At 41.3% G+C, this 72,089-nt stretch overlaps 5 protein-coding genes across 5 annotated transcripts; all 5 read left to right on the top strand.

Annotated features, from left to right (window-relative positions):
* Positions 1-24,258: 24,258 nt before the first annotated feature.
* Positions 24,259-25,368, top strand: LOC147629773 (microbial Terpene synthase-like protein 13). The gene has a single exon (XM_086810989.1). The coding sequence runs from the start codon at positions 24,259-24,261 to the stop codon at positions 25,366-25,368; it is 1,110 nt and encodes a 369-aa protein (XP_086667115.1).
* Positions 25,369-35,609: 10,241 nt separating this feature from the next.
* Positions 35,610-36,719, top strand: LOC147629772 (microbial Terpene synthase-like protein 13). Its single transcript, XM_086810988.1, has one exon. The coding sequence runs from the start codon at positions 35,610-35,612 to the stop codon at positions 36,717-36,719; it is 1,110 nt and encodes a 369-aa protein (XP_086667114.1).
* A 7,853-nt stretch (positions 36,720-44,572) lies between these two features.
* On the top strand, positions 44,573-45,682 carry LOC147629771 (microbial Terpene synthase-like protein 13). Its single transcript, XM_086810987.1, has one exon. It carries the CDS (start codon positions 44,573-44,575, stop codon positions 45,680-45,682), a length of 1,110 nt encoding a protein of 369 aa, XP_086667113.1.
* A 7,869-nt stretch (positions 45,683-53,551) lies between these two features.
* LOC147629770 (microbial Terpene synthase-like protein 13) lies at positions 53,552-54,661 on the top strand. The gene has a single exon (XM_086810986.1). It carries the CDS (start codon positions 53,552-53,554, stop codon positions 54,659-54,661), a length of 1,110 nt encoding a protein of 369 aa, XP_086667112.1.
* Positions 54,662-62,534: 7,873 nt separating this feature from the next.
* LOC147629769 (microbial Terpene synthase-like protein 13) lies at positions 62,535-63,644 on the top strand. The gene has a single exon (XM_086810985.1). It carries the CDS (start codon positions 62,535-62,537, stop codon positions 63,642-63,644), a length of 1,110 nt encoding a protein of 369 aa, XP_086667111.1.
* The last annotated feature ends 8,445 nt before the right edge of the window (positions 63,645-72,089 follow it).

Here is a 72,089-nt window from a genome sequence, read left to right as displayed (position 1 = left end):
GTATGTCACTCCTCATCAACATGGTTTTTTTAAAGTAAGGTCTATATATGATGACATTTTAGTTGCGATGGTGGAAGGTCTATATATTTAAAGTCAAAATTATTGCTTATTTAGGAAGATAATAGTTTTTGCCTATCATCTTGGGTAGGGGAAGTGATTCCTCAAGGCCATATTGTCACGCATCTGGGAGCTCCTTTGGGGGTACACATTTCTAAAGGTCGATTGGGTATTGGATAAGATTAACTGGGTGGCTTTGTTGTGGTTTTTGCCCCTAAAAAGATGGGATTTTGGGAAATTTTTAATGCTCCTAAGCATTCCATTGGGTATTGGATAAGATTAACTGGGTGGCTTTGTTATGGTTTTTTCCCCTAAAAAGATGGGATTTTGGGAAATTTTTAATGCTCCTAAGCATTCCATTTCTATGCATGCTAAATTTTTTTGGCTCTAACCAAGCAAGAATAGTGTTGGTCTTGGATTTTGAGTTTGGATTTGTTCATACTGGGGGTCAATTAGAAGAAGCACTCAAAATGGCATCATAAATTGGTATCTGATGCTTAGTTAAAGTTATTTGGGGCACACTTCTCAATGGCCTTTGTTAATAATTGCAAGCAAACTACTGTGACTTTATCCTAGGAGGGTGCTTCAAGGTACAATGGGAATGCTTTACTTATGTTATCAATTTGGTGGTCTGCTTTTCTTGCTTAGTTGCCTTCTTGTTGAAATATTAAGATGGCCAACTTTTTGAATAATAAAGGCTTGTTATGTTTGGAGATTTATAGGGTGCTACCAAATCTGATTGGTTCTCTCTACAAAAGCTTAACAATAGTCTTGTAATTGAGTCACAAAAGTGGCTCACAAAATTGGCTTAGGACAATCTTATGTAATTCTTACATAACTTTATTATATGATTACAAAATTTCTTAGGTGTTCTTTTTAGATAAATAGACAAAATGGGGTATTAATTTTGCTTTAAAAATCCAAAAATACACTTTTCAAAAAATGGCAAAATCACCAAAAACAGCATCAAGTAATGCAACTTGAGGGGTTTGAAAATGCTAACAATTTTTACGTAAGCATTATAACACCTCTATAAATACTATATACAAATGGTTGGATTTTAGCCTTCTTAAAAATTATTTGAGGTATTTTATATATAAACATTTTGAGCATTTGAGCCAAATGACCCTAAAAGATGGCAATATAAGCATAAATAATCTCACCCTTTTGGAGCCCATTATTTTTTTCAACTCGTATCTGGTCTTTGGCATATCTCCTTAAAAGGGTCTTATTTATAATGTTCCAACTATGAAGGGAAAAATTATTTGGAAAAGTTTGTAAAAGCCACAAAAATGGCTTTTCTCTGCAAGACTAGTGTTAAAGGTAGCTATAAACTTAAGGCTTAGTAGCCTTCCACTACGATCCGAGGTGTTGGCTAGATGTGCTGCTGAGTGGATGGTCCCTTTGACCACAAATGAGAATGAAAAATATTTGTTTTCAAATTGAAGGTGGTCCTTGAGTTCTTCCTTCTAGGATCCCTCTTCAAGAAAGACTACATGAAGTTACTAGACCAGCAGAGGTGGGTGACTAGGTTTAATGGTCTTTGGAATAAAGCTTGGTCTCCTGCTTTTTGGACCTCTATGTTATCTGATGGGGCTGGGTTGCTAAAATGACTTGTGGCATATAATTTTTTCATTTGGAAAGTACTGGTGGGTGCTCTCCCTTTGGGAGCTAAGCTAGAAAAAAAGGGGCTATCTTTTGGTATTTTTTTCGGTGCAAAGCAAGCTTGGAATCTAATCAACATTTATTTCTTGCCTTTTGCACCAGGTTGATCAAAAATGTTATTTAGGTGCCGAATTAATAAATTTAATTTGGTTCTAAGTGTGTATTTAGGGTTAACTAAACATTAAAAGCTATTTTTGTATTTATAGAGATAACATTTGCTAAAATATATTTGGTTGACTAGAAATGCTAATGTATGTGACTCATATTACTTGTATGTGCCTACACTTAAGGAATTTGGAATGCACCATATGATCTGTCTAATTTGAAATGCTAATGTATTTGACTCATATTACACTTAAGAAATTTGGAATACACCATATGATTTGTCTAATTTAGTAGAATCAAGAAACTTAAATTCATTTACTTGGAGAGCTATGTCTAGGAGGGTGCAGTCACTAACCAAGTGCTAAGAAGCTCTCCTTGTGCATTGTTGTTTTCAGGGCATCTTAGGCATATTAGAATAGTTGGATTGATTCATTATGCAATATGTAGTGCAACATGATTTTCGAGTTCCTCTGTTTATGTTTTAGGATGTGGGCCTTTCTCGAGTTCTGTTGTTGGGATGTTGATGGGAATGTGTAGTATTGGCCAAAGGAAGATCTTGATTTGGAGAGAAGTTTTGAGTTTTTTACTTCTTAGTTGGTGGAGGTATTCTTGGTGCATTCTAAGGACGAGGTTTTCATTCCCTGGCTAGACTCTAAGCTTCCTTCCCCATCTACGAGACGACTGGATGCTATCTTTGGTCCTCTATCATCCTCTTAAGGTAGTAGTTATACTGTTGTGGATGTTTGGGACATTGATTCTCTATGTTTCTCTCTGCTTGGCAGTATGCTCCTATTTTTGGGGTTGATAGGTGGTCATTTAGGACGTGTTTTGGCATGACCCCCTATTCTGTATATATACAAGGGCTCACTTGTAATGTGCTTGTACATATATTACTTCTTCTTAATGTAATTTCCTTTCCCACTATAAAACAATTTCTTTTGAAGTTGTAGCTTTTCACTAAGTGTCTATCTAAAGAAAGTCATATGTGGCTATGGACACTTCAAGTCTTGTAATTTGATGCTCATTCTATGAGATATCTTATTGTAAGTGTCAAAGCTCTAGTTAGTGATCAAAGAAAAAAAATCCTTTGGGGGGAATTGGGCTACACAAATTTCTTGAAAAAATGAGTGCTACCTGGCATACTTATTCTCTTGTTCTTTCTTCCAAGTTTTGTGTTGTGAAGGTGCTCTAGACTCTCTCTTTCTCTCTCTCTCTCTCTCTCTCTCTCTCTCTCTCTCTCTCTCTCTCTTCATACCTATCTAAATACATAAGTTGTCTATCTACTTATTATGTGTCTTGTCTTGGGGCCCATTGGCAAAGCTGAGCTTGATACACTTTTACAAGAAACTAGTCCAAGATGGCATAAAAAGGCGAAATGGTTTGCTATGTATCCCAAACCAAGGAATAAATGGAGATTCTTGTTTATGATTGGAATTGTGAGAGAGGAGTAAATAATATAAATAAGAACAAGGTGAAAGTACCAACATGGTTGTCAAAGGTACGTGAAGCCAAGGAGGACCCTTACTAAAAGTTTGGTCTCTATACTTGGTGCATGGCATATCTTCAAGCGACCGAGAAGATGAGCAAGAGCCAATTAACAATGTATATCCCAAGAAAGCTCACTTTACAAGACATTTTTGTGCGAGTTGTACCTTGGATGATCCAACTTAGACAAAAAAGAGGTCTTTAAGAAAGTGAAAAGTTGCATAGAAAAGAGTCTAACCATTGACATTAAAAAGATAATGAGGAAGTGCTAAAGAGAGGTCAAAACTCGTAAAGAATGACGCTGATGGCTTTGAGAGATACTGCCTCTATAGCTCCATCCAAAGCACACCACTATGCAAGGAGAGTATTACAAGCACCATAGCCCAGTAGAAACAACACTGGAAGGCACCAACACACTCAGCTAATAGCCCCTGGTCCTCAGCCACCCGATTAGGATACGTCAATACAATCCCAACCTCCCTACTCTATCCAACTGCCTATTAGAATGTCCTTTGAGGTTAGCTCCCCCTTCTAATACCACGGATATTTCAACTAAGAGCCTCTCCTATCTTCAGCTAACTCTCGGCTGACCAGAACAGCTTCCATCTGTCACACAACTGGCTTCAAGAGATGCTGCCTCTATAGCTCCATCCAAAGCACACCATTGTGAGAGGAGAGTATTACAAGCACCACAGCCCAATAGAAACAACACTGGAAGATACTAGCATGCTAACATCCCCGGTCCTCAACTACCCTAATTGGATACTTCAATACCTTCCCAACCTCCCTAGTCTATCCAGCTGCCTAACTATTACAATGTCCTGTAAGGTTAGCTCCCCCTTTCAATACCTCAGATCTTTCAGCTAAGAGCCTCTCTTGTCTTCACCTAACTCCAAGATGATGAGAACAACTTCTTCCAACTATCACAGAACTTGTGGAAACCTTCCTCCAAATTCCTCTCTTTGTTTCCTATCAGAAATTTGCTTTCCATAGTTCCAAAGTGTCCTCCACCGTCAGCTAGTCTCACAACCTTGTCTTAAAACCTCTCAAAAGTAAGCAGCTGCCCTCATTCGACCACTATCTGACAATAACCTCTTTTGACTACCATAGACAAGTCAGATACTCACTATTAACTACTTTCAAATTTTGATGGGTTACCCTAGTCTAGAATAGGCCCTTTCTTGTTAACGTCTCTATGTTTGATGGTTGATATTTTATGTCAATGGCCACTTAGGTATTTTGTTTTGTTTGACAGACTCAAAAAATAGAAACAAAAAATTCTCTCTTGCCCTCCAATTCCTCCCACATATATATATATATATATATATATATATATATATATATATATATATATATATATATATATATATTCAAAACAACATAAAGCACACTTTTCATTGAGTTTGTTCTGATTTGTTTTATAAAATATAATCACACTTACCAAGATTCTTTGAATTTGAAATTCTGATTGTTAAAAAAAGGACGTGTATTTAATAACACTCAGAAATTTATTTGAACATTTATGTTAATTCTTTACAGTATATATTTATATATCTATGATTTGAAGACAAATTAATTTATTGAAACTTAGTTAGCAATGAGGTGCTCCCTATGGCAAAAAAAAAGTAGCAATGTAATTATAAGAACCGTAAAGGGCCTCTTGTGTGGCTAGAAAAAGCTCAATTTTCATCAACATTTGGTTTTAGCTCCATGGCACCTCGGGAAGGACTAGGGGAATCTTTTTGTCTTGAAAAAAAATGGGTTGTTGCTAATGCATCTTCCAAACTTTTGGTATTTCCTATCATTCCTCTTGCTCCAAGATGGTCACTGGTCATGGAAATTAATCCAAGCAATCGTATCACACATGGTTTTGTTTTTGTTTTTTTTTTGGCTTGGCATCTACTGTGTGTTAGTACTGTACTTTCAAATTCAAACAAGCTTTATTTTTCAAGAACATACCTCATGATAACACAGGATCGTGACACATTGAATTTATTGCCAAAGTCATCCACCACCTTCACACTCTTTTCCATTGCTTTGCCAAATTTCTTCATTCTTTTGCTCATAACTCTTTTACTGCAGTTGCCATATCTAAATGTTTAAAGCTAAAGCATCTTGTATTTTCTCTTCCAAAAAATCCCAGGTAGTGTATTGAATTGGTGAAGATGGCAAAGGCCTCCAAGTTATTAATGGTTAAAGTTGGCCATTTTCTTTCTGGCAATTTTCCTTAAAAACTTCATTTTTGCTAATAGTTAAGCTAACCTTTCTTGGCTCTTCTTTGCAAGAGTTTCTAGAGTTTTCTCCTCTCTATCAAACACAATACTATTTCTATACTTCCAAATGGTTCATTCACACTCTTTATGTTTTGAGCTTAATGCCTTGAATTCCATTGAAATTCTAAAAAAGTGTCAAATTGTGTCATCGTTGGAACCCTTTTCAATAACAACCAACTATCCATGGCTTTCTCACTATCCTCACTAGTCCAAATAAGGAAATCAAGCATTGAACATTTAAATTTTTATTCTCCTTCACATAATCTATATGTTTTGAGCCTAATGCTTTGAATTCCCTTGCAATTCTAAAAAAGGTCTCTAATTGTCTCATCTTTGCACTTACAAATAACACATGGTAGACCATCTTGGTTCTAAAATCTTGCCTTTACTTGCCCTTGATAAATGATGAGCCACTTAAAACCCTAACTTTTGGACAAAATTTCATTTTCCAAATTGATTAAAAAATAACTTCCCATGTATAGTAAAACCATCAAAGGTCCCTTCTTCCATTCAACTTCCCAACGGATCCATATAAATTTGATCACTTGAATTTGCAATAGAATTCCAGAATTTGTTAATGTAAGCTTAGACATTCTCTCTCTCAACTTGGCATAAAGTATCTCGTCATTGATGACTTTAGCCTTGTATTGAGAAGGAAGAAAATGTTTTTTAAAAAGTTTATGGAACTTCTTCCAAGCCATAGGTCGATGTTTACCGTGCTTGATCACATTCCATCACAAAGCACCATTTTCAATCAAATGGTTATAAGCACATTTAATCTTGCCCTTTTTTGAGAATTTTTTTGCCTGGAAAATAGCCATCCAAATGACTAAGCCATGGAATCCGTACTCCTGTGTCTTTCTTTCCATCATAGTTCTAGAAAGTGAATGCCTTTGAGCGAATCTATGAGTCTTTCCAGGAACTTTGGGCATGCAAAGTTGCTTTGATAGTGCACCTAACATGAACACTTTCCTCCTTGTCATCACAGTCGAAAGAGTCAGGCTTGTGCTTAGAACGGTTCATATGTCGCTCTGTTAAGACTCACCCTAACCCTCCTTGAAACACATCCAAAAAGAACTTACTTGTTTTGTGAGGATCTTTCCAATGGCTGAACTCATAACCCTCGAGGACTCCAAGCTCTACAATTTCGTGAGAGAAGCAATTCCACCGCATCTCCCACAAGCATTGTCCACCACCGCGTTGCACTACGAGTCCTCGTCCCTCCTCTCACCTCACTTCACTCACGCACGCACACACACACACACACACACACACACACACACACACTAGCATGCATTAGGGAGAAAGGTTAGCAAGAGGGTTAGCAAGAGCAAGACTCAATAGCACAATGGGAGAGTATATTGTATTATGAGATAAATTCACTTATATACATGGCTATGAGTGTTCACACTCACTTAAACTATGGCTAGCCGGGCACTTTAGGCTCATAAGAGGCCTAATGCTATTACAATGACTACTCTCATAATATATCCAATTACGATACGTCAATACAATCCCAACCTCCCTACTCTATCCAGCTGCCTATTAGAATGTCCTCTGAGGTTAGCTCCCCCTTCTAATATCTTGAATATTTCAACTATGATCCTCTCCTATCTTCAGCTAACTCCAAGCTGACTAGAACAGCTTCCAACTATCACAGAACTGGGTTCAAGAGATGTTGCCTCTATAGCTCCATCCAAAGCACACCATTGTGAGAGGAGAGTATTACAAGCACCACAGCCCAACAGAAACAACACTGGAAGGCACTAGCATGCTAACCTCCCCTGTCCTCAGCTACCCCAATTGCCCTCCCAACCTCCCTAGTCTATCTAGCTACCTATTAGAATGTCCTCTAAGGTTAGCTTCCCCTTTCAATAGCTCGGATCTTTCAACTAAGAGCTTCTCTTGTCTTCACCTAACTCCCAGATGATCAGAACAACTTCCAACTATCACAGAACTCGTGGAAACCGTCCTCCAAAGTCCTCTCTTTGTTTCCTATCAGAAATTTGCTTTCCAAAGTCCCAAAGTGTCCTCTACCGTCAGCTAGTCTCACAACCTTGGGGTTAAACCTCTCAAAACTAAGCAGCTGCCCTCATCGGACCACTATCTGATAATAACCTCTTTTGACTACCATAGACAAGTCAGATACTCACTGTTACCTACTTCCAAATTCTGATGGGTTACCCTAGTCTAGAATTGATCCTCCAATGCCCTCTACCTTCCTCCAGCGTCCACGAACCTTGTGGCTACACTCCCTCAACCTCTCGGGGGGGGGGGGGGGGGGGGGGGGTCACTCACAAAAAATGTAAATATCACGTGCATTCAACAGAAGCATATTTTTAATTTATGAAACTTACAGAAATATATTAACATAAGGGTATGATTTAAAAAATTTTCAAAAAAATTTACAGATTCATAAAGAAAAGGGGATATTATATGGATAAAAAAATTCACAGATAAAGGATTTAAAATATAGGCCTTGAACGCACGCGATAGGGGTATTCTACATATAGTGACCCCCCCGAGCTCAACTTTCTTGATTGTCCTTCCGACCCTCTTTTGACCTTTCTTTCACCCTTCTCGTGTAGAGTTCTACCACAGAATGTTTTGCCTCAGAAGTCTACAGTAATTTTGAAACTTTACCAAATGTCCTTTGACAGCCACAAACCCTCAGATGTCTCTCAACTTAACAACATATCACCTTACATGCTCTTTGCACTGCAAGCCCATAGCTACCTCTAAATGGATTGTTTTCACCCAACTAACCAAATTGACTTGGTTGACACATATCCTCTCTCCTTTGCGTTAGCTAACACTAGAGGAGCCTCAAACACTTAAACAAAACCAGAACCCACAACTCTCACCTAACCACTACAGCCAGACTAGTGCCCTAGAAACCCTATAAGACAACCAAGCCTTCTGACAGCTGACAACTATGCATAGATAGACCAAAGACATGGAGTTGAGCCCCAGAATGCTTCTCTTGAACTCAAACATGTCAGAACAAGATCCCTATGTCAGAACAAGATCCCTATACCCTTTACTGAGTATTTTGAGCCCCAGAATGCTTCTCAAACATGTCAGAACAAGATTCCTATGTCAGAACAAGATCCCTATACCCTTTGCTGAGTATGTTGATGTAAACCTTACTATAGTTGATCTCCTTTGGTGATGCCCAAAATTTTTACATGGAAGAATTCCAATTTTGCGATGGGAAAATATAAACTGTTTCTATAATTTTTCCTACAAATATTGAGCAAGCTGGAATGTCCTTTTGTAGAGCTCCCTCTCTTCTTCTTCTTTTTTGTAGACTAAGAAGAGTTTTGGAGCTTAAAGAAATATACATTGGGGGACATTTGGAGTCAAATTGGTCTCTGTAAAAATTTGTACACATTCTCTCTCTACAGAAATGGGCTCATGGTGAAAATTTTAAAAATCAACTCAGAAGTGAGTGGAGTTTGGACATTTAAGAATTTGTACACATTCTCTTTCTACAAAAATGGGCTCATGGTGAAATTTTTACAAATCAACTCAAAAGTGAGTGGAGTTTGGACATTTGTAGACCTTGTGTTGTTTCGGTTTCGTAAATGCTTTAAGTGTTAATTATACGAGATGGTTCCCAATTAGTGCTCACACCTGACCGAGTGAATTACATACACAAAGTGGTTTCACAGTGTTCAGGATCTTGGGTATTATGGATGAACTTTGCTTGGATCGTTTCCTTGTATGAGAGGGCATTTTATGTGGGTAGTGTGCACTTGAGGATAACTGCAATGTAGGTGGGAGAGAATGTGACACCTCAGGTAGTTGGCCTGTAGGAGTCGGCAAGAGCCGGTGGGGAGCATAATGGCAAGTACATGTGCCATGTGGTAGTCAGTCATTTGACAGTGTAGTTGGCTAGTAGGAGCAGGTCCTGAGCTGTCCTCAGAACAGACTGACATCATTAATATAGGATGGCACTTGGTGCAAGGGCTGATTAAGGGGTAACTTCAGTAGAGCGTTGGGCTGCGAACTGTGGTCTATAGTCACAGTCATCTCGTGTACTTAAAATACAATTGTAGCACATTGTGACTCTCTGGTGCAAGGCCTAATCAAGGGGAAACTTCAGTAGAGCATTGGGCTACGAACTATGGTCTACAATCACCGTCATCTTGTTTACTTAAAATATAGTTGTAACACCTTGTTCTTGTATGTATTAGAGATAAGTAGTTCTAGGGCTATTGTGTGTGCTGTGTGTTCAATTCATTGTTATCTTCTTTCTTTACTTTTAAAACCCTAAGATATAGGCACAAGAGCTCTACGTGCATCATCAACCATTATTTCTTATGGTGCATCTCTTTTTTGTGCATGAATGTGAACTTCTGAGGTTGAAGCATATCTAAGTTTGTAAAGATTATGTGTTTGCACCATGATACGAATGTAGGAAACCATAGGTGTAAAGAATTGGTGATTAAGGGCATCTAGATTCATTATTTCTAGTGAGGTTAAAGTATCTCTCTAGCCCAAGGCAAGGGGAGTTGGGCATCGGCCTAAACTATGGAATTCCTTCCAAGCCATAGGTTGATGTTTACCATGCTTGATCACATTCCATCACAAAGCATCACTTTCAATCAAATGGTTATAAGCACATTTAATCTTGTCCTTTTTTGAGATTTTTTTTGCCTGAAAAATAGCCATCCAATTGATTGAGCCATGCAATGAGTACTTGTGTGTCTTTCTTGCCATCATAGTTCTAGAAAGTGAATGCCTTTGAGGCTAATCCATGAGTCTTTCCAAGAACTTTGGGCATGCAAAGTAGCTTTGATAGTGCGCCTAACATGACCACTTTCCTCCTTGTTAGAATCGAAAGAGTCAGCCTTGTGCTTAGAACGCTTCATGTCGCTTTAACTTGCATCGTACTTCACGCTCACTTGCAATTTGCTCTTAAAAGTGCAAAAAATTACTCTTCCATAGTGGGTTGTGCAGGTAAATTGGCCATTGAAAATAAATAAATAAAGAAAACACAATTTATGATGTGGATAAATAAATAAAAACGAAAAGCTTTTCTCTTGAACCGTGTTGAATTTGAGTTCAAAATTTGTCAAAAGGTTGATCTTAGCACCATCCTTTACTCCAATTCCGAATGAATTCTATGCATAACTAAGAGTCTTGAGATTTGGTGGACTTTGGCAAGATTTTTAAAGTTACTTCGAATCCATCGAGTATCCAAAAATCCTATCCAAGGCTTGATGTGATGAGGAAAGTTGCATTGAAGAAGCATCTCCAAAAAAATTTTATTTTTGATCTCCTTTGGTAATGCCCAAAATTTTTACATGTAAGAAGTCTTCCAATTTTGCGATGGGAAAATATAAACTATTTCTATAATTTTTCTATTCAACAAGCTGGAATGTCCCTTTTGTAGAGCTCCCTCTCTTCTTCTTCTTTTTTGTAGACTAAGAAGAGTTTTAGAGCTTAAAGAAATATACATTGGGGGAGATTTGGACTCAAATTAGTCTCTTTAAGAATTTGTACACATTCTCTCTCTACAAAAATGGGCTCATTGGTGAAAATTTTACAAATCAACTTAGAAGTGAGTGGAGTTTGGACATTTAAGAATTTGTACACATTCTCTCTCTACATAAATGGGCTCATGGTGAAATTTTTACAAATCAACTCAGAAGTGAGTGGAGTTTGGACATTTGGAGACCTTGTGTTGTTTTCGTTTTGTAAATGCTCTCAGTGTTAATTACGAGATGGTTCCCAATTAGTGTTCACACCCGACTCAGTGAACTACATACATAAAGTGGTTTCAGAGTGTTCAGGATCTTGGGTGTTATGGATGAGGTTTGCTTGGATCGTTTCCTTTCCTTGTATGAGAGGGCATTTTATGTGGGTAGTGTGCAATTGAGGACAACTGCAATCCAGGTGGGGGAAAATGTGACACCTCAGGTAGCTGGCATGTAGGAGTCGACAAGAGCCAATGGCCAGCATAATGGCAAGCACATGTGCCATGTGGGAGCTAGTCATTTGATGGTGCAGTTGGCTAGTAGGAGCATGTCCTGAGCTGTCCTCAGAACAGGCTGACATCATTAATATAGGATGGCACCTAGTGCAAGGGCTGATCAAGGGGAAACTTCAGCAGAGCATTGGGCTGCAAACTGTGGTCTACAATCACAGTCATCTCGTGTACTTCAAATACAATTGTAACACCTTGTGTGACTCTCTGGTGCAAGGGCTAATCAAGGGGAAACTTCAGCAAAGCATTGGGCTGCGAACTTTGGTCTACAGTCACCGCAGTCATCTTTTAACAAAAATTATAGTTGTAACACCTTGTTCTTGTATGTATTAGAAATAAGTAGTTCTAGGGCTATTGTGTGTGCTGTGTGTGTTCAATTCGTTGTTATCTTCTTTCTCTACTTTTAAAACCCTAGCACATAGGCACAAGAGCTCTACATGCATCATCAACGATTGTTTCTTATGGGTGCATCTCTTTTTTGTGCATGAATGTGAACTTCTGAGGTTGAAGCATATCTAAGTTTGTAAAGTTTGTGTTTGCACCATGATACGAATGTAGGAAACCAATGGTGTAAAGAATTGGTGATTAAGGGCATCTAGTTTCATTATTGCTAGTGAGGTTAAAGTCTCTCTCTAGCCCAAGGCAAGGGGAGTTGGGCATCGGCCTAGACTGTGCTCACAAAAAGGCAGGCTACACAAGTTTCAGAAAGACAGGCACAATAAACACTTTGCTGAAAGCCAACACCAAACTCTTTACAGAGAAAACTAATGTTGGATCCTAAAAGACTAGCACAAGCCTACCATGTGATGCTCGCTTCCACCTCTAGCACTCTCTCTCAGGAGAAAGGACCTACAACAAGGATCCCCAAGACTACTCAAACTACGAGAAGAAACAGGTCGGTAAGTTTAGTAGCTCCTCTTTGTGGGCAAGATGTCCCTTTTATTTCGACTGCTTCCAGTGTAGTTATATATTTCATTGCAGGGGGCTTTCCCTCACACAGAACAAAGAGCTTTGTATGCTAGCCATAAAAAACCAATACTTAGGACATGCAATGATCCTACATGCAATGAAGTTGATCAACTTGAAGATGCCATGCAGGGGTTCATGAAAAGACGAGAAATGGATAGAGCAGAGGAATGCCTTATGTACAAAGAATAGAGTGTATAACATAACCCTGTGCTTAAGGGATTCACTATGCATCATGCTCGCAACTCTCTGCTTGAAAGATGATGTCTGCTTCCGCGACTGTATATGCTAGAGTGGCACCTTTGCACCATGGAAATCCTCGGCAAAAGACAATCTGTAGTCATGACTACTCTTCTTCCCCAACTCTAGATGCTAGAGCGCGGTGCCTTTGCACCATGGCGAAAGGGGGTTGGCAGGGTCCTCCCTCAATTAGCCAAAGCCTTCTAAGCATGCCTCATAGGCCTTGCGAAGTTCTTCTTGTTTCGGGGTGCAATACTCTGCAAGTATCATATGCATAAGACCTAAGAGATGCACTTGGATACAAATCCAATCAGGGGACAACATACTATGTAGGTTTGGGATGCTACATCTCTCATGCTGAGTGTAACTACTATGACATTTTTCCACCAGTAGACTGTACGGATCCCTTAGTAGACCTATGCAAGTAGACTGTATGGATCCCTTAGCAGCACGAACACTGATACCTTTAGGAAAGAGCGCATGAGACATAAATGCTAGAATGGAATTTACTCAATTGGGTCTTGGGCTCAAGGCCTCTCTGCTATGGAGACAACAGCTTGTGGGAGAACACTCGCCCGAGTGATGTGTAGAAACCGTACAGTCATATTTGCAACTATGCCCCAACACATGACATTTCACATGCAAAACAATAGCAAGAGGGAAAAGCATGGTGGACTATGCACTAGTTAGTGAGAGAGAGGGGGCTACTTTCGATCTTTGGATTTTGGATAGACCCTTGTACATTACGAGCACAGGCTGCTTCGCCTGGACAGCAGGTCAATGAGACAAGATGAACAATAGGGTAACTTAAGAAGATGTGGAAACAATTAGAAGGGCATATACATGATATCATGGGGACTTTCACAGAGGGATATGTACTTGTATATGGTAAACACATAGTGATGCTCCTCCTATGATGCATGAGGGATACCCTATACTTGTGTATGATTATGCTTGGGGATATGACACTAGGTGTAATTAGCTAATGGAAGAGCTGTGGATTCTCTTCAACTGGTTTCCAACGAAAACATAGCATTACATATCATCTAGCTACTATGAGAGTCCTTATGGTGGAGAGGAGACTTCAAGGGAAAGCACTCTGTTGTTGCCTTGTGAACTTTTAGTTGGCATTATAGACTTTGGGATAGAATGGAAATCTTCATCAAATGCCAACTAAAGGCACACACAGAGTTGTCCGCTCCTTATCCTTACTATAGTGGGGGTGAAGCATGGATGAAAATGATGGTTTTTAAGACCATTTAGCCTGAACCAAGGAAGAGAAATCCTAGAATAGGCCCTTTCTTGTTAACGTTTCTATGTTTGATGGTTGATATTTTATGTCAATGGCCACTTAGGTATTTTGTTTTATTTGACACACACAAAAAATAGAAACAAAAAATTCTCTCTTGCCCTCCATATCCTCCCAATATAATCACACTTACCAAGATTTTTTGAATTTGAAATTCTAATTGTTAAAAAAAGGACGTGTATTTAATATTAACACTCAGAGATTTATTTGAACATTTACGTTAATTCTTTACATTATATATTTATATATATATGATTTGAAGACAAATTAATTTATTGAAACTTAGTTAGCAATGAGGTGCTCCCTATGGTAAAAAAAAGTAGCAATGTAATTATAAGAACCGTAAAGGGCCTCTTGTGTGGGTAGAAAAAGCTCAATTTTCATCAACATTTGGTTTTAGCTCCATGGCACCTTGGAAAGGACTAGGGGAATCTTTTTGTCTTGAAAAAATGGATTGTTACTAATGCATCTTCCAAACTTTTGGTATTTCCTATCATTCCTCTTGCTCCAAGATGGTCACTGGTCATGGGAATTAAATCCAAGCAATCATATCACACATGGTTTTGTTTTTGTTTTTTTTGGCCTTGCATCTAGTGTGTGTGAGTAGTGTACTTTCAAATTCAAACAAGCTTTATTTTTCAAGAACATACCTCATGATAACACATGATCTATTTTTAAAGAACATACCTCATGATAACACAGGATCCTGACACATTGAATTTATTGCGAAAGTCCTCCACCACCTTCACACTGTTTTCCATTGCTTGCCAAATTTCTTCATTCTTTTGCTTATAACTCTTTTACTGCAATTGCCATATCTAAATCTTCAAAGTTAAAGCATCTTGTATTTTCTCTTCCAAAAAATCCTAGGTAGTGTATTGAAGGCAAGTGCCATAATTGGTGAAGATGGCAAAGGCCTCCAAGTTATTAATGGTTAAAGTTGGCCATTTTCTTCCTCGTAATTTTCCTTTAAAAAATCATTGCTAATAGTTAAGTTAACCTTTCTTGGCTCTTCTTTTGCAAGAGTTTCGAGAGTTTTCTCCTCTCTATCAAACATAATACTATTTCTAAACTTCTGAATGGTTCATTCACACTCTTTATGTTTTGAGCTTAATACCTTGAATTCCATTGCAATTCTAAAAAGTGTTCAATTATGTCATCTTTGGAACCCTTTTCATTAACAACCAACTATTCATGGCTTTCTCACTATCCTCACTAGTCCAAATAAGGAAATCAAGCATTGAACGTTAAAATTTTTATTCTCCTACACAGAATCTATATGTTTTGAGCCTAATGCTTTGAATTCCCTTGAAATACTAAAAAAGGTCTCTAATTGTCTCATCTTTGCACTTACACACTACACATGGTAGACCATCTTGGTTCTAAAATCTTGCCTTTACTTGCCCTTGATAAATAATGACCCACTTAAAACCCTAACTTTTGGATGAAGTTTCATTTTCCAAATTGATTAAAAAATAACTTCCCATGTATAGTAAAACCATCAGAGGTCCCTTCTTCCATTCAACTTCCCAACCAATCCATATAAATTTGATCATTTGAACCCGCAATAGAATGTTCTAGAATTTGTTGATGTAAGCTTAGACATTCTCTTTCTCAACTTAGCGTAAAGTATCCCATCATTGATGAGCTTGAGTCTTGTATTGAGAAGGAAGAAAATGTTTTTTAAAAAGTTTCTGGAACTTCTTCCAAGCCATAGGTCGATGTTTACCGTGCTTGATCACATTTCATCACAAAGCAACACTTCCAATCAAATGGTTATAAGCACATTTAGTCTTGCCCATTTTTTAAGAAATTTTGAAAAATAGTAATCCAGTTGACTAAGCCATGAAATGTGTACTCGTGTGTCTTTCTTGCCATCATAGTTCTAGAAAGTGAATGCCTTTGAGCTAATCCATGAGTCTTTCCAGGAACTTTGGGCATGCAAATTGGCTTTCATAGTGCGCCTAACATGATCACTTTCCTCCTTGTCATCACAGACGAAAGAGTCAAGATTGTGTTTAAATTGGTTCATATGTCGCTCTAACTTGCATCAGACTTCACACTCACTTGCAATTTGCTCTTGAAGTGCATAAAATTACTTGCATAGTGGGTTGTGCAGGTAAATCGGGCATCGCAAATAAAGAAAGAAAGAAAATACAATTTATGATGTGGATAAATTAATAAAAACAAAAAACTTTGCTTCTAAACCATGTTGAATTTGGGTTAAACATTTGTCCAAAGGTTGATCTTAGCACCATCCTTTACTCCAATTCCAAATGAATTCCGTGCATAACTAAGAGTCTTGAGTTTTGGTCGACTTTGGCAAGATTTTTAAAGTCACTTCGAATCTGTTTTGAGTATTCAAAAATCCTACCCAAGGCTTGATGTGATGAGGAAACTGGCATTGAAAAAGCATCTCCATTTTTATTTTTTTAAAATTTCCTAATTTGGTAATGCCCAAATGTTTTACTTGTAAGAAGTCTTCTAATTTTTCAAAGGGAAAATATAAACTTTTTCTATAATTCTTCCTACAAATATTCAGTAAGCCAGAATGTCCCTATTATATAGACTAAGAAGAGTTTTAGAGCTTAAAGAAATATACATTTGGACTCAAATTGGGCTCTTTAAGAATTTGTACACATTCTCTCTTTACAAAAATGGGCTCATTGTGAAATTTTTGCAAATCAACTCAGAAGCGAGCGAAGTTTGGACATTTGGAATCTACTCTTTGAGACCTTTCTAATGATATGTAGCATGATGGGCAATTTAGCATATTCAATAAGTTCCCAAATTTGATGATGATGTTGCCCATCATGCTCGAAGAGTAGATTTCAAATATCCAAATTCCGATCACTTATGACTTGATTTGTAAAAATTTCACCATGCACCCGTTTTGTAGAGAGAGAATGTGTACAAATTCTTAAAGAGCCCAATTTGAGTCCAAATTTTCCCTAATGAAGTTTTTTAGCTTATAAGTCACTTAAGCTTTTCAATGTTATAAGCATTTAAAAGCTTATAATTTGATAAGCTTTAAAGCTTTCAAAGCTTAAAGCTTAAACTTGTTTTTGAAAGGTTTCTTCATGAGTGTAATACCCGCAGTTTGCATGCGACTATGAGAAAGGAGAAAGAATCTACTAGCGCTTCTGATTTGCCGCCCATGGATAGAAAGGAGAAGGAAAAAAATTTCAAAGTCTTTATTATCCTTTAAAATCTTGAATTTTCCACTTAATTAAATTTTTAATCAAGAAATTTACAGCCAATCGCTTTTTCCTCCAAATTGATTTATGGGCAAGTATCCACTATCCATTATGGAATTCTATCATAGGTAGTGGTTTAGCAATCTGAAAGTGGAGCCAGTATGCTGATTTTAGTTGTGCAGACAGATTAACAAGAGGTTTAGAAATTTTGAAAATCACTTTTCAAGAAAAAGGATGGTTTTATGGTTATGTAGAGTGGTTTACCATTTCCTTTACCTTATGGTCTTTGCCCTTTAGATAAAAGCCTGCAACTCTTGAAACCTTTGATTTATGCTTTCAAATTTTTAATTCTTGCCTCCATCTTCCGAGACCCATGGCTTTGATACCACTGACACGGACACTTATAGGACTTCTAGGAAAATAGAGACTTGTAAGAAAATATGTTATTCAACCTAATCAACTCATCAAAAACCACAAGTTACATGTAAAATACTTAGCTCATGAAAACAACTCAACATTGGGTGCAATTTTCCCCTCTTGTGTGTGGTCTCTCCCCTCACATGAGTATTTACATATTTTTTTTCATTCCAAAGTAGCCCATAGCCTCCAAAAATACAAAAAGATACTTTTACTTGCACAGCACTCTCTTAAGCTCAAAATAGAGTGTCCATAAATTAAGGTTAGGGTTAAAGCATATCACACTTTAGAAAAGTATTAAAGTTCAAGTCTAAGGTTATAAATTTAAACATTCAACATAAATCAAAATGTGCACAAGTTAGCACATGTAGATACAAAGCTTGCTTACAAAAATGTGTGTCAACAAATAAAATTATGTGTATCCTCCTCAATCTTCTGAATTATCTTCACCTATAAAATAGCTAATAGTAAATTGGTAAACAAATATTCCATAAGTATTCTAACCATCACTACACACATGTTTGCCAGGCATAAGCAACCCAAGAATCACACATCCATACAAACCAATTATAACAAACATTGGAGGGCCCAATCATACGTAAATGTACAAAAAAATATTAATTTTTATAATGGCATCATCCATGCTATTAACATTATTTGGCATGATGCAAGGATAATCCAAGCATTTTCACGTTATCTAAGAGGGTAGAATAATATTTCTAAGAGAGCTTAAAATATATTCTCATAACATTAGAGTACTTACTTGCAGGACTTGACCTAGAACTAACAAGAATTAGCACGATAGGCTAAAAGAAGGGTAAGCTTCTCCATATCTTGATCTTTCCATAGCTCTCTTGAGTGTTAGGAATTGGGTGGATATTGGAAGGCCACCTCCCTTTGGACCACTTGACCTTTCATACTCTCCTTTAGGGATGCTTTCGTGCCCTAGCCAGACTCATCACCGCTAGCTCCTCGATGCTCAATACAACAAGAACTATGCGAGCTTCACTCCCTATGCAGACCACGACTCTCCATTGGTGTCCAGGCTGGGAGGTGAGTGGTTCCATTGCTAGTGGAGTTAAATAAGCTAGAGGTTAAGGGATACTAATCCACTCCATTGGTTGCAAAATTGATGGAATTAGGAACGAGTGTTAAAGAGAGAAATGTAGAGAGTGTGTGAGTGTTAGAGAGAGAGAGAGAGAGAGTTGGCTAGTTCAAGAGAAATAGAGAGAGTTAGAGAGCATAGGAGAGTTTGAGAGAGTTAAAGAGAGAATGACTGAGTGTGTGTGTGTGTGTGTGAGAGAGAGAGAGAGAGAGAGAGAGAGAGAGAGACTATTACGAGATATTATATATATATCTGTGCAACATATCTTGTATATCTTCAAGGAACTCCTTGATAGATTGTAGCTTCTCCTTCTATAGCCCTACGGCTATAGGAGACTGCATCAGCAGCAGCTGGAAACCATGCATCAACATGAATGGACTAAATCTAGATGCCGAATGTTTTGAACTGTTATAAGCAAACTCTAAATGCGACAGATACTCCTCATAATTGGATTGGCTTTTGCTAACATATGCTCGAAGCATATCTTCGAACACTTGGTTACTCTTTTCTGTCTGACAACTACGGATGGTGTGTCGTACTCATACTCAGAGTAGTTTCTAACCTTTTGAAGAATTCACTCCGAAAGTGGATATTGAATTTCCTATCTTAATCAGAGACTATATCTATGGGCAAGCCATATAGTTTGTAGAGATTCTCGATAAACAAACTAGCTAACTCAGGTGTTTTGACCGTCTTCTTAATAGCTATAAACTTGACCATCTTGGTCAATCTGTCAACCACTACCCAAACCGAATCATTTCCTTGATTCATTCGCGTTGGACGAGTGATGAAATCCATGGAAATACTCTCCTATTTCCCTCTAGGAATATCCAATGGTTGTAGTAAACCTCCAACCTTGAGGCGCTCATGCTTATTGACCTTGGACGTCCTTGAACAAACTAGGCTAGTAAAATTGTCATTTGACTAGTGCATAGGCAAATAACCTAGCAAGGGACCCCCTAGAGATGTCAATCTTTTCCTCATCAATGTCATCAGTTTCAGAGGATACACTCCGTATTTCTCCTCGTCAAGGAGATTGTTGGTGGAGTGGTCATACTCATCATCATCAGCCTTTGAGGGCTGATCGCCCCCAAATTAAGTGTCGTCCATCGCTAGGATGGACCTACGGGGTCATCTTCGGACAAGGCAATGTCGTGAGCTATGTCAACACAGGAGTCTGTTTGGGCTCTCGCAAGCTCAAAGGCAATAATCCTATCTCAATCCAGCGGGAAGAGACAACTTGACTCATGCAGTCAAGTTCGGCCCTGGTAGGCCTGAAACGAAGGAAAGCATCCCAAAGAAACCCTCTAAACCACCACACAGTTGGTGACCTACCCCCGCTCATGATTGGAATCTAGATTTTACTAGGTCTTGTTCTTTTTATTTATATTTTTTGTAGATAGTGAAATAAATGCAGAAAAGAATGATAAATAATAAATAAAAATAGGGCAAGTTGATGGAAAGTAGTCACCCAATCCCGTAGAGTGTGCAGGCTATTGAACTTGGCGAAATCCGTGGTGAAGCTTTGGGGTGTCGTTGGGGCAAGCTCCTAGGCTCTATAGCGAGACTACTCAAAGGGACGACCTGCGCAGTATGGTGCAGTCATGCGATCGATGTCGATATCGAGGAAAAGGAGCACCCCGGCGCGACGCACTATTGTGGGGAGGTGCAACACCAACTGCGGTGCAAGATGGAGAGAATCTGGCAAAAAGAATCTGGCTATTATAGCTGTGGGTGGCCGTCGACTGGTGGTTGAGGATTGTGCAGCCCCTCCACAGCAAGCAAATGAATGAGTTTACTATCCTCGCGCTGGCTGGGGGTATGCATCATTTTTGTTGACGTCGGCGTTGTTGCCATTTATTGAGTTTGGCATAGCTGCTTTTGTCCTTGCTTGCCTTGCCTTGCCCGCTGTTGTCCCACGCAGCCCTCTTTAGTATGCCGGCCAGCCTTGGTGCTACCTAAGAGGTCTGCACCTCTCCCGCGTAGATTGTGCTGTAGAGAGCAAACGAGAGAGAGAGTATGGTGCCTTTTTTCTCCCCCGGGTATGGTTGCAGTTAAGAGCAGGTAAGAGAGAGATAAGATGGCGGCAACGGTTGAGGTGCATGAGCGTGCTCCCTCCTTCCTCCTCCTCCTCCACACAAGCTTCCATCATTCCTCTCCCCCTTGTCGTGCTGCTCCACACACAAAAAAATATAAGGTCCTCCCAATGATTGGACCCCAAATGATTAAGGTGGGTCCAACCCCTGTTCACGCGGGTTGGTACCTTGCTCTGATACCAATGTTATACTCACGTAACTGGTGTGGCAACGACACTTGTGGAGGAGGAGATGAGGCTATGGATCACCATCCAGCTTAAGAGAGAATGGGGATGGCATCCCCATTGCCAAGAACGTATAAGGGTCTTCCTGCCCACACATGCCCAGCTGCCCATGGATCTCTGTCCCATGCGCCCTCACTCCTGAACCCTAGCTCGCTTGCCGTCCACGCTCCTGTGGATGGGCTCGAGCCTCCTATAGCTGCTACGAGCTACGTAACACAAGGATTTGAAGGGAGTGTCCAAATAAAGGGCCTTATGTGTATAGCCAAACCTTCATAGAAAAGATCAAAGGGGAGCTTAATAAGCTCATAGATACAAATTTGACTATTGAAATTGAGCATACTGAATCGGTGTCTCCCATTGTAGTTGTACCCAAAAAGAATGGCAAACTTTTTCTTTGCGAGAACTTGAGAAAGGTCAATGCATCTACCCTCTCCCTCTCATAGATCATGTGATCGAATGAGTAGTAGGTAAGGCAGAATATAGATTTTTAGATGCTTTTTCATGCGATAGCCATGTCTCAATACACCCTGTAGATTGGCACAAGACATCATTCACCATTGAGTGGGAAGTGTTTGCTTACAAGGTTATGCCTTTTGGCTTGACTAATGCTCATGTAACTTTCAAAGATTGATGTGTCATGCTTTCAAGGAATACCTAAGGGTTTTTCTTGAAATCTTCATGGATGCCTTGTGCATACACTGCACTAAGTGCGTTAAGCATATAGCTCACTTGAAAATAAATCTTTCAAAAGTGCCACCTTTATTGCATATGTCTAAACTTTGAGAAATGCAAATTCATGGTAAGCCCGGCCAAGATATTAGGACATATTGTGTCCCGAAATTGCATTACAACGGTGACTAATGCATACACTCGACTAAGTATATAGCCTACTTAAAAAAAATCTTTCAAAAGTGTCGCCTTTATTGAATCTATCCTTTTAGTGTGGGCTGGCTATTTTGGATTTCTTACCGAGGAAATTGTTTGAACGTAACAATTGACATTACAAAGCTGAGTGTGAGAGGAGAGAGAGGGGAGGCCACAAGGGAAATTTTTCACGTTAAAATGACAATGAATTTCAATTGCTTGTAGATGGATTATTGTTTGCACTCCTCTCTTTAGAATTGAGAAGAGAGAGAGAGACTTGAGCAAGTGTCCAAGAAGACACCCAATTCCTTGGAAACAAAAGTGTTAAAAATAATTCAGCGTTGATTGTAATTCGCAAGCAAGAGTCTCAGGCTTCTCAGCATAGCAAACTGTACTGTGTTTAGAGGCTTCTAAGTTTGCTTGAAAATTCCACAAAAAAACGTTAAGTGAATGAATTTTCTTTGAAAATTCTAAAACACATTGACCTTCGAGAGAAGAGACACGATGATGATGTGGAGAAGGAGTCGTGAAATGTTGTAGTGAGGGTACTATAGTTGGCTGGAACAACTGGTGTATTTGTTATGGAGGAGACACTATTAAATTACCACTTTCCTTTCTCTTTCTCTCACTTGTTTCCTTTCTCTTTCTCTGACTTGTTTCCTCCTCTTCTCGCATTCTCACTATGCAGTTTTCAAGCTTCTCTGTCTTATGTGGTGCTTGATGTGATGAGAATTTTGTCAGTTCTTCTTCTTCTTCTGGTTAATTTAGAAGCCACGCAATCTTCAAACTATTATTTCTCTCTAGAAACTCTACACAAAGAAGCAAATTTGAAGCACCCTCTCTTTCTTTCTCTCTAAAATGCAATAAAAAAAGGATAATCACCTAAGCTTATCCACCAGTGGAAAAAAAGAACGTGAACATCTTGTCCTAACCCTTTTTTCATAACTAGGCTCTAATTACCCAAAAAGTCCTAATTAATTAAACTAGCTCATTTCCTAAGAGTCATCTAGTCCTAGGGACCCTAATACCAAACAAGGGCATTTCATAGTAGCAAAAATATTTAGTCCATGATTTGGGCAAGAAATGAGTACTACTAAGGATTAATGTATACATAAAAGATACTCAAACTCAAATTTATATTAGTCTTGTAAGATTACTTTTGTAGCTTTTTAAGAGTTTTAGAAAAAATTCATTTCTTTTCTATGATATTGTCTCAAAGAAACTCCTAGCGAGGAAATACTCTCAACATAAGATATTAGTGGAAAAAATATGTATCAAGTGTAAAAAATTTTAAAAACATAGTTCTTCATCGTCGTGATTATTTGTAAGAAAGTTATAATTTTAAAAGTTTACGTTCAAAATACCTTAAATAGTATTTTGAGCTCTACAAATGCAATTAAAAAAACTAACTATATGAATATAAGCCATGTACCTTTTATCAATAAAAGACGCGCGTTTTATACAAGTCTCCTTGAAGATAAGGTTATTAATATATTTTTATACTATTTTAGTAAGTTTAAAAATGTTTTTTTTTCCAAAACTTTTACGATAGGCAAATGCTTCCTCCACAAGCGCTCTCAAGTAGTTTCAAGGAAATTTTAAGTATTTTTAAAAAAAAAATCATAAATGGGCCTTGAGTCGATTATTTTGTGGCTCAAATATAAGACTTGATAAGCCAAGTAAATATTTTATACCTCCATTGAGCTTACATGGCACAAAAGAGAAATCCAAATCATGTTGTCCAAGAAGACAACCCATTCCTTGGAAACCAGAGTGTTAACAACAATTCAGCACATTGTAATTCGCACGGGGTGGCCATATGATGCAAGTAAGAATCTCAGGCTTCTCAGCACTCTGTGTTTAGAAGTTTCCTTGGAAAAAAGAAAAGAAAAAAAACGTTGAGTCAGTGAATTTTCTTCGAAAATTCTAAAAAACATAGACTTTCGAGAGAAGAGACACGATGATGTGGAGGAGGAGTCGTGAGCCCACCTAATTAGAATGGGAGTCAGTGAATTTTCTTCGAAAATTCCTTAAAAAAAGACAGACTTTCGAGAGAGAAGAGACACGATGATGTGAAAAAGGAGTCGTGAGCCGACCTAATTATTGATGGTGATCGACCCGACCGCTTATTAAAAAGAAGGGCATCATCGGTAGCCTTCTCACACACATAATTTACTCGCCTCTCTACACATCATCATCATCTTCTGTAGCCTCTCAAAATATCACCAGTTCAAGTTCCACTTCATAGCATTCATTCTCTATGGAGCCTAGCGAAACATACGACTGGGTCCCTGCCTGCTCTTTCCAGCCCATGCTGCATCCCGAGTACGAGATCATCAAAGCGGAGTGCGACCCCTGGATCCTGGCCACTGCGGCGCCCGCTTCCCCTGAAGCTGCCCAGTTCCTTCGTGACTGCTTGCTTCCTTTCTTCTGCAGCGTCAGCTATGCCCAATGCGCAGCGCAGCGGTTAGTTCCGATCACCAAGTTGGTGAGCTGGTTCTTCCTCACTGACACCGATGATGACAATCTCTCTATTCGTGGCTGTGCCACTGATCATGTCTGGCAACCACGCCGCAACCTCATCCTCGCATGCTTTGCTGGCCAAACCCTCGATCTTCACCTCTCAGCTGCTGCGGACAGCACCGTAGAAGCAGTCTCGGAAACCCGCAATATCCAAAAAGGGCTTGCTGCCCTGCATGACATCTGGAAGGACATCTCCAGAGACATGCCTCTCAAAATGCAGTCTCGCTTCCTGCAGGCCACCAGACGCTACGTTGATGCCAACATGATCCAAGCTCGATTCCGGAGCACTGGGCGCGTTCCAGGTGTCGACGAGTACGTCAAAGTGATACGCCGGCCCGCTTCGTTAGTTCCGTCATGCCTCATCCTGCTGGAATACGGCCTCCACATCGAGCTGGACGAGGAGACGCTAGAAAGCGAGCTGCTGCTGCAGCTGCACGACGCAGTGGTGGATCATGTAGCGCTGTACAATGATCTGTTCTCTTTTGAAGCTGAGGTGAGCCATGGGGACTACTTCAACCTGCCATCTGTGATCTTCCGGGCACGCGAGGCCGCGCCAGGGTTCACTTTTGCGGACGCGGTGTGGGAGGCTGTGCGCATGGTGGAGGAGGTGGACAAGCTGAGTGCGCAGCTGATGGCCGAGGCCCAGAAGTCAAGCCTCGTAGAGAAGCCTGGAGTGGAAGCCTACCTGCGGGGGCTGGGACTATTAATGGCAGGCAACGTGAAATGGTCTTACCAGACAGCCCGCTACTCGCACACCTGCTCCCCACAAGGCGTCGTGCTTCCGCTGTGCTGCAGAGCAGGTGGCCTCTCCTCCATCTTAAGAAAAAGAAGTTGCCTATTCAACTGAATGATTCTTCTCAGATCTATTTGGCTTTGCAGTAAGCTGCTCTCATTAATAATGAGACGTCCCCTTATCAATTTTAGCAATGGGTGGGCTAATGCAAGGCATGTTTTAACTAAAGCTGCACTCGCTAAAGCTAATAAAGCAAGGATTTTATCCAAAAATGCATTTTTGTTGTTGACTCTAAAGTTTTCTTCTCCTCACTTAAAATTAAGATATATAAGGATGCTATTTCCTCTTTTTTGGATCTTTGTTGTTTTGCTCACAAACCTTGATCAAATGGCTAGGTATCTGCTGAATTTCTTTCTTTGGTTCTACCATTGGCCATCGTCGTGAGAGGATGTATGTAATGAGAGATGGATTAATGAAGATAGGTTGCTTGGATTTGTTCCTTGTATAGTTAGCCAGGAGGAGGTTAGTTGGGTAGAGAGATCTTCTACTAAGGAGAAGTGTTCTGTTGCTCTGAAGAGCATCCATGGGTAGGGAAAAGTCCCCTTGCTAGGATGGGCTTTCTTTTGAGTTTTCTTTTTCACTTCTAGAGGGTTAGCTATTCAAATTTTTAAAGGGCGGTGTGGTGCCTAGGGGGTAATTCAAAGTACATGTAACATAGCACATGAATTAATGAAGATAGGTTGCTCACAAGGCCCTTCCCTTGTGGTTCTTCCCCAACTAGTCAATCATCTTCTTCTTGTGTCCATAATCTTGGCATATCGGGATCAGACGTACTAAGAAATTGAGTTATATATACAAATGATTCTTGAACAAGGCATCCCACTGCCATACTACCTTCAGGGACGAGCTCTTTGACGAACAAATCCTTTAAGTTTCTTCATAAATCTCTCTAACAAAAACATCCATCGGCTATGGACAACCCCAGCCACAACAATTTCATCAACCACATGAACTAGCAAGTGCAATTGAATGGTTAAAATACTTGTTGGAAAGTATTTCTCAGCCAATGTGTCTCTACTAATCTCTTTCCTTGATATCCAACGTACCACTGCACCAATTTTGTAAATTGTTGCTCTAATGTCATCGTTGAGGCAATCCTTGATGGCTATAGGAAGATGAATTGCAAGAATATGTGCCAATCATGACTCTTCAAGCCACTAAGCTCATTGTCCTTTGTAAATGCTCCCTTCAAGAAATACATGCATCCTATAGGGGTACGAAACTCACGAATGCACTTCTTTACACACCGTTGCTCATCCTTTGTCATGACCCAAGGTGCTTTTGGTAGCTTCACCTTTCCATCTGCTCTATTTTGGGCCCATAAGTGGTGCATGAATTGAACCTCTTGTAAATCATCTCGTTGTGCCTTGCTCTCCTTTGCTCCTGTGATGGTTTTTCGAAGCACCTCGGCTATATTCTTGAAAATGTGCATTGGGTCAAGAAGATGGTTCACTAAAAGGTCATTCTAGTATGGAAGTTGATGAAAATGGATAGACGCTTCATTCCTGGAGGTGTATAGGTTGGATCCAGCTCTCATAAGGTCCTCCAATCACTGCTCTACCATATGCAAGGAGACCTCCCTATAAATCCCTCATGCAAAGGATGGTCCACTGGGAGATACTTCTTGTGGCCCTCGCATACTATCTTCTTCATAGATTTTGAGTATCGAGCCTCAAGTTGCGGCCCGCATAATGGACATCCATTATACCCTGACACTGAAAGCCCTATAGAACATCAAAAAAGATTGTATAGCAGGTAAGTTTGGATGATAATTGTGACTTAATATGCTAACAAGCTACAGTATTACTTGAGCACTCTCCATAGCCAGGCCAATCATGCATAGTCCACATAAGTATTCCTCTCAATGTTAGTGCACGTTGTCCAAACCTCTTGGAAATATCATGAACTTCAATGCCCTCCCATAGAACACGAAGCTCCTCAACTAAAGGGACTAAATACACATCCATGTTCTTCACCTTGTACTTTCCAGAAACTATCAAAGACAATAAAAGATGTCCTTTTTTTATCGCTAGCCATGGTGGAAGATTATAGTTAACTAGACAAACAGGCCATGTACTCCATGATGAACTTCATAGACCAAATGGATTCACTTCATCCATGGCTAGTCCGAGTCGAATATGGCGAGCCTCCTCCTGAAAGGCTACCCACTTCTCTTCAATGTGCTTCCATGCAGGGGAATCTATTGGCACATGCATAACACCATCCGTGGACCTAGTGTTTACAGTGCCAAGTTATCAATCCTGCAATGGATTTGCACTTGAACATTGTTTTAATCCGAGGGATCATGGGAAAGTGTCGTAAAACTTTTGCTGGTACCCTTTCTCCTTGCACATTTTGTCTATATCTCGATGTACCATAATGTGGACATTGTAATGCATTGTTATATTCTTGTCGATAAAGAATACAATCATTTGGACAAGCATGGTGTGTGTTGTAGTCCATGCAAATCGCGTGCAACATTGCTTTTGCTCGACTACGGTCCACTGGCATCTCATTATCTTCTGGAAATATTTGATGTTTCAATAAGCTGTTACACAAAATAGTCAGGCTAAGAAAATGCATATAAAGGTACATAACTCACTAATTGCATATGATATCATCACTTATGCAAAAAATTTTGATACGCTCGTATCAGACCATCCAAAAATCGATTGCAAGTTCAATATGGATAGGCAAGCGTGTAAAATAGACACATGTGCTCCACGATATAGTGGAAGACGAGCAAGCCTGTGTAGCTGTTTCTCTTCTTAGGAAGCGTATTCCACACGTCGTGTGTTTTCTTCTGCCCCTTCGTGTTCCAAACATTGAGCTTCTGTTCCATCGTGTAAGGCATTTATCACGTCATCCATGTCATGTTCTAGTATTTGCTCCGAATCCGCCTCAAGTTTCTCGGGTTGTTGGATCACCTCGTTTGCCGCTACTCTTGTTGGTCTCCATTGTTCAGGCCCGATATCCACTGGTTCGTCATTGTTGAAGCGTGCATTGCCACTAATTAGATGTTCCAATCGCTCCACCAAAAATATTCTCCATTTTTTTGTATGATCATTGCAAATTTGTGGACGTCGAGCCACTTGGTATTTGCAGCGAGTACATGGGCAAAGTGTCTTCTCCTCTAAATCAATAAAATTTTAGGGTGTGGCGTCATCCATGGTTTCCATATTGATTTGCAAAATAGGAACGAATGCTTATTTTTCGAGGGGAATCCTCCCTCAAGTAATTGTGGAGGGTGTGGTAGTCGGTGATAGGCAATTTGAAATGTCGGGGGAGCGCAAGATCTGGAAAGATTTTGAATTTGAATGAAAAGTAACGATTGTCGAAATAAGCGTCAAAAAGATTATTGAAGTATCAGGCCACCATAGCTCATCACATTGCTGCAAATTTAACATGATATTAGAGCCTAGCCTAGAATCCATCAAGTTTATGAGCCCATTATCTTGCTAATTACTTGGCTAATCAGGATTAGTAGATAATTAGATTTTTTACCTCTTTTTCAAGTAGCCTCTGTACCCTTAGCTGGTGGAGGATCTCTCTCTCCCTTCACACATAACATTAGCCCAAATCCTTTTAGCCAAACATAGCTACACTCCCCACACATAAGCCAATCAAGACGAATCGCAGAACTGCCTACTGAAGCTACAGAAATTCACGATTTTGCAAGCGCCACTTTTTTGAAGCAAAACTGAGATTTATTCTGTACCAGATGAAATGGGAAAATAGAGACTTGTAAGAAAATATGTTATTCAACCTAATCAACTCATCAAAAACCACAAGTTACATGTAAAATACTTAGCTCATGAAAACAACTCAACATTGGGTGCAATTTTTCCCTCTTGTGTGTGGTCTCTCCCCTCACATGAGTATTTACATATTTTTTTTCATTCCAAAGTAGCCCATAGCCTCCAAAAATACAAAAAGATACTTTTACTTGCACAGCACTCTCTTAAGCTCAAAATAGAGTGTCCATAAATTAAGGTTAGGGTTAAAGCATATCACACTTTAGAAAAGTATTAAAGTTCAAGTCTAAGGTTATAAATTTAAACTTTCAACATAAATCAAAATGTGCACAAGTTAGCACATGTAGATACAAATCTTGCTTACAAAAATGTGTGTCAACAAATAAAATTATGTGTATCCTCCTCAATCTTCTAAATTATCTTCACCTATAAAATAGCTAATAGTAAATTGGTAAACAAATATTCCATAAGTATTCTAACCATCACTACACACATGTTTGCCAGGCATAAGCAACCCAAGAATCACACATCCATACAAACCAATTATAACAAACATTGGAGGACCCAATCATACGTAAATCTACAAAAAAATATTAATTTTTATAATGGCATCATCCATGCTATTAACATTATTTGGCATGATGCAAGGATAATCCAAGCATTTTCACGTTATCTAAGAGGGTAGAATAATATTTCTAAGAGAGCTTAAAATATATTCTCATAACATTAGAGTACTTACTTGCAGGACTTGACCTAGAACTAACACGAATTAGCACGATAGGCTAAAAGAAGGGTAAGCTTCTCCATAGCTTGCTCTTTCCATAGCTCTCTTGAGTGTTAGGAATTGGGTGGATATTGAAGGGCCACCTCCCCTTGGACCACTTGACCTTTCATACTCTCCTTTAGGGATGCTTTCGTGCCCTAGCCAGACTCATCACCGCTAGCTCCTCGGTGCTCAATACAACAAGAACTATGCGAGCTTCACTCCCTATGCAGACCACGACTCTCCATCGATGTCCAAGCTGGGAAGTGAGTGGTTCCATTGCTAGTGGAGTTAAATAAGCTAGAGGTTAAGGGATACTAATCCACTCCATTGGTTGCAAAATTGATGGAATTAGGAACGAGTGTTAAAGAGAGAAATGTAGAGAGTGTATGAGTGTTAGAGAGAGAGAGAGAGAGAGAGAGAGAGAGAGAGAGTTGGCTAGTTTAAGAGAAATAGAGAGAGTTAGAGAGCATAGGAGAGTTTGAGAGAGTTAAAGAGAGAATGACTGAGTGTGTGTGTGTGTGTGTGTGTGTGTGTGAGAGAGAGAGAGAGAGAGAGAGAGAGAGAGAGAGACTATTACGAGATATTATATATATATCTGTGCAACATATCTTGTATATCTTCAAGGAACTCCTTGATAGATTGTAGCTTCTCCTTCTATAGCCCTACGGCTATAGGAGACTGCATCAGCAGCTGGAAACCATGCATCAACATGAATGGACTAAATCTAGACGCCGAATGTTTTGAACTGTTATAAGCAAACTCTAAATACGACAGATACTCCTCATAATTGGATTGGCTTTTGCTAACATATGCTCGAAGCATATCTTCGAACACTTGGTTACTCTTTTCTGTCTGACAACTACGGATGGTGTGTCGTACTCATACTCAGAGTAGTTTCTAAACTTTTGAAGAATTCACTCCGAAAGTGGATATTGAATTTCCTATCTTAATCAGAGACTATATCTATGGGCAGGCCATATAGTTTGTAGAGATGCTCGATAAACAAACTAGCTAACTCAGGTGTTTTGACCGTCTTCTTAATAGCTATAAACTTGACCATCTTGGTCAATCTGTCAACCACTACCCAAACCGAATCATTTCCTTGATTCATTCGCGTTGGACGAGTGATGAAATCCATGGAAATACTCTCCCATTTCCCTCTAGGAATATCCAATGGTTGTAGTAAACCTCCAACCTTGAGGCGCTCATGCTTATTGACCTTGGATGTCCTTGAACAAACTAGGCTAGTAAAATTGTCCTTTGGCTAGTGCATAGGCAAATAACCTAGCAAGGGACCCCCTAGAGATGTCAATCTTTTCCTCATCAATGTCATCAGTTTCAGAGGATACACTCCGTATTTCTCCTCGTCAAAGAGATTGTTGGTGGAGTGGTCATACTCATCATCATTGGCCTTTGAGGGCTGATGGCCCCCAAATTAAGTGTCGTCCATCGCTAGGATGGACCTACGGGGTCATCTTCGGACAAGGCAATGTCGTGAGCTATGTCAACACAGGAGTCTATTTGGGCTCTCGCAAGCTCAAAGGCAATAATCCTATCTCAATCCAGCGGGAAGAGATAGCTTGACTCATGCAGTCAAGTTCGGCCCTGGTAGGCCTGAAACGAAGGAAAGCATCCCAAAGAAACCCTCTAAACCACCACACAGTTGGTGACCTACCCTCGCTCATGATTGGAATCTAGATTTTACTAGGTCTTGTTCTTTTTATTTATATTTTGTGTAGATAGTGAAATAAATGCAGAAAAGAATGATAAATAATAAATAAAAATAGTGCAAGTTGATGGAAAGTAGTCACCCAATCCCGTAGAGTGTGCAGGCTATTGAACTTGGCAAAATCCATGGTGAAGCTTTGCGGTGTCGTTGGGGCAAGCTCCTAGGCTCTGTAGCGAGAGTACCCAAAGGGACGACCTGCGCACTATGGTGCGGTCACGCGATCGATGTCGATATCGAGGAAAAGGAGCACCCCGGCACGACGCACTATTGTGGGGAGGTGTAACACCGACGCGGTGCAAGATGGAGAGAATCTGGCTATTATAGCTGCGGGTGGCCGTCGACTCGTGGCTGACGACTGTGCAGCCCCTCCATAGCAAGCAAATGAATGAGTTTACTATCCTCGCGCTGGCTGGGGGTATGCGTCATTTTTGTTGACGTCGACGTTGTTGCCATTTATTGAGTTTGGCATAGCTGCTTTTGTCCTTGCCCGCCTTGCCTTGCCCACTGTTGTCGCACGCAGCCCTCTTTAGTATGCCGGCCAGCCTTGGTGCTACCTAAGAGGTCTGCACCTCTCTCGCGTAGATTGTGCTGTACAGAGCAAACGAGAGAGAGAGAGTATGGTGCCCTTTTTATCCCCCGAGTATGGTTGCAGTTAAGAGCAGGTAAGAGAGAGATAAGATGGTGGCAGCGGTTGAGGTGCATGAGCGTGCTCCCTCCTTCCTCCTCCTCCTCCACTCAAGCTTCCATCATTCCTCTCCCCCTTGTCGTGCTGCTCCACACACAAAAAAAGATAAGGTCCTTCCAATGATTGGACCCCAGATGATTAAGGTGGGTCCAACCCCTGTTCACGCGGGTTGGTACCTCGCTCTGATACCAATGTTATACTCACGTAACTGGTGTGGAAACGACACTTGTGGAGGAGGAGACGAGGCTATGGATCACCATCCAGCTTGAGAGAGAATGGGGATAGGATCCCCATTGTCGAGAATGTATAAGGGTCTTCCTGCCCACACATGCCCAGCTGCCCATGGATCTCTATCCCATGCACCCTCACTCCTGAACCCTAGCTCGCTTGCCGTCCACGCTCCTGTGGATGGGCTCGAGCCTCCTATAGCTGCTATGAGCTACGTAACACAAGGATGTGAAGGGAGTGTCCAAACAAAGGGCCTTATGTGTATAGCCAAACCTTCATAGAAAAGATCAAAGGGGAGCTTAATAAGCTCATAGATACAAATTTGATTATTGAAATTGAGCATACTGAATCGGTGTCTCCCATTGTAGTTGTACCCAAAAAGAATGGCAAACTTTTTCTTTGCGAGAACTTGAGAAAGGTCAATGCATCTACCCTCTCCCTCTCATAGATCATGTGCTCAAATGAGTAGTAGGTAAGGCAGAATATAGCTTTTTAGATGCTTTTTCCTGCGATAGCCATGTCTCAATACACCCTGTAGATTGGCACAAGACATCATTCACCATTGAGTGGGAAGCATTTGCTTACAAGGTTATGCCTTTTGGCTTGACTAATGCTCATGTAACTTTTCAAAGATTGATGTGTCATGCTTTCAAGGAATACCTAAGGGTTTTTCTTGAAAACTTCATGGATGCCTTGTGCATACACTGAACTAAGTGCGTTAAGCATATAGTCACTTGAAAAAAAATCTTTCAAAAGTGCCACCTTTATTGCATATGTCTAAACTTTGAGAAATGCAAATTCATGGTAAGCCCGGCCAAGATATTAGGACATATTGTGTCCCGAAATGGCATTACAACGGTGACTAATGCATACACTCGACTAAGTATATAGCCTACTTTAAAAAAATCTTTCAAAAGTGTCGCCTTTATTGAATCTATCCTTTTAGTGTGGGCTGGCTATTTTGGATTTCTTACCGAGGAAATTGTTTGAACGTAACAATTGACATTACAAAGCTGAGTGTGAGAGGAGAGAGAGGGGAGGCCACAAGGGGAATTTTTCACGTTAAAATGACAATGAATTTCAATTGCTTGTAGATGGATTATTGTTTGCACTCCTCTCTTTAGAATTAAGAAGAGAGAGAGACTTGAGCAAGTGTCCAAGAAGACACCCAATTCCTTGGAAACCAAAGTGTTAAAAATAATTCAGCGTTGATTGTAATTCGCAAGCAAGAGTCTCAGGCTTCTCAGCATAGCAAACTGTACTATGTGTTTAGAGGCTTCTAAGTTTCCTTGAAAATTCCCAAAAAAAAAAACGTTGAGTCAATGAATTTTCTTTGAAAATTCTAAAACACATTGACTTTCGAGAGAAGAGACACGATGATGATGTGGAGAAGGAGTCGTGAAATGTTGTAGTGAGGGTACTATAGTTGGCTGGAACAACTGGTGTATTTGTTATGGAGGAGACACTATTAAATTACCACTTTCCTTTCTCTTTCTCTCACTTGTTTCCTTTGTCTTTCTCTCACTTGTTTCCTCCTCTTCTCGCATTCTCACTATGCAGTTATCAAGCTTCTCTATCTTATGTGGTGCTTGATGTGATGAGAATTTTGTCAGTTCTTCTTCTTCTTCTGGTTAATTTAGAAGCAACGCAATCTTCAAACTATTATTTCTCTCTAGAAACTCTACACAAAGAAGCAAATTTGAAGCACCCTCTCTTTCTTTCTCTCTAAAATGCAATAAAAAAAGGATAATCACCTAAGCTTATCCACCAGTGGAAAAAAAGAACGTGAACATCTTGTCCTAACCCTTTTTTCATAACTAGGCTCTAATTACCCAAAAAGTCCTAATTAATTAAACTAGCTCATTTCCTAAGAGTCGTCTAGTCCTAGGGACCCTAATACCAAACAAGGGCATTTCATAGTAGCAAAAATATTTAGTCCATGATTTGGGCAAGAAATGAGTACTACTAAGGATTAATGTATACATAAAAGATACTCAAACTCAAATTTATATTAGTCTTGTAAGATTACTTTTGTAGCTTTTTAAGAGTTTTAGAAAAAATTCATTTCTTTTCTATGATATTGTCTCAAAGAAATTCCTAGCGAGGAAATACTCTCAACATAAGATATTAGTGGAAAAAATATGTATCAAGTGTAAAAAATTTTAAAAACATAGTTCTTCATCGTCGTGATTATTTGTAAGAAAGTTATAATTTTAAAAGTTTACGTTCAAAATACCTTAAATAGTATTTTGAGCTCTACAAATGCAATTAAAAAAACTAACTATATGAATATAAGCCATGTACCTTTTATCAATAAAAGACGCGCGTTTTATACAAGTCTCCTTGAAGATAAGGTTATTAATATATTTTTATACTATTTTAGTAAGTTTAAAAATATTTTTTTTTCCAAAACTTTTACGATAGGCAAATGCTTCCTCCACAAGCGCTCTCAAGTAGTTTCAAGGAAATTTTAAGTATTTTTTTTAAAAAAAATCATAAATGGGCCTTGAGTCGATTATTTTGTGGCTCAAATATAAGACTTGATAAGCCAAGTAAATATTTTATACCTCCATTGAGCTTACATGGCACAAAAGAGAAATCCAAATCATGTTGTCCAAGAAGACAACCCATTCCTTGGAAACCAGAGTGTTAACAACAATTCAGCACATTGTAATTCGCACGGGGTGGCCATATGATGCAAGTAAGAATCTCAGGCTTCTCAGCACTCTGTGTTTAGAAGTTTCCTTGGAAAAAAGAAAAGAAAAAAAACGTTGAGTCAGTGAATTTTCTTCGAAAATTCTAAAAAACATAGACTTTCGAGAGAAGAGACACGATGATGTGGAGGAGGAGTCGTGAGCCCACCTAATTAGAATGGGAGTCAGTGAATTTTCTTCGAAAATTCCTTAAAAAAAGACAGACTTTCGAGAGAGAAGAGACACGATGATGTGAAAAAGGAGTCGTGAGCCGACCTAATTATTGATGGTGATCGACCCGACCGCTTATTAAAAAGAAGGGCATCATCGGTAGCCTTCTCACACACATAATTTACTCGCCTCTCTACACATCATCATCATCTTCTGTAGCCTCTCAAAATATCACCAGTTCAAGTTCACTTCATAGCATTCATTCTCTATGGAGCCTAGCGAAACATACGACTGGGTCCCTGCCTGCTCTTTCCAGCCCATGCTGCATCCCGAGTACGAGATCATCAAAGCGGAGTGCGACCCCTGGATCCTGGCCACTGCGGCGCCCGCTTCCCCTGAAGCTGCCCAGTTCCTTCGTGACTGCTTGCTTCCTTTCTTCTGCAGCGTCAGCTATGCCCAATGCGCAGCGCAGCGGTTAGTTCCGATCACCAAGTTGGTGAGCTGGTTCTTCCTCACTGACACCGATGATGACAATCTCTCTATTCGTGGCTGTGCCACTGATCATGTCTGGCAACCACGCCGCAACCTCATCCTCGCATGCTTTGCTGGCCAAACCCTCGATCTTCACCTCTCAGCTGCTGCGGACAGCACCGTAGAAGCAGTCTCGGAAACCCGCAATATCCAAAAAGGGCTTGCTGCCCTGCATGACATCTGGAAGGACATCTCCAGAGACATGCCTCTCAAAATGCAGTCTCGCTTCCTGCAGGCCACCAGACGCTACGTTGATGCCAACATGATCCAAGCTCGATTCCGGAGCACTGGGCGCGTTCCAGGTGTCGACGAGTACGTCAAAGTGATACGCCGGCCCGCTTCGTTAGTTCCGTCATGCCTCATCCTGCTGGAATACGGCCTCCACATCGAGCTGGACGAGGAGACGCTAGAAAGCGAGCTGCTGCTGCAGCTGCACGACGCAGTGGTGGATCATGTAGCGCTGTACAATGATCTGTTCTCTTTTGAAGCTGAGGTGAGCCATGGGGACTACTTCAACCTGCCATCTGTGATCTTCCGGGCACGCGAGGCCGCGCCAGGGTTCACTTTTGCGGACGCGGTGTGGGAGGCTGTGCGCATGGTGGAGGAGGTGGACAAGCTGAGTGCGCAGCTGATGGCCGAGGCCCAGAAGTCAAGCCTCGTAGAGAAGCCTGGAGTGGAAGCCTACCTGCGGGGGCTGGGACTATTAATGGCAGGCAACGTGAAATGGTCTTACCAGACAGCCCGCTACTCGCACACCTGCTCCCCACAAGGCGTCGTGCTTCCGCTGTGCTGCAGAGCAGGTGGCCTCTCCTCCATCTTAAGAAAAAGAAGTTGCCTATTCAACTGAATGATTCTTCTCAGATCTATTTGGCTTTGCAGTAAGCTGCTCTCATTAATAATGAGACGTCCCCTTATCAATTTTAGCAATGGGTGGGCTAATGCAAGGCATGTTTTAACTAAAGCTGCACTCGCTAAAGCTAATAAAGCAAGGATTTTATCCAAAAATGCATTTCTGTTGTTGACTCTAAAGTTTTCTTCTCCTCACTTAAAATTAAGATATATAAGGATGCTATTTCCTCTTTTTTGGATCTTTGTTGTTTTGCTCACAAACCTTGATCAAATGGCTAGGTATCTGCTGAATTTCTTTCTTTGGTTCTACCATTGGCCGTCGTCGTGAGAGGATGTATGTAATGAGAGATGGATTAATGAAGATAGGTTGCTTGGATTTGTTCCTTGTATAGTTAGCCAGGAGGAGGTTAGTTGGGTAGAGAGATCTTCTACTAAGGAGAAGTGTTCTGTTGCTCTGAAGAGCATCCATGGGTAGGGAAAAGTCCCCTTGCTAGGATGGGCTTTCTTTTGAGTTTTCTTTTTCACTTCTTATTGAAACATCAAATATTTCCAGAAGATAATGAGATGCCAGTGGACCGTAGTCGAGCAAAAGCAATGTTGCACGCGATTTGCATGGACTACAACACACACCATGCTTGTCCAAATGATTGTATTCTTTATCGACAAGAATATAACAACGCATTACAATGTCCACATTATGGTACATCGAGATATAGACAAAATGTGCAAGGAGAAAGGGTACCAGCAAAAGTTTTACGACACTTTCCCATGATCCCTCGGATTAAAACAATGTTCAAGTGTAAATCCATTGCAGGATTGATAACTTGGCACTGTAAACACTAGGTCCACGGATGGTGTTATGCATGTGCCAATAGATTCCCCTGCATGGAAGCACATTGAAGAGAAGTGGGTAGCCTTTCAGGAGGAGGCTCGCCATATTCGACTCGGACTAGCCATGGATGAAGTGAATCCATTTGGTCTATGAAGTTCATCATGGAGTACATGGCCTGTTTGTCTAGTTAACTATAATCTTCCACCATGGCTAGCGATAAAAAAAGGACATCTTTTATTGTCTTTGATAGTTCCTGGAAAGTACAAGGTGAAGAACATGGATGTGTATTTAGTCCCTTTAGTTGAGGAGCTTCGTGTTCTATGGGAGGGCATTGAAGTTCATGATATTTCCAAGAGGTTTGGACAACGTGCACTAACATTGAGAGGAATACTTATGTGGACTATGCATGATTGGCCTGGCTATGGAGAGTGCTCAAGTAATACTGTAGCTTGTTAACATATTAAGTCACAATTATCATCCAAACTTACCTGCTATACAATCTTTTTTGATGTTCTATAGGGCTTTCAGTGTCAGGGTATAATGGATGTCCATTATGCGGGCCGCAACTTGAGGCTCGATACTCAAAATCTATGAAGAAGATAGTATGCGAGGGCCACAAGAAGTATCTCCCAGTGGACCATCCTTTGCATGAGGGATTTATAGGGAGGTCTCCTTGCATATGGTAGAGCAGTGATTGGAGGACCTTATGAGAGCTGGATCCAACCTATACACCTCCAGGAATGAAGCGTCTATCCATTTTCATCAACTTCCATACTAGAATTACCTTTTAGTGAACCATCTTCTTGACCCAATGCACATTTTCAAGAATATAGCCGAGGTGCTTCGAAAAACCATCACAGGAGCAAAGGAGAGCAAGGCACAACGAGATGATTTACAAGAGGTTCAATTCATGCACCACTTATGGGCCCAAAATAGAGCAGATGGAAAGGTGAAGCTACCAAAAGCACCTTGGGTCATGACAAAGGATGAGCAACGGTGTGTAAAGAAGTGCATTCGTGAGTTTCGTACCCCTATAGGATGCATGTATTTCTTGAAGGGAGCATTTACAAAGGACAATGAGCTTAGTGGCTTGAAGAGTCATGATTGGCACATATTCTTGCAATTCATCTTCCTATAGCCATCAAGGATTGCCTCAACGATGACATTAGAGCAACAATTTACAAAATTGGTGCAGTGGTACGTTGGATATCAAGGAAAGAGATTAGTAGAGACACATTGGCTGAGAAATACTTTCCAACAAGTATTTTAACCATTCAATTGCACTTGCTAGTTCATGTGGTTGATGAAATTGTTGTGGCTGGGGTTGTCCATAGCCGATGGATGTTTTTGTTAGAGAGATTTATGAAGAAACTTAAAGGATTTGTTCATCAAAGAGCTCGTCCCTGAAGGTAGTATGGCAGTGGGATGTCTTGTTCAAGAATCATTTGTATATATAACTCAATTTCTTAGTACGTCTGATCCCGATATGCCAAGATTATGGACACAAGAAGAAGATGATTGACTAGTTGGGGAAGAACCACAAGGGAAGGGCCTTGTGAGCAACCTATCTTCATTAATTCATGTGCTATGTTACATGTACTTTGAATTACCCCCTAGGCACCACACCGCCCTTTAAAAATTTGAATAGCTAACCCTAGAGAGAGAGAGAGAGAGAGAGAGTTTTGGCTAGTTTAAGAGAAATAGAGAGAGTTAGAGAGCATAGGAGAGTTTGAGAGAGTTAAAGAGAGAATGACTGAGTGTGTGTGTGTGTGTGTGAGAGAGAGAGAGAGAGAGAGAGAGAGAGAGAGAGAGACTATTACGAGATATTATATATATATCTGTGCAACATATCTTGTATATCTTCAAGGAACTCCTTGATAGATTGTAGCTTCTCCTTCTATAGCCCTACGGCTATAGGAGACTACATCAGCAGCTGGAAACCATGCATCAACATGAATGGACTAAATCTAGACGCCGAATGTTTTGAACTGTTATAAGCAAACTCTAAATGCGACAGATACTCCTCATAATTGGATTGGCTTTTGCTAACATATGCTCGAAGCATATCTTCGAACACTTGGTTACTCTTTTCTGTCTGACAACTACGGATGGTGTGTCGTACTCATACTCAGAGTAGTTTCTAAACTTTTGAAGAATTCACTCCGAAAGTGGATATTGAATTTCCTATCTTAATCAGAGACTATATCTATGGGCAGGCCATCTAGTTTGTAGAGATGCTCGATAAACAAACTAGCTAACTCAGGTGTTTTGACCGTCTTCTTAATAGCTATAAACTTGACCATCTTGGTCAATCTGTCAACCACTACCCAAACCGAATCATTTCCTTGATTCATTCGCGTTGGACGAGTGATGAAATCCATGGAAATACTCTCCCATTTCCCTCTAGGAATATCCAATGGTTGTAGTAAACCTCCAACCTTGAGGCGCTCATGCTTATTGACCTTGGATGTCCTTGAACAAACTAGGCTAGTAAAATTGTCCTTTGGCTAGTGCATAGGCAAATAACCTAGCAAGGGACCCCCTAGAGATGTCAATCTTTTCCTCATCAATGTCATCAGTTTCAGAGGATACACTCCGTATTTCTCCTCGTCAAAGAGATTGTTGGTGGAGTGGTCATACTCATCATCATTGGCCTTTGAGGGCTGATGGCCCCCAAATTAAGTGTCGTCCATTGCTAGGATGGACCTACGGGGTCATCTTCGGACAAGGCAATGTCGTGAGCTATGTCAACACAGGAGTCTATTTGGGCTCTCGCAAGCTCAAAGGCAATAATCCTATCTCAATCCAGCGGGAAGAGATAGCTTGACTCATGCAGTCAAGTTCGGCCCTGGTAGGCCTGAAACGAAGGAAAGCATCCCAAAGAAACCCTCTAAACCACCACACAGTTGGTGACCTACCCTCGCTCATGATTGGAATCTAGATTTTACTAGGTCTTGTTCTTTTTATTTATATTTTGTGTAGATAGTGAAATAAATGCAGAAAAGAATGATAAATAATAAATAAAAATAGTGCAAGTTGATGGAAAGTAGTCACCCAATCCCGTAGAGTGTGCAGGCTATTGAACTTGGCAAAATCCATGGTGAAGCTTTGCGGTGTCGTTGGGGCAAGCTCCTAGGTTCTGTAGCGAGAGTACTCAAAGGGACGACCTGCGCACTATGGTGCGGTCACGCGATCGATGTCGATATCGAGGAAAAGGAGCACCCCGGCACGACGCACTATTGTGGGGAGGTGCAACACCAACGCGGTGCAAGATGGAGAGAATCTGGCTATTATAGCTGCGGGTGGCCGTCGACTCGTGGCTGACGACTGTGCAGCCCCTCCATAGCAAGCAAATGAATGAGTTTACTATCCTCGCGCTGGCTGGGGGTATGCGTCATTTTTGTTGACGTCGACGTTGTTGCCATTTATTGAGTTTCGCATAGCTGCTTTTGTCCTTGCCCGCCTTGGCTTGCCCGCTGTTGTCGCACGCAGCCCTCTTTAGTATGCCGGCCAGCCTTGGTGCTACCTAAGAGGTCTGCACCTCTCCCGCGTAGATTGTGCTGTAGAGAGCAAACGAGAGAGACAGAGTATGGTGCCCTTTTTATCCCCTGAGTATGGTTGCAGTTAAGAGCAGGTAAGAGAGAGATAAGATGGTGGCAGCGGTTGAGGTGCATGAGCGTGCTCCCTCCTTCCTCCTCCTCCTCCACTCAAGCTTCCATCATTCCTCTCCCCCTTGTCGTGCTGCTCCACAAACAAAAAAAGATAAGGTCCTTCCAATGATTGGACCCCAAATGATTAAGGTGGGTCCAACCCCTGTTCACGCGGGTTGGTACCTCGCTCTGATACCAATGTTATACTCACGTAACTGGTGTGGAAACGACACTTGTGGAGGAGGAGATGAGGCTATGGATCACCATCCAGCTTGAGAGAGAATGGGGATAGCATCCCCATTGTCGAGAATGTATAAGGGTCTTCCTGCCCACACATGCCCAGCTGCCCATGGATCTCTATCCCATGCGCCCTCACTCCTGAACCCTAGCTCGCTTGCCGTCCACGCTCCTGTGGATGGGCTCGAGCCTCCTATAGCTGCTATGAGCTACGTAACACAAGGATGTGAAGGGAGTGTCCAAACAAAGGGCCTTATGTGTATAGCCAAACCTTCATAGAAAAGATCAAAGGGGAGCTTAATAAGCTCATAGATACAAATTTGATTATTGAAATTGAGCATACTGAATCGGTGTCTCCCATTGTAGTTGTACCCAAAAAGAATGGCAAACTTTTTCTTTGCGAGAACTTGAGAAAGGTCAATGCATCTACCCTCTCCCTCTCATAGATCATGTGCTCAAATGAGTAGTAGGTAAGGCAGAATATAGCTTTTTAGATGCTTTTTCCTGCGATAGCCATGTCTCAATACACCCTGTAGATTGGCACAAGACATCATTCACCATTGAGTGGGAAGCATTTGCTTACAAGGTTATGCCTTTTGGCTTGACTAATGCTCATGTAACTTTTCAAAGATTGATGTGTCATGCTTTCAAGGAATACCTTAGGGTTTTTCTTGAAATCTTCATGGATGCCTTGTGCATACACTGAACTAAGTGCGTTAAGCATATAGCTCACTTGAAAATAAATCTTTCAAAAGTGCCACCTTTATTGCATATGTCTAAACTTTGAGAAATGCAAATTCATGGTAAGCCCGGCCAAGATATTAGGACATATTGTGTCCCGAAATGGCATTACAACGGTGACTAATGCATACACTCGACTAAGTATATAGCCTACTTTAAAAAAATCTTTCAAAAGTGTCGCCTTTATTGAATCTATCCTTTTAGTGTGGGCTGGCTATTTTGGATTTCTTACCGAGGAAATTGTTTGAACGTAACAATTGACATTACAAAGCTGAGTGTGAGAGGAGAGAGAGGGGAGGCCACAAGGGGAATTTTTCACGTTAAAATGACAATGAATTTCAATTGCTTGTAGATGGATTATTGTTTGCACTCCTCTCTTTAGAATTAAGAAGAGAGAGAGACTTGAGCAAGTGTCCAAGAAGACACCCAATTCCTTGGAAACCAAAGTGTTAAAAATAATTCAGCGTTGATTGTAATTCGCAAGCAAGAGTCTCAGGCTTCTCAGCATAGCAAACTGTACTATGTGTTTAGAGGCTTCTAAGTTTCCTTGAAAATTCCCAAAAAAAAAAACGTTGAGTCAATGAATTTTCTTTGAAAATTCTAAAACACATTGACTTTCGAGAGAAGAGACATGATGATGATGTGGAGAAGGAGTCGTGAAATGTTGTAGTGAGGGTACTATAGTTGGCTGGAACAACTGGTGTATTTGTTATGGAGGAGACACTATTAAATTACCACTTTCCTTTCTCTTTCTCTCACTTGTTTCCTTTGTCTTTCTCTCACTTGTTTCCTCCTCTTCTCGCATTCTCACTATGCAGTTATCAAGCTTCTCTATCTTATGTGGTGCTTGATGTGATGAGAATTTTGTCAGTTCTTCTTCTTCTTCTGGTTAATTTAGAAGCAACGCAATCTTCAAACTATTATTTCTCTCTAGAAACTCTACACAAAGAAGCAAATTTGAAGCACCCTCTCTTTCTTTCTCTCTAAAATGCAATAAAAAAAGGATAATCACCTAAGCTTATCCACCAGTGGAAAAAAAGAACGTGAACATCTTGTCCTAACCCTTTTTTCATAACTAGGCTCTAATTACCCAAAAAGTCCTAATTAATTAAACTAGCTCATTTCCTAAGAGTCGTCTAGTCCTAGAGACCCTAATACCAAACAAGGGCATTTCATAGTAGCAAAAATATTTAGTCCATGATTTGGGCAAGAAATGAGTACTACTAAGGATTAATGTATACATAAAAGATACTCAAACTCAAATTTATATTAGTCTTGTAAGATTACTTTTGTAGCTTTTTAAGAGTTTTAGAAAAAATTCATTTCTTTTCTATGATATTGTCTCAAAGAAATTCCTAGCGAGGAAATACTCTCAACATAAGATATTAGTGGAAAAAATATGTATCAAGTGTAAAAAATTTTAAAAACATAGTTCTTCATCGTCGTGATTATTTGTAAGAAAGTTATAATTTTAAAAGTTTACGTTCAAAATACCTTAAATAGTATTTTGAGCTCTACAAATGCAATTAAAAAAACTAACTATATGAATATAAGCCATGTACCTTTTATCAATAAAAGACGCGCGTTTTATACAAGTCTCCTTGAAGATAAGGTTATTAATATATTTTTATACTATTTTAGTAAGTTTAAAAATGTTTTTTTTTCCAAAACTTTTACGATAGGCAAATGCTTCCTCCACAAGCGCTCTCAAGTAGTTTCAAGGAAATTTTAAGTATTTTTTTAAAAAAAAATCATAAATGGGCCTTGAGTCGATTATTTTGTGGCTCAAATATAAGACTTGATAAGCCAAGTAAATATTTTATACCTCCATTGAGCTTACATGGCACAAAAGAGAAATCCAAATCATGTTGTCCAAGAAGACAACCCATTCCTTGGAAACCAGAGTGTTAACAACAATTCAGCACATTGTAATTCGCACGGGGTGGCCATATGATGCAAGTAAGAATCTCAGGCTTCTCAGCACTCTGTGTTTAGAAGTTTCCTTGGAAAAAAGAAAAGAAAAAAAACGTTGAGTCAGTGAATTTTCTTCGAAAATTCTAAAAAACATAGACTTTCGAGAGAAGAGACACGATGATGTGGAGGAGGAGTCGTGAGCCCACCTAATTAGAATGGGAGTCAGTGAATTTTCTTCGAAAATTCCTTAAAAAAAGACAGACTTTCGAGAGAGAAGAGACACGATGATGTGAAAAAGGAGTCGTGAGCCGACCTAATTATTGATGGTGATCGACCCGACCGCTTATTAAAAAGAAGGGCATCATCGGTAGCCTTCTCACACACATAATTTACTCGCCTCTCTACACATCATCATCATCTTCTGTAGCCTCTCAAAATATCACCAGTTCAAGTTCCACTTCATAGCATTCATTCTCTATGGAGCCTAGCGAAACATACGACTGGGTCCCTGCCTGCTCTTTCCAGCCCATGCTGCATCCCGAGTACGAGATCATCAAAGCGGAGTGCGACCCCTGGATCCTGGCCACTGCGGCGCCCGCTTCCCCTGAAGCTGCCCAGTTCCTTCGTGACTGCTTGCTTCCTTTCTTCTGCAGCGTCAGCTATGCCCAATGCGCAGCGCAGCGGTTAGTTCCGATCACCAAGTTGGTGAGCTGGTTCTTCCTCACTGACACCGATGATGACAATCTCTCTATTCGTGGCTGTGCCACTGATCATGTCTGGCAACCACGCCGCAACCTCATCCTCGCATGCTTTGCTGGCCAAACCCTCGATCTTCACCTCTCAGCTGCTGCGGACAGCACCGTAGAAGCAGTCTCGGAAACCCGCAATATCCAAAAAGGGCTTGCTGCCCTGCATGACATCTGGAAGGACATCTCCAGAGACATGCCTCTCAAAATGCAGTCTCGCTTCCTGCAGGCCACCAGACGCTACGTTGATGCCAACATGATCCAAGCTCGATTCCGGAGCACTGGGCGCGTTCCAGGTGTCGACGAGTACGTCAAAGTGATACGCCGGCCCGCTTCGTTAGTTCCGTCATGCCTCATCCTGCTGGAATACGGCCTCCACATCGAGCTGGACGAGGAGACGCTAGAAAGCGAGCTGCTGCTGCAGCTGCACGACGCAGTGGTGGATCATGTAGCGCTGTACAATGATCTGTTCTCTTTTGAAGCTGAGGTGAGCCATGGGGACTACTTCAACCTGCCATCTGTGATCTTCCGGGCACGCGAGGCCGCGCCAGGGTTCACTTTTGCGGACGCGGTGTGGGAGGCTGTGCGCATGGTGGAGGAGGTGGACAAGCTGAGTGCGCAGCTGATGGCCGAGGCCCAGAAGTCAAGCCTCGTAGAGAAGCCTGGAGTGGAAGCCTACCTGCGGGGGCTGGGACTATTAATGGCAGGCAACGTGAAATGGTCTTACCAGACAGCCCGCTACTCGCACACCTGCTCCCCACAAGGCGTCGTGCTTCCGCTGTGCTGCAGAGCAGGTGGCCTCTCCTCCATCTTAAGAAAAAGAAGTTGCCTATTCAACTGAATGATTCTTCTCAGATCTATTTGGCTTTGCAGTAAGCTGCTCTCATTAATAATGAGACGTCCCCTTATCAATTTTAGCAATGGGTGGGCTAATGCAAGGCATGTTTTAACTAAAGCTGCACTCGCTAAAGCTAATAAAGCAAGGATTTTATCCAAAAATGCATTTCTGTTGTTGACTCTAAAGTTTTCTTCTCCTCACTTAAAATTAAGATATATAAGGATGCTATTTCCTCTTTTTTGGATCTTTGTTGTTTTGCTCACAAACCTTGATCAAATGGCTAGGTATCTGCTGAATTTCTTTCTTTGGTTCTACCATTGGCCGTCGTCGTGAGAGGATGTATGTAATGAGAGATGGATTAATGAAGATAGGTTGCTTGGATTTGTTCCTTGTATAGTTAGCCAGGAGGAGGTTAGTTGGGTAGAGAGATCTTCTACTAAGGAGAAGTGTTCTGTTGCTCTGAAGAGCATCCATGGGTAGGGAAAAGTCCCCTTGCTAGGATGGGCTTTCTTTTGAGTTTTCTTTTTCACTTCTTATTGAAACATCAAATATTTCCAGAAGATAATGAGATGCCAGTGGACCGTAGTCGAGCAAAAGCAATGTTGCACGCGATTTGCATGGACTACAACACACACCATGCTTGTCCAAATGATTGTATTCTTTATCGACAAGAATATAACAACGCATTACAATGTCCACATTATGGTACATCGAGATATAGACAAAATGTGCAAGGAGAAAGGGTACCAGCAAAAGTTTTACGACACTTTCCCATGATCCCTCGGATTAAAACAATGTTCAAGTGTAAATCCATTGCAGGATTGATAACTTGGCACTGTAAACACTAGGTCCACGGATGGTGTTATGCATGTGCCAATAGATTCCCCTGCATGGAAGCACATTGAAGAGAAGTGGGTAGCCTTTCAGGAGGAGGCTCGCCATATTCGACTCGGACTAGCCATGGATGAAGTGAATCCATTTGGTCTATGAAGTTCATCATGGAGTACATGGCCTGTTTGTCTAGTTAACTATAATCTTCCACCATGGCTAGCGATAAAAAAAGGACATCTTTTATTGTCTTTGATAGTTCCTGGAAAGTACAAGGTGAAGAACATGGATGTGTATTTAGTCCCTTTAGTTGAGGAGCTTCGTGTTCTATGGGAGGGCATTGAAGTTCATGATATTTCCAAGAGGTTTGGACAACGTGCACTAACATTGAGAGGAATACTTATGTGGACTATGCATGATTGGCCTGGCTATGGAGAGTGCTCAAGTAATACTGTAGCTTGTTAACATATTAAGTCACAATTATCATCCAAACTTACCTGCTATACAATCTTTTTTGATGTTCTATAGGGCTTTCAGTGTCAGGGTATAATGGATGTCCATTATGCGGGCCGCAACTTGAGGCTCGATACTCAAAATCTATGAAGAAGATAGTATGCGAGGGCCACAAGAAGTATCTCCCAGTGGACCATCCTTTGCATGAGGGATTTATAGGGAGGTCTCCTTGCATATGGTAGAGCAGTGATTGGAGGACCTTATGAGAGCTGGATCCAACCTATACACCTCCAGGAATGAAGCGTCTATCCATTTTCATCAACTTCCATACTAGAATTACCTTTTAGTGAACCATCTTCTTGACCCAATGCACATTTTCAAGAATATAGCCGAGGTGCTTCGAAAAACCATCACAGGAGCAAAGGAGAGCAAGGCACAACGAGATGATTTACAAGAGGTTCAATTCATGCACCACTTATGGGCCCAAAATAGAGCAGATGGAAAGGTGAAGCTACCAAAAGCACCTTGGGTCATGACAAAGGATGAGCAACGGTGTGTAAAGAAGTGCATTCGTGAGTTTCGTACCCCTATAGGATGCATGTATTTCTTGAAGGGAGCATTTACAAAGGACAATGAGCTTCGTAGCTTGAAGAGTCATGATTGGCACATATTCTTGCAATTCATCTTCCTATAGCCATCAAGGATTGCCTCAACGATGACATTAGAGCAACAATTTACAAAATTGGTGCAGTGGTACGTTGGATATCAAGGAAAGAGATTAGTAGAGACACATTGGCTGAGAAATACTTTCCAACAAGTATTTTAACCATTCAATTGCACTTGCTAGTTCATGTGGTTGATGAAATTGTTGTGGCTGGGGTTGTCCATAGCCGATGGATGTTTTTGTTAGAGAGATTTATGAAGAAACTTAAAGGATTTGTTCATCAAAGAGCTCGTCCCTGAAGGTAGTATGGCAGTGGGATGTCTTGTTCAAGAATCATTTGTATATATAACTCAATTTCTTAGTACGTCTGATCCCGATATGCCAAGATTATGGACACAAGAAGAAGATGATTGACTAGTTGGGGAAGAACCACAAGGGAAGGGCCTTGTGAGCAACCTATCTTCATTAATTCATGTGCTATGTTACATGTACTTTGAATTACCCCCTAGGCACCACACCGCCCTTTAAAAATTTGAATAGCTAACCCTAGAGAGAGAGAGAGAGAGAGAGAGTTTTGGCTAGTTTAAGAGAAATAGAGAGAGTTAGAGAGCATAGGAGAGTTTGAGAGAGTTAAAGAGAGAATGACTGAGTGTGTGTGTGTGTGTGTGAGAGAGAGAGAGAGAGAGAGAGAGAGAGAGAGAGAGAGAGAGAGAGAGAGAGACTATTACGAGATATTATATATATATCTGTGCAACATATCTTGTATATCTTCAAGGAACTCCTTGATAGATTGTAGCTTCTCCTTCTATAGCCCTACGGCTATAGGAGACTACATCAGCAGCTGGAAACCATGCATCAACATGAATGGACTAAATCTAGACGCCGAATGTTTTGAACTGTTATAAGCAAACTCTAAATGCGACAGATACTCCTCATAATTGGATTGGCTTTTGCTAACATATGCTCGAAGCATATCTTCGAACACTTGGTTACTCTTTTCTGTCTGACAACTACGGATGGTGTGTCGTACTCATACTCAGAGTAGTTTCTAAACTTTTGAAGAATTCACTCCGAAAGTGGATATTGAATTTCCTATCTTAATCAGAGACTATATCTATGGGCAGGCCATATAGTTTGTAGAGATGCTCGATAAACAAACTAGCTAACTCAGGTGTTTTGACCGTCTTCTTAATAGCTATAAACTTGACCATCTTGGTCAATCTGTCAACCACTACCCAAACCGAATCATTTCCTTGATTCATTCGCGTTGGACGAGTGATGAAATCCATGGAAATACTCTCCCATTTCCCTCTAGGAATATCCAATGGTTGTAGTAAACCTCCAACCTTGAGGCGCTCATGCTTATTGACCTTGGATGTCCTTGAACAAACTAGGCTAGTAAAATTGTCCTTTGGCTAGTGCATAGGCAAATAACCTAGCAAGGGACCCCCTAGAGATGTCAATCTTTTCCTCATCAATGTCATCAGTTTCAGAGGATACACTCCGTATTTCTTCTCGTCAAAGAGATTGTTGGTGGAGTGGTCATACTCATCATCATCAGCCTTTGAGGGCTGATGGCCCCCAAATTAAGTGTCGTCCATCGCTAGGATGGACCTACGGGGTCATCTTCGAACAAGGCAATGTCGTGAGCTATGTCAACACAGGAGTCTATTTGGGCTCTCGCAAGCTCAAAGGCAATAATCCTATCTCAATCCAGCGGGAAGAGATAGCTTGACTCATGCAGTCAAGTTCGGCCCTGGTAGGCCTGAAACGAAGGAAAGCATCCCAAAGAAACCCTCTAAACCACCACACAGTTGGTGACCTACCCTCGCTCATGATTGGAATCTAGATTTTACTAGGTCTTGTTCTTTTTATTTATATTTTGTGTAGATAGTGAAATAAATGCAGAAAAGAATGATAAATAATAAATAAAAATAGTGCAAGTTGATGGAAAGTAGTCACCCAATCCCGTAGAGTGTGCAGGCTATTGAACTTGGCAAAATCCATGGTGAAGCTTTGCGGTGTCGTTGGGGCAAGCTCCTAGGTTCTGTAGCGAGAGTACTCAAAGGGACGACCTGCGCACTATGGTGCGGTCACGCGATCGATGTCGATATCGAGGAAAAGGAGCACCCCGGCACGACGCACTATTGTGGGGAGGTGCAACACCAACGCGGTGCAAGATGGAGAGAATCTGGCTATTATAGCTGCGGGTGGCCGTCGACTCGTGGCTGACGACTGTGCAGCCCCTCCATAGCAAGCAAATGAATGAGTTTACTATCCTCGCGCTGGCTGGGGGTATGCGTCATTTTTGTTGACGTCGACGTTGTTGCCATTTATTGAGTTTCGCATAGCTGCTTTTGTCCTTGCCCGCCTTGGCTTGCCCGCTGTTGTCGCACGCAGCCCTCTTTAGTATGCCGGCCAGCCTTGGTGCTACCTAAGAGGTCTGCACCTCTCCCGCGTAGATTGTGCTGTAGAGAGCAAACGAGAGAGACAGAGTATGGTGCCCTTTTTATCCCCTGAGTATGGTTGCAGTTAAGAGCAGGTAAGAGAGAGATAAGATGGTGGCAGCGGTTGAGGTGCATGAGCGTGCTCCCTCCTTCCTCCTCCTCCTCCACTCAAGCTTCCATCATTCCTCTCCCCCTTGTCGTGCTGCTCCACAAACAAAAAAAGATAAGGTCCTTCCAATGATTGGACCCCAAATGATTAAGGTGGGTCCAACCCCTGTTCACGCGGGTTGGTACCTCGCTCTGATACCAATGTTATACTCACGTAACTGGTGTGGAAACGACACTTGTGGAGGAGGAGATGAGGCTATGGATCACCATCCAGCTTGAGAGAGAATGGGGATAGCATCCCCATTGTCGAGAATGTATAAGGGTCTTCCTGCCCACACATGCCCAGCTGCCCATGGATCTCTATCCCATGCGCCCTCACTCCTGAACCCTAGCTCGCTTGCCGTCCACGCTCCTGTGGATGGGCTCGAGCCTCCTATAGCTGCTATGAGCTACGTAACACAAGGATGTGAAGGGAGTGTCCAAACAAAGGGCCTTATGTGTATAGCCAAACCTTCATAGAAAAGATCAAAGGGGAGCTTAATAAGCTCATAGATACAAATTTGATTATTGAAATTGAGCATACTGAATCGGTGTCTCCCATTGTAGTTGTACCCAAAAAGAATGGCAAACTTTTTCTTTGCGAGAACTTGAGAAAGGTCAATGCATCTACCCTCTCCCTCTCATAGATCATGTGCTCAAATGAGTAGTAGGTAAGGCAGAATATAGCTTTTTAGATGCTTTTTCCTGCGATAGCCATGTCTCAATACACCCTGTAGATTGGCACAAGACATCATTCACCATTGAGTGGGAAGCATTTGCTTACAAGGTTATGCCTTTTGGCTTGACTAATGCTCATGTAACTTTTCAAAGATTGATGTGTCATGCTTTCAAGGAATACCTTAGGGTTTTTCTTGAAATCTTCATGGATGCCTTGTGCATACACTGAACTAAGTGCGTTAAGCATATAGCTCACTTGAAAATAAATCTTTCAAAAGTGCCACCTTTATTGCATATGTCTAAACTTTGAGAAATGCAAATTCATGGTAAGCCCGGCCAAGATATTAGGACATATTGTGTCCCGAAATGGCATTACAACGGTGACTAATGCATACACTCGACTAAGTATATAGCCTACTTTAAAAAAATCTTTCAAAAGTGTCGCCTTTATTGAATCTATCCTTTTAGTGTGGGCTGGCTATTTTGGATTTCTTACCGAGGAAATTGTTTGAACGTAACAATTGACATTACAAAGCTGAGTGTGAGAGGAGAGAGAGGGGAGGCCACAAGGGGAATTTTTCACGTTAAAATGACAATGAATTTCAATTGCTTGTAGATGGATTATTGTTTGCACTCCTCTCTTTAGAATTAAGAAGAGAGAGAGACTTGAGCAAGTGTCCAAGAAGACACCCAATTCCTTGGAAACCAAAGTGTTAAAAATAATTCAGCGTTGATTGTAATTCGCAAGCAAGAGTCTCAGGCTTCTCAGCATAGCAAACTATACTATGTGTTTAGAGGCTTCTAAGTTTCCTTGAAAATTCCCAAAAAAAAAAACGTTGAGTCAATGAATTTTCTTTGAAAATTCTAAAACACATTGACTTTCGAGAGAAGAGACATGATGATGATGTGGAGAAGGAGTCGTGAAATGTTGTAGTGAGGGTACTATAGTTGGCTGGAACAACTGGTGTATTTGTTATGGAGGAGACACTATTAAATTACCACTTTCCTTTCTCTTTCTCTCACTTGTTTCCTTTGTCTTTCTCTCACTTGTTTCCTCCTCTTCTCGCATTCTCACTATGCAGTTATCAAGCTTCTCTATCTTATGTGGTGCTTGATGTGATGAGAATTTTGTCAGTTCTTCTTCTTCTTCTGGTTAATTTAGAAGCAACGCAATCTTCAAACTATTATTTCTCTCTAGAAACTCTACACAAAGAAGCAAATTTGAAGCACCCTCTCTTTCTTTCTCTCTAAAATGCAATAAAAAAAGGATAATCACCTAAGCTTATCCACCAGTGGAAAAAAAGAACGTGAACATCTTGTCCTAACCCTTTTTTCATAACTAGGCTCTAATTACCCAAAAAGTCCTAATTAATTAAACTAGCTCATTTCCTAAGAGTCGTCTAGTCCTAGAGACCCTAATACCAAACAAGGGCATTTCATAGTAGCAAAAATATTTAGTCCATGATTTGGGCAAGAAATGAGTACTACTAAGGATTAATGTATACATAAAAGATACTCAAACTCAAATTTATATTAGTCTTGTAAGATTACTTTTGTAGCTTTTTAAGAGTTTTAGAAAAAATTCATTTCTTTTCTATGATATTGTCTCAAAGAAATTCCTAGCGAGGAAATACTCTCAACATAAGATATTAGTGGAAAAAATATGTATCAAGTGTAAAAAATTTTAAAAACATAGTTCTTCATCGTCGTGATTATTTGTAAGAAAGTTATAATTTTAAAAGTTTACGTTCAAAATACCTTAAATAGTATTTTGAGCTCTACAAATGCAATTAAAAAAACTAACTATATGAATATAAGCCATGTACCTTTTATCAATAAAAGACGCGCGTTTTATACAAGTCTCCTTGAAGATAAGGTTATTAATATATTTTTATACTATTTTAGTAAGTTTAAAAATGTTTTTTTTTCCAAAACTTTTACGATAGGCAAATGCTTCCTCCACAAGCGCTCTCAAGTAGTTTCAAGGAAATTTTAAGTATTTTTTTAAAAAAAAATCATAAATGGGCCTTGAGTCGATTATTTTGTGGCTCAAATATAAGACTTGATAAGCCAAGTAAATATTTTATACCTCCATTGAGCTTACATGGCACAAAAGAGAAATCCAAATCATGTTGTCCAAGAAGACAACCCATTCCTTGGAAACCAGAGTGTTAACAACAATTCAGCACATTGTAATTCGCACGGGGTGGCCATATGATGCAAGTAAGAATCTCAGGCTTCTCAGCACTCTGTGTTTAGAAGTTTCCTTGGAAAAAAGAAAAGAAAAAAAACGTTGAGTCAGTGAATTTTCTTCGAAAATTCTAAAAAACATTGACTTTCGAGAGAAGAGACACGATGATGTGGAGGAGGAGTCGTGAGCCCACCTAATTAGAATGGGAGTCAGTGAATTTTCTTCGAAAATTCCTTAAAAAAAGACAGACTTTCGAGAGAGAAGAGACACGATGATGTGAAAAAGGAGTCGTGAGCCGACCTAATTATTGATGGTGATCGACCCGACCGCTTATTAAAAAGAAGGGCATCATCGGTAGCCTTCTCACACACATAATTTACTCGCCTCTCTACACATCATCATCATCTTCTGTAGCCTCTCAAAATATCACCAGTTCAAGTTCCACTTCATAGCATTCATTCTCTATGGAGCCTAGCGAAACATACGACTGGGTCCCTGCCTGCTCTTTCCAGCCCATGCTGCATCCCGAGTACGAGATCATCAAAGCGGAGTGCGACCCCTGGATCCTGGCCACTGCGGCGCCCGCTTCCCCTGAAGCTGCCCAGTTCCTTCGTGACTGCTTGCTTCCTTTCTTCTGCAGCGTCAGCTATGCCCAATGCGCAGCGCAGCGGTTAGTTCCGATCACCAAGTTGGTGAGCTGGTTCTTCCTCACTGACACCGATGATGACAATCTCTCTATTCGTGGCTGTGCCACTGATCATGTCTGGCAACCACGCCGCAACCTCATCCTCGCATGCTTTGCTGGCCAAACCCTCGATCTTCACCTCTCAGCTGCTGCGGACAGCACCGTAGAAGCAGTCTCGGAAACCCGCAATATCCAAAAAGGGCTTGCTGCCCTGCATGACATCTGGAAGGACATCTCCAGAGACATGCCTCTCAAAATGCAGTCTCGCTTCCTGCAGGCCACCAGACGCTACGTTGATGCCAACATGATCCAAGCTCGATTCCGGAGCACTGGGCGCGTTCCAGGTGTCGACGAGTACGTCAAAGTGATACGCCGGCCCGCTTCGTTAGTTCCGTCATGCCTCATCCTGCTGGAATACGGCCTCCACATCGAGCTGGACGAGGAGACGCTAGAAAGCGAGCTGCTGCTGCAGCTGCACGACGCAGTGGTGGATCATGTAGCGCTGTACAATGATCTGTTCTCTTTTGAAGCTGAGGTGAGCCATGGGGACTACTTCAACCTGCCATCTGTGATCTTCCGGGCACGCGAGGCCGCGCCAGGGTTCACTTTTGCGGACGCGGTGTGGGAGGCTGTGCGCATGGTGGAGGAGGTGGACAAGCTGAGTGCGCAGCTGATGGCCGAGGCCCAGAAGTCAAGCCTCGTAGAGAAGCCTGGAGTGGAAGCCTACCTGCGGGGGCTGGGACTATTAATGGCAGGCAACGTGAAATGGTCTTACCAGACAGCCCGCTACTCGCACACCTGCTCCCCACAAGGCGTCGTGCTTCCGCTGTGCTGCAGAGCAGGTGGCCTCTCCTCCATCTTAAGAAAAAGAAGTTGCCTATTCAACTGAATGATTCTTCTCAGATCTATTTGGCTTTGCAGTAAGCTGCTCTCATTAATAATGAGACGTCCCCTTATCAATTTTAGCAATGGGTGGGCTAATGCAAGGCATGTTTTAACTAAAGCTGCACTCGCTAAAGCTAATAAAGCAAGGATTTTATCCAAAAATGCATTTCTGTTGTTGACTCTAAAGTTTTCTTCTCCTCACTTAAAATTAAGATATATAAGGATGCTATTTCCTCTTTTTTGGATCTTTGTTGTTTTGCTCACAAACCTTGATCAAATGGCTAGGTATCTGCTGAATTTCTTTCTTTGGTTCTACCATTGGCCGTCGTCGTGAGAGGATGTATGTAATGAGAGATGGATTAATGAAGATAGGTTGCTTGGATTTGTTCCTTGTATAGTTAGCCAGGAGGAGGTTAGTTGGGTAGAGAGATCTTCTACTAAGGAGAAGTGTTCTGTTGCTCTGAAGAGCATCCATGGGTAGGGAAAAGTCCCCTTGCTAGGATGGGCTTTCTTTTGAGTTTTCTTTTTCACTTCTTATTGAAACATCAAATATTTCCAGAAGATAATGAGATGCCAGTGGACCGTAGTCGAGCAAAAGCAATGTTGCACGCGATTTGCATGGACTACAACACACACCATGCTTGTCCAAATGATTGTATTCTTTATCGACAAGAATATAACAACGCATTACAATGTCCACATTATGGTACATCGAGATATAGACAAAATGTGCAAGGAGAAAGGGTACCAGCAAAAGTTTTACGACACTTTCCCATGATCCCTCGGATTAAAACAATGTTCAAGTGTAAATCCATTGCAGGATTGATAACTTGGCACTGTAAACACTAGGTCCACGGATGGTGTTATGCATGTGCCAATAGATTCCCCTGCATGGAAGCACATTGAAGAGAAGTGGGTAGCCTTTCAGGAGGAGGCTCGCCATATTCGACTCGGACTAGCCATGGATGAAGTGAATCCATTTGGTCTATGAAGTTCATCATGGAGTACATGGCCTGTTTGTCTAGTTAACTATAATCTTCCACCATGGCTAGCGATAAAAAAAGGACATCTTTTATTGTCTTTGATAGTTCCTGGAAAGTACAAGGTGAAGAACATGGATGTGTATTTAGTCCCTTTAGTTGAGGAGCTTCGTGTTCTATGGGAGGGCATTGAAGTTCATGATATTTCCAAGAGGTTTGGACAACGTGCACTAACATTGAGAGGAATACTTATGTGGACTATGCATGATTGGCCTGGCTATGGAGAGTGCTCAAGTAATACTGTAGCTTGTTAACATATTAAGTCACAATTATCATCCAAACTTACCTGCTATACAATCTTTTTTGATGTTCTATAGGGCTTTCAGTGTCAGGGTATAATGGATGTCCATTATGCGGGCCGCAACTTGAGGCTCGATACTCAAAATCTATGAAGAAGATAGTATGCGAGGGCCACAAGAAGTATCTCCCAGTGGACCATCCTTTGCATGAGGGATTTATAGGGAGGTCTCCTTGCATATGGTAGAGCAGTGATTGGAGGACCTTATGAGAGCTGGATCCAACCTATACACCTCCAGGAATGAAGCGTCTATCCATTTTCATCAACTTCCATACTAGAATTACCTTTTAGTGAACCATCTTCTTGACCCAATGCACATTTTCAAGAATATAGCCGAGGTGCTTCGAAAAACCATCACAGGAGCAAAGGAGAGCAAGGCACAACGAGATGATTTACAAGAGGTTCAATTCATGCACCACTTATGGGCCCAAAATAGAGCAGATGGAAAGGTGAAGCTACCAAAAGCACCTTGGGTCATGACAAAGGATGAGCAACGGTGTGTAAAGAAGTGCATTCGTGAGTTTCGTACCCCTATAGGATGCATGTATTTCTTGAAGGGAGCATTTACAAAGGACAATGAGCTTAGTAGCTTGAAGAGTCATGATTGGCACATATTCTTGCAATTCATCTTCCTATAGCCATCAAGGATTGCCTCAACGATGACATTAGAGCAACAATTTACAAAATTGGTGCAGTGGTACGTTGGATATCAAGGAAAGAGATTAGTAGAGACACATTGGCTGAGAAATACTTTCCAACAAGTATTTTAACCATTCAATTGCACTTGCTAGTTCATGTGGTTGATGAAATTGTTGTGGCTGGGGTTGTCCATAGCCGATGGATGTTTTTGTTAGAGAGATTTATGAAGAAACTTAAAGGATTTGTTCATCAAAGAGCTCGTCCCTGAAGGTAGTATGGCAGTGGGATGTCTTGTTCAAGAATCATTTGTATATATAACTCAATTTCTTAGTACGTCTGATCCCGATATGCCAAGATTATGGACACAAGAAGAAGATGATTGACTAGTTGGGGAAGAACCACAAGGGAAGGGCCTTGTGAGCAACCTATCTTCATTAATTCATGTGCTATGTTACATGTACTTTGAATTACCCCCTAGGCACCACACCGCCCTTTAAAAATTTGAATAGCTAACCCTAGAGAGAGAGAGAGAGAGAGAGAGTTTTGGCTAGTTTAAGAGAAATAGAGAGAGTTAGAGAGCATAGGAGAGTTTGAGAGAGTTAAAGAGAGAATGACTGAGTGTGTGTGTGTGTGTGTGAGAGAGAGAGAGAGAGAGAGAGAGAGAGAGAGAGAGAGAGAGAGAGAGAGAGAGAGACTATTACGAGATATTATATATATATCTGTGCAACATATCTTGTATATCTTCAAGGAACTCCTTGATAGATTGTAGCTTCTCCTTCTATAGCCCTACGGCTATAGGAGACTACATCAGCAGCTGGAAACCATGCATCAACATGAATGGACTAAATCTAGACGCCGAATGTTTTGAACTGTTATAAGCAAACTCTAAATGCGACAGATACTCCTCATAATTGGATTGGCTTTTGCTAACATATGCTCGAAGCATATCTTCGAACACTTGGTTACTCTTTTCTGTCTGACAACTACGGATGGTGTGTCGTACTCATACTCAGAGTAGTTTCTAAACTTTTGAAGAATTCACTCCGAAAGTGGATATTGAATTTCCTATCTTAATCAGAGACTATATCTATGGGCAGGCCATATAGTTTGTAGAGATGCTCGATAAACAAACTAGCTAACTCAGGTGTTTTGACCGTCTTCTTAATAGCTATAAACTTGACCATCTTGGTCAATCTGTCAACCACTACCCAAACCGAATCATTTCCTTGATTCATTCGCGTTGGACGAGTGATGAAATCCATGGAAATACTCTCCCATTTCCCTCTAGGAATATCCAATGGTTGTAGTAAACCTCCAACCTTGAGGCGCTCATGCTTATTGACCTTGGATGTCCTTGAACAAACTAGGCTAGTAAAATTGTCCTTTGGCTAGTGCATAGGCAAATAACCTAGCAAGGGACCCCCTAGAGATGTCAATCTTTTCCTCATCAATGTCATCAGTTTCAGAGGATACACTCCGTATTTCTTCTCGTCAAAGAGATTGTTGGTGGAGTGGTCATACTCATCATCATCAGCCTTTGAGGGCTGATGGCCCCCAAATTAAGTGTCGTCCATCGCTAGGATGGACCTACGGGGTCATCTTCGAACAAGGCAATGTCGTGAGCTATGTCAACACAGGAGTCTATTTGGGCTCTCGCAAGCTCAAAGGCAATAATCCTATCTCAATCCAGCGGGAAGAGATAGCTTGACTCATGCAGTCAAGTTCGGCCCTGGTAGGCCTGAAACGAAGGAAAGCATCCCAAAGAAACCCTCTAAACCACCACACAGTTGGTGACCTACCCTCGCTCATGATTGGAATCTAGATTTTACTAGGTCTTGTTCTTTTTATTTATATTTTGTGTAGATAGTGAAATAAATGCAGAAAAGAATGATAAATAATAAATAAAAATAGTGCAAGTTGATGGAAAGTAGTCACCCAATCCCGTAGAGTGTGCAGGCTATTGAACTTGGCAAAATCCATGGTGAAGGTTTGCGGTGTCGTTGGGGCAAGCTCCTAGGTTCTGTAGCGAGAGTACTCAAAGGGACGACCTGCGCACTATGGTGCGGTCACGCGATCGATGTCGATATCGAGGAAAAGGAGCACCCCGGCACGACGCACTATTGTGGGGAGGTGCAACACCAACGCGGTGCAAGATGGAGAGAATCTGGCTATTATAGCTGCGGGTGGCCGTCGACTCGTGGCTGACGACTGTGCAGCCCCTCCATAGCAAGCAAATGAATGAGTTTACTATCCTCGCGCTGGCTGGGGGTATGCGTCATTTTTGTTGACGTCGACGTTGTTGCCATTTATTGAGTTTCGCATAGCTGCTTTTGTCCTTGCCCGCCTTGGCTTGCCCGCTGTTGTCGCACGCAGCCCTCTTTAGTATGCCGGCCAGCCTTGGTGCTACCTAAGAGGTCTGCACCTCTCCCGCGTAGATTGTGCTGTAGAGAGCAAACGAGAGAGACAGAGTATGGTGCCCTTTTTATCCCCTGAGTATGGTTGCAGTTAAGAGCAGGTAAGAGAGAGATAAGATGGTGGCAGCGGTTGAGGTGCATGAGCGTGCTCCCTCCTTCCTCCTCCTCCTCCACTCAAGCTTCCATCATTCCTCTCCCCCTTGTCGTGCTGCTCCACAAACAAAAAAAGATAAGGTCCTTCCAATGATTGGACCCCAAATGATTAAGGTGGGTCCAACCCCTGTTCACGCGGGTTGGTACCTCGCTCTGATACCAATGTTATACTCACGTAACTGGTGTGGAAACGACACTTGTGGAGGAGGAGATGAGGCTATGGATCACCATCCAGCTTGAGAGAGAATGGGGATAGCATCCCCATTGTCGAGAATGTATAAGGGTCTTCCTGCCCACACATGCCCAGCTGCCCATGGATCTCTATCCCATGCGCCCTCACTCCTGAACCCTAGCTCGCTTGCCGTCCACGCTCCTGTGGATGGGCTCGAGCCTCCTATAGCTGCTATGAGCTACGTAACACAAGGATGTGAAGGGAGTGTCCAAACAAAGGGCCTTATGTGTATAGCCAAACCTTCATAGAAAAGATCAAAGGGGAGCTTAATAAGCTCATAGATACAAATTTGATTATTGAAATTGAGCATACTGAATCGGTGTCTCCCATTGTAGTTGTACCCAAAAAGAATGGCAAACTTTTTCTTTGCGAGAACTTGAGAAAGGTCAATGCATCTACCCTCTCCCTCTCATAGATCATGTGCTCAAATGAGTAGTAGGTAAGGCAGAATATAGCTTTTTAGATGCTTTTTCCTGCGATAGCCATGTCTCAATACACCCTGTAGATTGGCACAAGACATCATTCACCATTGAGTGGGAAGCATTTGCTTACAAGGTTATGCCTTTTGGCTTGACTAATGCTCATGTAACTTTTCAAAGATTGATGTGTCATGCTTTCAAGGAATACCTTAGGGTTTTTCTTGAAATCTTCATGGATGCCTTGTGCATACACTGAACTAAGTGCGTTAAGCATATAGCTCACTTGAAAATAAATCTTTCAAAAGTGCCACCTTTATTGCATATGTCTAAACTTTGAGAAATGCAAATTCATGGTAAGCCCGGCCAAGATATTAGGACATATTGTGTCCCGAAATGGCATTACAACGGTGACTAATGCATACACTCGACTAAGTATATAGCCTACTTTAAAAAAATCTTTCAAAAGTGTCGCCTTTATTGAATCTATCCTTTTAGTGTGGGCTGGCTATTTTGGATTTCTTACCGAGGAAATTGTTTGAACGTAACAATTGACATTACAAAGCTGAGTGTGAGAGGAGAGAGAGGGGAGGCCACAAGGGGAATTTTTCACGTTAAAATGACAATGAATTTCAATTGCTTGTAGATGGATTATTGTTTGCACTCCTCTCTTTAGAATTAAGAAGAGAGAGAGACTTGAGCAAGTGTCCAAGAAGACACCCAATTCCTTGGAAACCAAAGTGTTAAAAATAATTCAGCGTTGATTGTAATTCGCAAGCAAGAGTCTCAGGCTTCTCAGCATAGCAAACTATACTATGTGTTTAGAGGCTTCTAAGTTTCCTTGAAAATTCCCAAAAAAAAAAACGTTGAGTCAATGAATTTTCTTTGAAAATTCTAAAACACATTGACTTTCGAGAGAAGAGACACGATGATGATGTGGAGAAGGAGTCGTGAAATGTTGTAGTGAGGGTACTATAGTTGGCTGGAACAACTGGTGTATTTGTTATGGAGGAGACACTATTAAATTACCACTTTCCTTTCTCTTTCTCTCACTTGTTTCCTTTGTCTTTCTCTCACTTGTTTCCTCCTCTTCTCGCATTCTCACTATGCAGTTATCAAGCTTCTCTATCTTATGTGGTGCTTGATGTGATGAGAATTTTGTCAGTTCTTCTTCTTCTTCTGGTTAATTTAGAAGCAACGCAATCTTCAAACTATTATTTCTCTCTAGAAACTCTACACAAAGAAGCAAATTTGAAGCACCCTCTCTTTCTTTCTCTCTAAAATGCAATAAAAAAAGGATAATCACCTAAGCTTATCCACCAGTGGAAAAAAAGAACGTGAACATCTTGTCCTAACCCTTTTTTCATAACTAGGCTCTAATTACCCAAAAAGTCCTAATTAATTAAACTAGCTCATTTCCTAAGAGTCGTCTAGTCCTAGGGACCCTAATACCAAACAAGGGCATTTCATAGTAGCAAAAATATTTAGTCCATGATTTGGGCAAGAAATGAGTACTACTAAGGATTAATGTATACATAAAAGATACTCAAACTCAAATTTATATTAGTCTTGTAAGATTACTTTTGTAGCTTTTTAAGAGTTTTAGAAAAAATTCATTTCTTTTCTATGATATTGTCTCAAAGAAATTCCTAGCGAGGAAATACTCTCAACATAAGATATTAGTGGAAAAAATATGTATCAAGTGTAAAAAATTTTAAAAACATAGTTCTTCATCGTCGTGATTATTTGTAAGAAAGTTATAATTTTAAAAGTTTACGTTCAAAATACCTTAAATAGTATTTTGAGCTCTACAAATGCAATTAAAAAAACTAACTATATGAATATAAGCCATGTACCTTTTATCAATAAAAGACGCGCGTTTTATACAAGTCTCCTTGAAGATAAGGTTATTAATATATTTTTATACTATTTTAGTAAGTTTAAAAATGTTTTTTTTTCCAAAACTTTTACGATAGGCAAATGCTTCCTCCACAAGCGCTCTCAAGTAGTTTCAAGGAAATTTTAAGTATTTTTAAAAAAAAAAATCATAAATGGGCCTTGAGTCGATTATTTTGTGGCTCAAATATAAGACTTGATAAGCCAAGTAAATATTTTATACCTCCATTGAGCTTACATGGCACAAAAGAGAAATCCAAATCATGTTGTCCAAGAAGACAACCCATTCCTTGGAAACCAGAGTGTTAACAACAATTCAGCACATTGTAATTCGCACGGGGTGGCCATATGATGCAAGTAAGAATCTCAGGCTTCTCAGCACTCTGTGTTTAGAAGTTTCCTTGGAAAAAAGAAAAGAAAAAAAACGTTGAGTCAGTGAATTTTCTTCGAAAATTCTAAAAAACATAGACTTTCGAGAGAAGAGACACGATGATGTGGAGGAGGAGTCGTGAGCCCACCTAATTAGAATGGGAGTCAGTGAATTTTCTTCGAAAATTCCTTAAAAAAAGACAGACTTTCGAGAGAGAAGAGACACGATGATGTGAAAAAGGAGTCGTGAGCCGACCTAATTATTGATGGTGATCGACCCGACCGCTTATTAAAAAGAAGGGCATCATCGGTAGCCTTCTCACACACATAATTTACTCGCCTCTCTACACATCATCATCATCTTCTGTAGCCTCTCAAAATATCACCAGTTCAAGTTCCACTTCATAGCATTCATTCTCTATGGAGCCTAGCGAAACATACGACTGGGTCCCTGCCTGCTCTTTCCAGCCCATGCTGCATCCCGAGTACGAGATCATCAAAGCGGAGTGCGACCCCTGGATCCTGGCCACTGCGGCGCCCGCTTCCCCTGAAGCTGCCCAGTTCCTTCGTGACTGCTTGCTTCCTTTCTTCTGCAGCGTCAGCTATGCCCAATGCGCAGCGCAGCGGTTAGTTCCGATCACCAAGTTGGTGAGCTGGTTCTTCCTCACTGACACCGATGATGACAATCTCTCTATTCGTGGCTGTGCCACTGATCATGTCTGGCAACCACGCCGCAACCTCATCCTCGCATGCTTTGCTGGCCAAACCCTCGATCTTCACCTCTCAGCTGCTGCGGACAGCACCGTAGAAGCAGTCTCGGAAACCCGCAATATCCAAAAAGGGCTTGCTGCCCTGCATGACATCTGGAAGGACATCTCCAGAGACATGCCTCTCAAAATGCAGTCTCGCTTCCTGCAGGCCACCAGACGCTACGTTGATGCCAACATGATCCAAGCTCGATTCCGGAGCACTGGGCGCGTTCCAGGTGTCGACGAGTACGTCAAAGTGATACGCCGGCCCGCTTCGTTAGTTCCGTCATGCCTCATCCTGCTGGAATACGGCCTCCACATCGAGCTGGACGAGGAGACGCTAGAAAGCGAGCTGCTGCTGCAGCTGCACGACGCAGTGGTGGATCATGTAGCGCTGTACAATGATCTGTTCTCTTTTGAAGCTGAGGTGAGCCATGGGGACTACTTCAACCTGCCATCTGTGATCTTCCGGGCACGCGAGGCCGCGCCAGGGTTCACTTTTGCGGACGCGGTGTGGGAGGCTGTGCGCATGGTGGAGGAGGTGGACAAGCTGAGTGCGCAGCTGATGGCCGAGGCCCAGAAGTCAAGCCTCGTAGAGAAGCCTGGAGTGGAAGCCTACCTGCGGGGGCTGGGACTATTAATGGCAGGCAACGTGAAATGGTCTTACCAGACAGCCCGCTACTCGCACACCTGCTCCCCACAAGGCGTCGTGCTTCCGCTGTGCTGCAGAGCAGGTGGCCTCTCCTCCATCTTAAGAAAAAGAAGTTGCCTATTCAACTGAATGATTCTTCTCAGATCTATTTGGCTTTGCAGTAAGCTGCTCTCATTAATAATGAGACGTCCCCTTATCAATTTTAGCAATGGGTGGGCTAATGCAAGGCATGTTTTAACTAAAGCTGCACTCGCTAAAGCTAATAAAGCAAGGATTTTATCCAAAAATGCATTTCTGTTGTTGACTCTAAAGTTTTCTTCTCCTCACTTAAAATTAAGATATATAAGGATGCTATTTCCTCTTTTTTGGATCTTTGTTGTTTTGCTCACAAACCTTGATCAAATGGCTAGGTATCTGCTGAATTTCTTTCTTTGGTTCTACCATTGGCCGTCGTCGTGAGAGGATGTATGTAATGAGAGATGGATTAATGAAGATAGGTTGCTTGGATTTGTTCCTTGTATAGTTAGCCAGGAGGAGGTTAGTTGGGTAGAGAGATCTTCTACTAAGGAGAAGTGTTCTGTTGCTCTGAAGAGCATCCATGGGTAGGGAAAAGTCCCCTTGCTAGGATGGGCTTTCTTTTGAGTTTTCTTTTTCACTTCTTATTGAAACATCAAATATTTCCAGAAGATAATGAGATGCCAGTGGACCGTAGTCGAGCAAAAGCAATGTTGCACGCGATTTGCATGGACTACAACACACACCATGCTTGTCCAAATGATTGTATTCTTTATCGACAAGAATATAACAACGCATTACAATGTCCACATTATGGTACATCGAGATATAGACAAAATGTGCAAGGAGAAAGGGTACCAGCAAAAGTTTTACGACACTTTCCCATGATCCCTCGGATTAAAACAATGTTCAAGTGTAAATCCATTGCAGGATTGATAACTTGGCACTGTAAACACTAGGTCCACGGATGGTGTTATGCATGTGCCAATAGATTCCCCTGCATGGAAGCACATTGAAGAGAAGTGGGTAGCCTTTCAGGAGGAGGCTCGCCATATTCGACTCGGACTAGCCATGGATGAAGTGAATCCATTTGGTCTATGAAGTTCATCATGGAGTACATGGCCTGTTTGTCTAGTTAACTATAATCTTCCACCATGGCTAGCGATAAAAAAAGGACATCTTTTATTGTCTTTGATAGTTCCTGGAAAGTACAAGGTGAAGAACATGGATGTGTATTTAGTCCCTTTAGTTGAGGAGCTTCGTGTTCTATGGGAGGGCATTGAAGTTCATGATATTTCCAAGAGGTTTGGACAACGTGCACTAACATTGAGAGGAATACTTATGTGGACTATGCATGATTGGCCTGGCTATGGAGAGTGCTCAAGTAATACTGTAGCTTGTTAACATATTAAGTCACAATTATCATCCAAACTTACCTGCTATACAATCTTTTTTGATGTTCTATAGGGCTTTCAGTGTCAGGGTATAATGGATGTCCATTATGCGGGCCGCAACTTGAGGCTCGATACTCAAAATCTATGAAGAAGATAGTATGCGAGGGCCACAAGAAGTATCTCCCAGTGGACCATCCTTTGCATGAGGGATTTATAGGGAGGTCTCCTTGCATATGGTAGAGCAGTGATTGGAGGACCTTATGAGAGCTGGATCCAACCTATACACCTCCAGGAATGAAGCGTCTATCCATTTTCATCAACTTCCATACTAGAATTACCTTTTAGTGAACCATCTTCTTGACCCAATGCACATTTTCAAGAATATAGCCGAGGTGCTTCGAAAAACCATCACAGGAGCAAAGGAGAGCAAGGCACAACGAGATGATTTACAAGAGGTTCAATTCATGCACCACTTATGGGCCCAAAATAGAGCAGATGGAAAGGTGAAGCTACCAAAAGCACCTTGGGTCATGACAAAGGATGAGCAACGGTGTGTAAAGAAGTGCATTCGTGAGTTTCGTACCCCTATAGGATGCATGTATTTCTTGAAGGGAGCATTTACAAAGGACAATGAGCTTAGTGGCTTGAAGAGTCATGATTGGCACATATTCTTGCAATTCATCTTCCTATAGCCATCAAGGATTGCCTCAACGATGACATTAGAGCAACAATTTACAAAATTGGTGCAGTGGTACGTTGGATATCAAGGAAAGAGATTAGTAGAGACACATTGGCTGAGAAATACTTTCCAACAAGTATTTTAACCATTCAATTGCACTTGCTAGTTCATGTGGTTGATGAAATTGTTGTGGCTGGGGTTGTCCATAGCCGATGGATGTTTTTGTTAGAGAGATTTATGAAGAAACTTAAAGGATTTGTTCATCAAAGAGCTCGTCCCTGAAGGTAGTATGGCAGTGGGATGTCTTGTTCAAGAATCATTTGTATATATAACTCAATTTCTTAGTACGTCTGATCCCGATATGCCAAGATTATGGACACAAGAAGAAGATGATTGACTAGTTGGGGAAGAACCACAAGGGAAGGGCCTTGTGAGCAACCTATCTTCATTAATTCATGTGCTATGTTACATGTACTTTGAATTACCCCCTAGGCACCACACCGCCCTTTAAAAATTTGAATAGCTAACCCTAGAGAGAGAGAGAGAGAGAGAGTTTTGGCTAGTTTAAGAGAAATAGAGAGAGTTAGAGAGCATAGGAGAGTTTGAGAGAGTTAAAGAGAGAATGACTGAGTGTGTGTGTGTGTGTGTGAGAGAGAGAGAGAGAGAGAGAGAGAGAGAGAGAGAGACTATTACGAGATATTATATATATATCTGTGCAACATATCTTGTATATCTTCAAGGAACTCCTTGATAGATTGTAGCTTCTCCTTCTATAGCCCTACGGCTATAGGAGACTACATCAGCAGCTGGAAACCATGCATCAACATGAATGGACTAAATCTAGACGCCGAATGTTTTGAACTGTTATAAGTAAACTCTAAATGCGACAGATACTCCTCATAATTGGATTGGCTTTTGCTAACATATGCTCGAAGCATATCTTCGAACACTTGGTTACTCTTTTCTGTCTGACAACTACGGATGGTGTGTCGTACTCATACTCAGAGTAGTTTCTAAACTTTTGAAGAATTCACTCCGAAAGTGGATATTGAATTTCCTATCTTAATCAGAGACTATATCTATGGGCAGGCCATATAGTTTGTAGAGATGCTCGATAAACAAACTAGCTAACTCAGGTGTTTTGACCGTCTTCTTAATAGCTATAAACTTGACCATCTTGGTCAATCTGTCAACCACTACCCAAACCGAATCATTTCCTTGATTCATTCGCGTTGGACGAGTGATGAAATCCATGGAAATACTCTCCCATTTCCCTCTAGGAATATCCAATGGTTGTAGTAAACCTCCAACCTTGAGGCGCTCATGCTTATTGACCTTGGATGTCCTTGAACAAACTAGGCTAGTAAAATTGTCCTTTGGCTAGTGCATAGGCAAATAACCTAGCAAGGGACCCCCTAGAGATGTCAATCTTTTCCTCATCAATGTCATCAGTTTCAGAGGATACACTCCGTATTTCTCCTCGTCAAAGAGATTGTTGGTGGAGTGGTCATACTCATCATCATTGGCCTTTGAGGGCTGATGGCCCCCAAATTAAGTGTCGTCCATCGCTAGGATGGACATACGGGGTCATCTTCGGACAAGGCAATGTCGTGAGCTATGTCAACACAGGAGTCTATTTGGGCTCTCGCAAGCTCAAAGGCAATAATCCTATCTCAATCCAGCGGGAAGAGATAGCTTGACTCATGCAGTCAAGTTCGGCCCTGGTAGGCCTGAAACGAAGGAAAGCATCCCAAAGAAACCCTCTAAACCACCACACAGTTGGTGACCTACCCTCGCTCATGATTGGAATCTAGATTTTACTAGGTCTTGTTCTTTTTATTTATATTTTGTGTAGATAGTGAAATAAATGCAGAAAAGAATGATAAATAATAAATAAAAATAGTGCAAGTTGATGGAAAGTAGTCACCCAATCCCGTAGAGTGTGCAGGCTATTGAACTTGGCAAAATCCATGGTGAAGCTTTGCGGTGTCGTTGGGGCAAGCTCCTAGGTTCTGTAGCGAGAGTACTCAAAGGGACGACCTGCGCACTATGGTGCGGTCACGCGATCGATGTCGATATCGAGGAAAAGGAGCACCCCGGCACGACGCACTATTGTGGGGAGGTGCAACACCAACGCGGTGCAAGATGGAGAGAATCTGGCTATTATAGCTGCGGGTGGCCGTCGACTCGTGGCTGACGACTGTGCAGCCCCTCCATAGCAAGCAAATGAATGAGTTTACTATCCTCGCGCTGGCTGGGGGTATGCGTCATTTTTGTTGACGTCGACGTTGTTGCCATTTATTGAGTTTGGCATAGCTGCTTTTGTCCTTGCCCGCCTTGCCTTGCCCGCTGTTGTCGCACGCAGCCCTCTTTAGTATGCCGGCCAGCCTTGGTGCTACCTAAGAGGTCTGCACCTCTCCCGCGTAGATTGTGCTGTAGAGAGCAAACGAGAGAGACAGAGTATGGTGCCCTTTTTATCCCCTGAGTATGGTTGCAGTTAAGAGCAGGTAAGAGAGAGATAAGATGGTGGCAGCGGTTGAGGTGCATGAGCGTGCTCCCTCCTTCCTCCTCCTCCTCCACTCAAGCTTCCATCATTCCTCTCCCCCTTGTCGTGCTGCTCCACAAACAAAAAAAGATAAGGTCCTTCCAATGATTGGACCCCAAATGATTAAGGTGGGTCCAACCCCTGTTCACGCGGGTTGGTACCTCGCTCTGATACCAATGTTATACTCACGTAACTGGTGTGGAAACGACACTTGTGGAGGAGGAGATGAGGCTATGGATCACCATCCAGCTTGAGAGAGAATGGGGATAGCATCCCCATTGTCGAGAATGTATAAGGGTCTTCCTGCCCACACATGCCCAGCTGCCCATGGATCTCTATCCCATGCGCCCTCACTCCTGAACCCTAGCTCGCTTGCCGTCCACGCTCCTGTGGATGGGCTCGAGCCTCCTATAGCTGCTATGAGCTACGTAACACAAGGATGTGAAGGGAGTGTCCAAACAAAGGGTCTAGCATTTATGTCTCATGCGCTCTTTCCTAAAGGTATCAGTGTTCGTGCATAGGTCTGCTAAGGGATCCGTACAGTCTACTGGTGGAAAAATGTCATAGTAGTTACACTCAGCATGAGAGATGTAGCATCCCAAACCTACATAGTATGTTGTCCCCTGATTGGCAAGTGCATCTCTTAGGTCTTATGCATATGATACTTGCAGAGTATTGCACCCCGAAACAAGAAGAACTTTGTTAGGCCTATGAGGCACGCTTAGAAGGCTTTGGCTAATTGAGGGAGGACCTTGCCAACCCCCTTTCGCCGTGGTGCAAAGGCACCACTCTAGCATCTAGAGTTGGGGAAGAAGAGTAGTCATGACTACAGATTGTCTTTTGCCGAGGATTTCCATGGTGCAAAGGTGCCACTCTAGCATATACAGTCCCGGAAGCAGACATCATCTTTCAAGCAGAGAGTTGCGAGCATGATGCATAGTGAATCCCTTAAGCACAGGGTTATGTTATACACTCTATTCTTTGTACATAAGGCATTCCTCTGCTCTATCCATTTCTCGTCTTTTCATGAACCCCTGCATGGCATCTTCAAGTTGATCAACTTCATTGCATGTAGGATCATTGCATGTCCTAAGTATTGGTTTTTTATGGCTAGCATACAAAGCTCTTTGTTCTGTGTGAGGGAAAGCCCCCTGCAATGAAATATATAACTACACTGGAAGCAGTCGAAATAAAAGGGACATCTTGCCCACAAAGAGGAGCTACTAAACTTACCGACCTGTTTCTTCTCGTAGTTTGAGTAGTCTTGGGGATCCTTGTTGTAGGTCCTTTCTCCTGAGAGAGAGTGCTAGAGGTGGAAGCGAGCATCACATGGTAGGCTTGTGCTAGTCTTTTAGGATCCAACATTAGTTTTCTCTGTAAAGAGTTTGGTGTTAGCTTTCAGCAAAGTGTTTATTGTGCCTGTCTTTCTGAAACTTGTGTAGCCTGCCTTTTTGTGAGCACAGTCTAGGCCGATGCCCAACTCCCCTTGCCTTGGGATAGAGAGAGACTTTAACCTCACTAGCAATAATGAAACTAGGTGCCCTTAATCACCAATTCTTTACACCAATGGTTTCCTACATTCGTATCATGGTGCAAACACAAACTTTACAAACTTAGATATGCTTCAACCTCAAAAGTTCGCATTCATGCACAAAAAAGAGATGCACCCATAAGAAACAATCGTTGATGATGCATGTAGAGCTCTTGTGCCTATGTGCTAGGGTTTTAAAAGTAGAGAAAGAAGATAACAACGAATTGAACACACAGCACACACAATAGCCCTAGAACTACTTATTTCTAATACATACAAGAACAAGGTGTTACAATTGTAATTTTCGTTAACGAGATGACGGCGGTGACTGTAGACCACAGTTCGCAGCCCAATGCTTTGCTGAAGTTTCCCCTTGATTAGCCCTTGCACCAGAGAGTCACACAAGGTGTTACAATTGTATTTTAAGTACACGAGATGACTGTGATTGTAGACCACAGTTTGCAGCCCAATGCTTTGCTGAAGTTTCCCCTTGATCAGCCCTTGCACTAGGTGCCATCCTATATTAATGATGTCAGCCTGTTCTGAGGACAGCTCAGGACATGCTCCTACTAGCCAACTGCACCATCAAATGACTGGTTGCCACATGGCACATGTGCTTGCCATTATGCTGGCCATTGGCTCTTGTCGACTCCTACATGCCAGCTACCTGAGGTGTCACATTTCCCCCCACCTGGATTGCAGTTGTCCTCAATTGCACACTACCCACATAAAATGCCCTCTCATACAAGGAAAGGAAACGATCCAAGCAAAGCTCATCCATAACACCCAAGATCCTGAACACTCTGAAACCACTTTATGTATGTAGTTCACTGAGTCGGGTGTGAGCACTAATTGGGAACCATCTCGTAATTAACACTGAGAGCATTTACAAAACGAAAACAACACAAGGTCATCAAATGTCCAAACTCCACTCACTTCTGAGTTGATTTGTAAAAATTTCACCATGAGCCCATTTATGTAGAGAGAGAATGTGTACAAATTCTTAAATGTCCAAACTCCACTCACTTCTAAGTTGATTTGTAAAATTTTCACCAATGAGCCCATTTTTGTAGAGAGAGAATGTGTACAAATTCTTAAAGAGACTAATTTGAGTCCAAATCTCCCCCAAATCTCCCCCAATGTATATTTCTTTAAGCTCTAAAACTCTTCTTAGTCTACAAAAAAGAAGAAGAAGAGAGGGAGCTCTACAAAAGGGACATTCCAGCTTGTTGAATAGAAAAATTATAGAAATAGTTTATATTTTCCCATCGCAAAATTGGAAGACTTCTTACATGTAAAAATTTTGGGAATAAATTTTTTTTGGAGATGCTTCTTCAATGCAACTTTCCTCATCACATCAAGCCTTGGATAGGATTTTTGGATACTCGATGGATTCGAAGTAACTTTAAAAATCTTGCCAAAGTCCACCAAATCTCAAGACTCTTAGTTATGCATAGAATTCATTCGGAATTGGAGTAAAGGATGGTGCTAAGATCAACCTTTTGACAAATTTTGAACTCAAATTCAACACCGTTCAAGAGAAAAGTTTTTCGTTTTTATTTATTTATCCACATCATAAATTGTGTTTTCTTTATTTATTTATTTTCAATGGCCAATTTACCTGCACAACCCACTATGGAAGAGTAATTTTTTGCACTTCAAGAGCAAATTGCAAGTGAGCGTGAAGTACGATGCAAGTTAAAGTGACATGAAGCGTTCTAAGCACAAGGCTGACTCTTTCGATTCTAACAAGGAGGAAAGTGGTCATGTTAGGCGCACTATCAAAGCTACTTTGCATGCCCAAAGTTCTTGGAAAGACTCATGGATTAGCCTCAAAGGCATTCACTTTCTAGAACTATGATGGCAAGAAAGACACACAAGTACTCATTGCATGGCTCAATCAATTGGATGGCTATTTTTCAGGCAAAAAAAATCTCAAAAAGGACAAGATTAAATGTGCTTATAACCATTTGATTGAAAGTGATGCTTTGTGATGGAATGTGATCAAGCATGGTAAACATCAACCTATGGCTTGGAAGGAATTCCATAGTTTAGGCCGATGCCCAACTCCCCTTGCCTTGGGCTAGAGAGATACTTTAACCTCACTAGAAATAACGAATCTAGATGCCCTTAATCACCAATTCTTTACACCTATGGTTTCCTACATTTGTATCATGGTGCAAACACATAATCTTTACAAACTTAGATATGCTTCAACCTCAGAAGTCCACATTCATGCACAAAAAAGAGATGCACCATAAGAAATAATGGTTGATGATGCACGTAGAGCTCTTGTGCCTATATCTTAGGGTTTTAAAAGTAAAGAAAGAAGATAACAATGAATTGAACACACAGCACACACAATAGCCCTAGAACTACTTATCTCTAATACATACAAGAACAAGGTGTT

This window comes from Cibotium barometz, chromosome 17 (genome assembly GCF_041138505.1).
Source record: "Cibotium barometz isolate CiBa-2024 chromosome 17, ASM4113850v1, whole genome shotgun sequence".
Lineage (NCBI taxonomy): Eukaryota > Viridiplantae > Streptophyta > Polypodiopsida > Cyatheales > Cibotiaceae > Cibotium > Cibotium barometz.
This window is presented reverse-complemented; position numbering and strand designations above follow the sequence as displayed.

What these genes read in the sequence shown, in the direction of transcription:
- LOC147629773 (XM_086810989.1), top strand. Translation starts at nt 24,259, where the DNA reads ATGGAGCCTAGCGAAACATACGACTGGGTCCCTGCCTGCTCTTTCCAG.
- LOC147629772 (XM_086810988.1), top strand. Translation starts at nt 35,610, where the DNA reads ATGGAGCCTAGCGAAACATACGACTGGGTCCCTGCCTGCTCTTTCCAG.
- LOC147629769 (XM_086810985.1), top strand. Translation starts at nt 62,535, where the DNA reads ATGGAGCCTAGCGAAACATACGACTGGGTCCCTGCCTGCTCTTTCCAG.
- LOC147629770 (XM_086810986.1), top strand. Translation starts at nt 53,552, where the DNA reads ATGGAGCCTAGCGAAACATACGACTGGGTCCCTGCCTGCTCTTTCCAG.
- LOC147629771 (XM_086810987.1), top strand. Translation starts at nt 44,573, where the DNA reads ATGGAGCCTAGCGAAACATACGACTGGGTCCCTGCCTGCTCTTTCCAG.